The following is a 72089-nucleotide window of genomic DNA, read 5'->3' on the forward strand; positions in this document are numbered from 1 at the left end:
TAGTTTGAAGAAACCAGATGTTGGTTTATGCAAGAATTGTCAGATTGGCAAAATGGGAAAGACTAGTTTTAAGAGCAAAAACTATCAGTTTGAAGATGTCTTAGAAATTGTGCATATTGACCTATGTGGACCCATTGGAATAGAAAGTTATAGTGGAAAAAAATTATTTATTCTTTTTGTTGATGACTACTCCAGAATTATGATTGTTATGTATCTTAGAGAAAAGTCAGAAGCATTTGAAAAATTCACATGGTATCTAGCAAGAATAGAGAAGGAAATAGGGAAAAGATTGAAATTCTTAAGATCAAACAGAGGTGGTGAATTCATCTCCAATGAATTCAATAACTTTTGCATTGAAAGAGGAATTAAAAGATAGGTATCAGCCCTTGGTACTCCCCAGCATAATGGAATAGCTGAAAGAAGAAATAAATCCATCATGGATTGTGTAAGGACTCTAATGATTGAAAAGAATTTTACTATCAAATATTGGAAGGAAGCCATTAGCACTGTAGTTCATACTTTGAACCAAGTACAATTGAAGAAGGAATCATATAAAACTCCCTATGAATTATGGTATGGCTACAAACCCAATGTAAGTTACCTGAAAGTATTTGAAAGTAAATCTTATATCTTGAAAGAGTCTAGAAAAGGTAAGTTTGATGTGAAAGGTGATGAAGGTATATTCTTAGGATATTCTTGTAGAAGTAAGGTATATAGATGTTTGAATTTGTCTACTCATAAAATCATAGAAAGTGCACATGTGAGAATTGATGAGTTTGCTAAAAAGGACTAAAGAAGAAAGCAAAAAGGAACCAAAAGATTACAGAAGATTTGTTTACTTTGAACTTGATACATTGTCAAACACATCTATCAATAAGGAGACTTCACCTCCCAAGCCTTCCTTAGTTACTGAGTCACAAGGACCTGAGTCACATTTCAAAGCTACCGAGTCAATGCCTACCAAATATGAGCAACCTAAGCTAGAAGTTGAAATTCAAAATAAAAATAGTGCAATTCATTCAAAAGAATGTAGTGCCTGCCCCTAGTTTACATTTTCGAGCTACATTTATGATATGATTGCCAAGCTCTTTTAGGCCAATTTATGTTTGATGAGTAGTATTTTTATTTTAGAGATTATCAGATGATGTTTACACTCAGTTTATTATATGATGAGATTACTTGGTACTCTATATTTCATGCATGTATGATGATTATTCAATGGTTTCAGTTATCGATGATGATTAGTTAGATGGCTTAATATTTCATGTGCTTCTTATGGATACTTACCCCATACTGCATGTGTATGGTGTGCATGTTGTTTTATTTATGTATGGTGTTTCTGATATGGTTAAGGAAGGGAGTCGTAGTCACCTGCTAGTCGGGATCTACACGATGCACCACTTCCTGCCATTGTCTGTTTAGCTTAGAATATTGTGTTTGTACATGCGTGGATTTTATGCAGGTTGCAGGTACCGGGTATCGACTTCCCTGAATTGTCAGGATGAGCGTACCCTATCGCACTGTCTCAATGGTAAGAGAAGGGAGATAAACTCTTAAGTCCAAATCCTAAACCCTTTAGCCAATTGTCCTAATTGATAATTAGGACAAGTATCTGAGTTAAGTACCCTCCGAATGCATCAAATGATGTAATTTTGTGATTATAACCCTTTTGTTTGATTTGGTATGTATTTTTCTATGATGGGTTTTCGTATGTTGCTTTATGAGTCCTTGGTGTATTTTCTATTAATTAAATCTAATTAAAAAGACTAATTAATGATTTAATTTAATAAAGAATTATTATGATATCTTTATATTTAATTAATTAATTAATTAAATAAAAGAATTAAAGTTGGAGATTAAAGTTCAAGATATATTTAGAACAGGATAATATTTATTTAATTTAATAATAATATATTTGGAGTTCATTTTTAAATAAATGCTAAATATTATTGTTATTTAAATTAATTAAATATGTTATCAATTAAGTTCTAAAATAAATTAAAAGTTGAAAGATATTAATTTATTAAGAATTCTAGATCGCATGATCTAAACATGAGTTAAATTTAAGAATTAAATTAAAAGATTAAATTATAAAAATTAATAATGTTATTTTAATTTCTTAAAAGTGCACATAAGATTTAAAGTAATAAATTAATTAAGAATTGAAGTCAAGTGAAATTTTAAATAAAGTTATTTAATAATTCAACTTAATGTGCATGAAAGTTGAATGCAAAAGAATAAGAAAAGATAATAAAAGTTAAATTGGAGTTAACTGAGTTGTGAAAAGAGTCTTCTCAGGTAAACGCACAATTAGTGCCCCGAATTGAGGAGAAATTGCTTATCACAACTTTGGGGGTTCATTTTTTGGGAGAGACGAATTTGGACGAGAATTTTTGGGAGACAATTTTTGGAAGCAAATTTCAGAAGGCTGATACGAAGGAAGTCTTCGAGGGGAAGGTTATTGAGAGGAGCGAATTCGCATACAGTTCCTGGAGATTGCACAATAGCATCAGGATCAGGTAGGGTCTTGTGTTTTGACTATCCATTAAATATGCAATTATCCCTTCCTGTCTTCTTCGTGTCTGGGGTTGGTAGATCTAAATTCTCTGTGATGAAAGTTTTAACAGGTCAATATTGTGAATTTATTAATTTCTCTTCAATAATTTATGTATCCATGGAGACTGGATGAATTATTAGAACCCTTGTTTTCTTGATTTAGAAATTAACATTTAATTTAGTAGGGGTTTTGATTTTTTTTTAATTGAAAAGTTCTAGATAAATAAATTTAAAATATATATATATATATATATATATATATATATATATATTTATATATTACATATTTATCCTTTGGAAGAAATTGTTTTTTATTAAAAATTAAACAAAATTAATTTTTAAAATAAAACTTATTTTATTTATATTAAAATAAAATAGAATAAAATATTATATATATATATATATATATATATATATATATATATATATATATATATTAATATATAGTGGGGAGGGAGGGAATCACCCCGTACCCGCCCCCCACTATCGGAGGCCGACAGTACCTGCATCGCAGGTACTGCGACGGCAGGTACAGAGTACCTACCACCGCAGGCCCTGCGGCCAAAGCCGACGGGCTATAAACGTGGTGTGATAAAAAAAATATAAAAACTTTGTTTTTGTTTTTTATTTTTTTTATAATTTTTTTAATTAAAAACAAATTTTATTTATTTAAAATTTTTAAATAATAAAATTATAATATATTTAATTTTATAATAGTTTAAACTTTATTAACATTTAATAAATAAATATTAAATGCATAGATATAGTTGTAAATTTTAATTTATTAATAATTTTGCTTAAATATTAATAAATTAACAATTAATGGTTAGATTAAAATAAGTAATTAGATCAAATGATTATTGATTAATTTAATTAAAAATTAGTTTAATTAAGTTAATTACTAATGAATTTTATTTGATTAAATTATAAATTTGGATATTGACTTAATGGAAGTTATTATAGAAAAGAGTTAATCGTAAAGGGGGTAAATATGAAAACTTTGTTACTTGAATTCGACATTAAACCGAAACAAAAACCTTACCTTAACTCAAACAATATACTTTCAGATCCAATCCCTGAGACTTTGATGTTGTCTTTGTACTTTGAATGTTTTGGGGTTGGTTTAGCGTTGACCAGTTTAGGTTGTTACCAGAGGCTCAGGGGTTGTGAATGTGATGTCATGATGATTTGGTCTCGATCTTTCTTAACCTGACCATGGTAATGTGATGAAGTGCTCTATGACATGATTGTGTTACTGTTTGTTGTTGCTTTCCAGTTTCCTTGTGTGAAGCTGAGGTGTATGTATTTGAGAATACCTAACTTAACCATTTCTGAGTCTCGATCAGTTATACTTGTATTACTTTCTGGTTGTTCATTAGAGAACCATTGGATTTTGTGACTTATCATTGATGCCTTCAGTTGCTGATAGAGAACTGTCGTGATTACATGATTACTATTTGATGTTATCTGTTGCTCATGAAGAACTGATGTAATTTTGTGGATTATCTTTTTATGATGTTTTTCAGTTGCTCGTATAGGACTGAGGTGGTTTTATTATGATTCTTTGATTTACGAGTTCATGAGCTAGGGTAGGTTATCTATGTGTAGAGTCGGGAAGTGGCTTGCAATGGGGGTCGGAGCCCTAAGAGGCTGCCTTGAGAAACCCATTGTAAGTCGTTTTTAATAAGTGAAAACATTTTACACTAAATGAGAGAAAATGAACCTAACAAGATAATTGTATGTTCTCTCCCATGCCATGAGTGCTAGTACAGACTAGGATGGGGTAGAGAGAACGCTTGGTTATGACCTTGCATTCCATAGTATGCCTCGTCAGTACGAGAGGATACTAGTGGCCGCAGGATCAGTAGGGACCTGGGATTCCTAAGGGATTGCTCGGGTAACTTCTACGTGACTTTTGTGATGACACTTTCTCGCTTGCATATTAGGTTTCCTACGTGTCTTGTGGTACCTCTGGGATTTAGATGTCGATCTTTTAGGAACCCTTGAGTTAGCATACTTATAGGATTTCCTGGACTTAGAGAGTAATTTTAATTATAGGTTTTGTTATCCTATTTGGGACTTGAGACTATCTCCTCAGCGCGGTGGGAGTGGACCATTTAGGTTCCACACGGTCGGGTGGTAGTGCTTTTACTCTTACCATTGAGATCCGTTCCGTGGTCACCATGGCTGGAGTTTTCGTGATTGGCATTTACCTTCACTATGTTCTTGGATTATTATGATGGATGGTTAGATTTTATGATAGATGTTTTATCATTATGGATGTATGGATGTATCATGTATGGTGAATAGTTTCATATATTTTTACTGTACTTTGTATCATGGATTTAAGGATGTTGTATCTTGATCTTTACATATGTATATTCTTTTAAGCCTTTCATACCCTGTGACTTGTACAATGGATGATTGAGCATTCCGAATTAATTTGCCGAGAGGCATTCGGAACAAATGTATAATATGGACATGGGACTTCTGATTATTCTTTCATATTTATGTGGTATTTGTTAGACTTAGAATTAATTAAATTTAAACGTGACTCAACGTCTTGGGATCTTTAAGAAATGTAACTTGTAATGTATGTTTGTCGATGATTACATGTTATTGCTTCCGCTACTATGGGTTTGATGTGTATGTCATACTTTCTTACTTTAAAAAAAAAAAATGTTTAGCAAACTTAGAGAAACTTTAGGTTAATTCTTTTGGATCCCTTGGTGGGGCGTTACAAAGAACTTGTATTGACCAAGTATGTCAAAAGGCATCATGCACCTGATTAGATTATTAGAGATAAATCAAAATGATCTTATAAAATGAGTTGCATAAGCTGATGGGTCTGAACTTATCCAGAGTGTCAGCTCCTGGTACTTTGGGAATAAGAACTAAGAATGTGGAGTTAATTTCCTTCAAAATACTTCTGGCTCCAAAGAACTCTTGAACTGCCTTAACAACATCCTTCATAATGACATGCAAGTACATTTGGAAAAAGAATGTGGGAAAACCATCAAGTCCAAGCGATTTATATGTCAAAAGAGAAAAAAGAGCTTCTCTCACTTCAGAATCAGAAGGAATGGCCCAGAGCAAATTATTATGGTGTCGTTGGAGGATCTGAGGGTAATCATTTGTTTGTTCTATGCTCTTACTCCAGGACAGTTTGGGCCTCCCTCACCCAGGACCTTGGCCATAGCTAGTGCTTTCCTTCCAACCTTCTAGACTTTTTCTATCAATGGCATGGCATGTTCAATGGGTCTGCCTTGTAGGAAATTATCTCCTGGCTCCTGCCCCATTTGTGTTGGAGCATATGGAAGGAGAGAAACAATCAGATTTTCAGAGATAGGGAGGAGCCGGCTTTAGTTGTTGGAAGAAAGATCTTCAGTAACATAAAGGATAATTTTTTCATGAGGAAGGGGGGAGTTTTTGAGATAGGAGGTAGGAAAAAGGAGAAGGTAAAAGACAAAGTGAGGAAAAGATAGGAAGCCAAGTGGCTCCTCCCCCCTGAAGGTTGGCACAAAGCCAACTTTGACGGAGCCTCCAAGGGAAACCCTGGATCCTCAGGTAGTGGAGGTGTGGTAAGGAATGAAAATGGAGACAGTATTGTGTCTTTTGCTCTCCCGTTGGGTTTCCAAACAAATCATTTTGCAAAAGCCAACGCAGCGTGCAGTGCTGTAAAATTGGCTTTTGAAATAGGGGTCACCAATTTATGGCTTGAAGGGGACTCGAATAACATTATAAAGTGCATCAATGGCAATTCGTATCCATCTTGGACGATTACAAATCTTATTGATGAGACCAGAGAGACCCTTGCCAAATTTAATAAATTCCACGTCACCCATACTTTTCGGGAAGCAAACTCGGTTGTCGATAGGTTTGCGAATATAGGGGTTGGCATAGACCAAAAATGACTTGGCTTCTCGAAACTTGTTTGTCGGAAAACGTTAAAAGTTTGATCGACTTGGATAAAATTCAAGGAAGTACGAAGGAAATAAATTTTTAATTATGAATATGAAAGGGTTAAGAAATAAGGGTACTTTTCATAATAGAAGCATGAGAAATCATAAATGCAATAATCCTTTATTGATTAATCGCCACACTTTGTGGGTTGTTTATCGCAATCATTTCAGGGGCAATATCAGGGTTATTTTTCTCTATTCTTTGCTTACTCTCGGTGGTCCACTTTAGTCACAGAGTGAAGAGCACATGAGTAAAGTGGGTGTGCAGTGTGTAGAAATGGTGGGCGAGATATGTAGAAAGGAGCCAGTGGGGGACTTTGAGAAATGGAGAAGTAGGCCAAAAGTGTGGGAAAAGCTTAAAGAGGGTGGGGTTACCAAGTATATCATGAAGCTGCATGGTTTCGATCAAGAGGTGACCAAAAGTATGGTGGGGTCCTGGAAGGATGGCAGGGTTAAGGTGAATGGTATCTACTTCCGGATTAAGGAGGAGTTGATTGTGGCTGTCACTGAAATCCCTATCGAGGGTTTTAAATTCTTCAGGGATAAGAAGCTCTCTACCAATGTAGTTAGGGACTTTGTGGAGAGTGAGAAGGAATTGAAGGCGTTGAAAAAGATTGACACCTACTATGTCCCCAACTCCATGAAGAAGCGATGGAGGTATGTTCTAAAAGCTATTATTGAGTACATTACATTGGACCCTAGGTTTGATAGAGCCCGAACCCAGCACTTTGTCATTTTGAATCATTTTCAAAAGAAAGCCAAAATTTCCTTCCCTTATTATCTGTTAACCTCAATGAGCAAGGCGGTGGAAAGCTTCAAAAAGAAGCCCATCGCAAACCCGGCTCTGCATGAGGGGCTACTGTTGCTTATCCACGAGCACTTCAAAGCTCAGACCATAAGCATTGCCCCCCCCCTCAAATAGAGAATGTGGAGTCTGGAAGTTCCAGCTACCCTGACTCGGATGCAAATTCAGAGCCTCATCTCTGAGAAAGGTGGAATCTCTTCTTCGGGGAAAGCAGTGACTTACCATGCTAAAAAATCCCCCTCCCCCATAACCCCAAGCAGAAAAAGCCCTAGGGATCTTAGGCAGAAGCCTACTAAGAAGGATGAGGAGGGAGATAGCGATGATGAGGAGGAACCGGAGTCTGAGGAGGTGGTTAAGGAGATGCAGGAGGAAATAAAGGAGGAAAGTGGAAGGAAGAAATGCAAGAGGGAGAGTTTGGAGGAAGTGCACTCTCAAGTTGAAGAGGCTTCTGTGCTGCCCCTTTCTCTTGTCCATCTCCATCCTGAGGAGCAGAAAGAGGAGAAAGCTAGGTATACGGAAGGGGAAGTGCAGACCAATGATAGGAGGAAAGCGTGGATAAACTTCAATGTCAAGACTTCCAAGATGGGCATCTTTAGGGAGGCCATGAATCCCCAAATCCTCTTGGACAATCAAGAAGAGTAGTAGCTGGAAGAACTAATTGATCCGGCGATTGTGGCTATTTCAAACAGAGCCAGGGAGACAGGGATGAACCTCTTAAATAATGCTCACAATAGTATGATTGATAATTTTAGATCAATCAAATGACTTTTCCATGAGCTTGAGGACGTTAAAGATCAGGTGAAACATATTGAGGCAACAAGGAAAGGGATGGATGCCAACAGGAGGACGAATTCGGCTGACAGGCTCAGTCTAGTAGAAAAAAAGGATACACAACCTGGAAAACTACAATCACAACCTTGTGAATCATATGTTCTCCTTGTTGAGCTCCATTAACAACAACATCATCTGTCTCATGGGTTGGATCAAAGACAGAGAAATGCATGAAGATGAGGATGGAAAAGACAGGGATGAGGCCAGAACAGAGGATGACTCTGCAAAGGACAACTCCATTCCTGATCAGGACTAGGGGAATCAAAGGGTGCAACAGATGGAAATGAAGGAGAATCAACTGGCCTTTGAGGCTAATCAGGTTATGCATGATCTGGACCAAAAGAATGAGGAATAACTCTCGCTTGTTCTTTTGTTTATCATTGTCTTTTGGCTTTTTGTTCTAGCTTTAGGTCGTGGCTTTGCTTGTTTTTTTTTTCTGTTCTTTTCTCAGAACTCTTTTCTTTGGCTGGGCTTAATGCTTATTATCAGCCTATGAACTTAAACTTTTTTGGCTAGGCTTTCACGCTTATTATCAGCCTTTTTCTATTTTAACTATTGGGTTTCAGGTTCCCTGTAAAACCTATTTATCTAATCAAAAAAATCAGTGCAATTAACTTATCAAATAACCCAGTGATGCATTCCAAAACTAAGCACATTTCTATAAAATATCATTTTCTCAGAGAATTGGTGCAGGAAAAAGAAATCAGATTGGAATATGTTAACACAAAAGAATAGATTGCAAACATTTTCACCAAGCCATTACCTAAGGATGCATTATTGTATCTAAGAGGTAAGTTAGGGGTCATTCCCCTATCTGAAGCTCACTAAATAAAGTTTTAGTGATGCATCAACCAAAACGAAGTTGAAAATTAATCAGTTGATATAGCATAATCAAAAGGAATATTGCATATGAATCAGTACTCAAGGTACATTGATAGTAATTTGGTATGTTTTGTCTTTGGCATGTGTTGTCAAAGAGGGAGAAGATTATTGTCATATCTTTCTGAAATTTTTTTATAACTTTCTGAGGGAGAGGTATACTATCATATAAGTTATGTAATTCCTTCACAAAGGGAGATTATTGCATGAAAGAGAAGAATTTTTTTGGTGAAAATCTAAGAGGGAGAAACTTTCTATCATAGAAAGTCTTGTTCTTAAATTTCATTGTGCTATGACATGTTGTGTTGCCATTAATGCCAAAGAGGGAGATTGTTGGATACAATTATCTAAGTGAGTTTTGTTATTGATGTTACACAAATGTCATATCAGTTGTCTATCAGTGCTTACCGAGCTCACTTGGTTAGCAAGACAGTTTTCCTTGTCTACTGAGTGTTCCTAAAGATTACTCTACGAAGACAATGTCTACCAAGCTCACTCGAGCGTCGAAGAAATTCAGGTAGGAAACAGTGTTAACCGAGTTCACATAGTTAGTGAAGAAAAGTTTGACAGAGTTAGTGTTCATCGAGTTCACTTGGTTGCCAAAAAATATTTTTGTAATTTTTTAATGTTAACCAAGCTTTTGTTGGTTAACACAAGAAATCATTTTAGAACTAGTGTTTACCAAGCAGGGTCGACCAATGAAGGATTTTGGCATATGCAGCTTAATCATTTTAAATATTGTTTCTAGCCAACTACGGTGATGATTATTGGTTATTGTAATTTGAATTTGAGTCGACTTGACAATCTAGATGGTATAAATGAAAGGTCAAGTTGAGATTTTTAGTGTGTGTGCAAGTGTGTTGTTTGAATTGAGAAGGAAAGAGTGAGAGCGAACTTGAAGAATAAGTAGGTATCCTTGTGGAGCAGAAAAGTGTTATTCAATTAGGAAGGATCAAGTATGAAACAGAATAGAGATCTGTAATCAGCAATTCAGTTGCATCACAATTAGGTCATTTCATTGTTACTCTCTAACCATTGTAGCAGTGATCTAAAATCTCTTAACAGAGTTGGTTTAACAGCCAGTCGTAAATCCTCTAACAAGGTGATAGTTTCGTTGAATTGTTTTAAGACCTCTTGCAAGGTCACTTCTAGCAAGATGATTAAATCCTCTAATAAGGTCACACCTAACAATGTGTTTTGTAACCTTCAACCAGTTGGCTCCTAAAAAGAGTGAAAATAGTAACTAGTTACTTTGGTGGTTTTTCCCATATTGGTTTCCCAAGTTAAATCTTGGTGTCTCATGTGTTCATATTATTTCTCTTATGCTTGCAAATTAATCGCTATGAATTTTTTAAGATCAGCTAAAAGTAAATCACTCTTTGCATTTACCAAGTTACAACATTTTCTATGTGTTTACCGAATAATAGAAGCAATCAGTTTTATTAGTCTAAATTTTATTGTTGACATCTAAGGGATCTAGGATATATTTTAGTGGTAACTAATTCACCCCCCTGCCCCCCCCCCTCTTAGTTACTCCTATATTTCCAACAAATGCTCCATGAGGGAAAATATGATTAGAGAGAAGCATTGTGGCACATTAGGAGGACACTTTGGGATTGACAAGACTCTAATGTTAGAAAGTTTGTGGAAACTTGTACAATTTTCCAAAGAGCTAAGGGAGTCAGAACAAACCAAGGTCTTTATTAGCCCTTACAAATCCCAACAAAGTCATCGGGCAGTGTGAGTATAGATTTTTTCTTGGGTCTCCTAAGGACTAGACAAAGTTTTGATAGCATTTTCATTATTGTGGATAGATTTAGTAAAATGGCTCATTTTGTTCCTAGCAAAAGCTCTAATGATGCTTCACATATTGCTAACCTATTTTTCAAGGAAGTGGTCAAGACCCATGGATTGCCAACATCCATTATCTCAGACAGAGATGTAAAATTCCAAGGTCATTTTTGGAGGACCCTATGGAAAAAGTTGTGCACAAATCTATCCTTCAATTCTACCTACCATCCACAAACAGACGGCCAAACTGAAGTAGTGAATAGATCTTTAGACAACCTTCTGAGGTGTCTAACAAAACAACATGGACATACATGGGATATTATCCTCCCTCAAGCAGAATTTACCTTTAATGAATCAGTAAACAGGTCAACAGGGAAGACACCATTCCAAGTAAACTATGGATTTCATCCTAGAGGAGTTGTAGAACTGAGAGATTTACCAAATGAATTCAAAATTAGTGCACAATGTGAAGAATTCTCAGCATGGATCAAGCATATTCATGATCAAGTTAAAGACACTTTGCATCAGAATACTGCAAGGTACAAAGAACAAGCAGACAAGAAGAAAAGACATGTTTCTTTCAAGGAAGTAGATCAAGTGTGGGCATATCTAACAAATCAAGGCTACCCAAGGGACACACCAAGTTGCAGATGAGAAAGATTAGACCCTGTTAGATATTGCATAAATTTGGGGAAAATGCATATGAAATCTCATTACCCCCAACCATCTATATTTCTCCTATCTTTAATGTTTGAGATCTCACCCCTTTCAAAGGTGATGTAGGAACTAATAATGTGATGTAAGATATTGATGATGTAATGTAGGAAGAATGGATCAAAGACTTGCCACCTAGCCAACCACTACAGTTGGAGAAGATTTTGGATTCCAAGGTGGTCAAGAAGGCAAGAAAGAAAACCTATATAGAGTACTTGGTCAAATGGAAGGGTCTTCTAGATATAGATGCTACATGGATGAGTGAAGAATGAATTTCCAAGCATGGAACTTATGTTCAACAACTATCCTCAAGTGGGACTTGAGTTTCAAAAAAAGGGAGTATGGTGTAGGAGCACCTATTCCTCCACTCTCTAGAGCATCCACTTACAGCAAGCTCTTCATGAGTTTCACTCAAGGGCATTTATGCCTAAGAGTCTTTGATAAGTTTTAGAAGTATTTTTTCATTAAAAATAAGCCTACTTGTAAGGCCTAGTAACCATTGGTGTTTTATAAACCATGGGTATTTAAGTATGGTCATTAGGCACATCTTAGTCCTAAGATAGGTAGGTGTATTCTTAGGCTTCTAAACTATGTACTCAATTAACACAGGGAATCCCTTTGTTAACTAACCCAACTCGGTCAATACAGATTTTATACTAGTGTTCCTTCATTAACCGACCCAACTCTTTCAACACTATCTCCAAACTCAGTTACACTGATCGCTCAGCACATACGGGAATTTTCTTCGATGTCTAAGTGAGTTAGTTAACATTGACTTCTTGGTAAAGGATCACAGGTTCTCATTACATTTTAAAATTTTAACTTAATCACTCCCTAACAGTCACAACCTTTGAAAATTGGTTGGATTAGTTGGGAAAGGTCTTCAAATAGCCCTTTTAGGGGGGTGGAAGATAGAGAAGATGTACTTTGCAATTTGAAATCAATAAAATTTCCTATTTTTCCTTATAATTTTTTGTAACACTTGAGTGTACAGGATGGTATGGATTTGAAGGAGAAAATAATTATTTGAATTTGAATCTTGAATGTCTTAGGAGAAGAATGCAAGTGGTTTGACGGGTCCAAGTGATCAACATCAAAAGATATTCCACATTCTTCCTCGAGTGCACCAAAACCCTTGTTTCATTGACAAGTTTTTGCAAGAATGCCCTAACTTGCATTTCCACTATGGAAAACTCTTGCCACTTAGGAAAATAAAATTTAGGAGGATTTAATATAAGACCTTAGAAGCATGGGAAATGGAGAGCAAGTTATCTAGTTTTGCAACCTAGCCCTAGGCCAAACATCTCTATGTGTTTGGTTTACAACAACATTTATTGAAGTTCTAGAAGCACTTAGGGGATGGATAAAACCTTTATAATGGTGGAATGTGATCTCTGATAGATCCCTCTAGTCCCTCAGTTGGTGGTTGAGTCCGATCATTAGCCCAATGTATACTTCCTTCACAAACCCAATGGCTAATGAGAACTCCTAAGCCTAAAAGCCAGATTTTCTATTTGAGATTGTTGGCATAAGTTAGGTTGTTATAACCCATCAAGTTGAGTTTTTTGAATGTTCAGGAACCTTTCCACTTCCCTTTGAACACATAGGTTCGCATTTCAAGCATACCTCTAGAATTTAGTAATTTTGTGCTTAGTGATCTAGTTGTGCTCTTTCAAGTACCTAGTTCATGTTTGTGAGTAAGGTTTATACAAAGGTATAAAGCCCTCTCTTGACTCCATTTTGGGGTATTTGAAGTATTCTAATGCCACACCACAACCTAGTTTCCTATATAAGTGAGAGCTCTACATCACTTGCCCTTGACTTCCACTCCAAAAAAATCCCTCATTTCTTATTCAATGTATTTGATGATCTTGACAATAATCTTCATTCACATAATTGAGTATATATAGGAATAAAAAATATCAATGATTTCAGCATGAGGATGCATCCCACCAATGAAAGACATTTTAATTTCCACACTTCCATTGTCCTGATGCAACTATCAAGCAGCTTAGTCCACAAGTTGGATTTACTTGCTCCTCCAAACAGTGGTAATCCTAAGAATTTCCAAGGGAGTCTTCCTCGTTTTACTTGATGATTCTACATATCTCCCACTTCTTATTCAAATCAGTAATAAAAAAAAATCCTCTAATTTCTATGAATTTATTTATACCAAAAGTTATCAAACAATAGTACATGTATGTCTCTAAGAACTATGTAGCATTTTTTAATAAAACTAAAGTTCACTATGATAATGTTGTCAAAAATAAGGGAAAAAAAATTATGGTTAGAAAGATAAGAAGAAGTTGAAATTTTCATAGTAATTTTACAAATACCTACTTGATGATATGTAAACCTGATGACGAGGAAGTTGAAAAAATTAACCTAGAATAATAAAAAGGGTCTAAAGTGAGAGATAGAGGGAGATAAAAGACTCCCAAGCCTTAAGGGTGTTATCCAACCCTCTTACCTAACCATAATGTGGTCGGGTTTCTAACTATTTCAAAATGTGATCAAGTTATATGTAAGACTAAGATAGTCCTTCCAACTTGTTCATAATGCAATCACATTTTTAAGCACTAAAAATGCAATTGTGTTATGTAGAAGTAGAAATGCCTTGTGCATAAACTCTCTATGTCAAGTTCATGTTTTTTGTTTTTCTTGTTCTTTTCATTTGTGAGGAATATATCATTTACTTTTAGAAGTTTTCTGTGTTGATTCTTATTTTTATTGGTTAAACTTGGTTTTCTTTTGTGCACATTAGTTGCACACATATAGGTACGATTACATACTTGGTATGCACTTTCTACTCAATTTATTGACTTGACCAACATATTTTTTCACTACTCCAAATGTTCTTTTATTTCTCTTTTTGTGTCCTCTCTAATTTGTGAGAACTCCATGTAGTAAATGCAATACAAGGCCAAGCTTATTATTACCAATTCTATTCTCAATCAGTATGAACTTAATTATTTACATGATAGTGTTTACTCATCTACAATTTAAAAATATGGAAACTCATGAAGTTTTATATTGAAACATGATGGTTGCAAATATGTAATTACATGGAAGTATGAAGTGATCTCGTGTTTAAACTCTAATTCTAAAAGAGCTCTAGTATATGTTTGGTAAAATATCACAATAAAATGGAAAGGTTTTGAAGTAGTTTTTCATGCCAATCATTTGAAATAATGTTGTTCTGATTAGGTAAAAACATGTTTTGAAAGGACCGAAACCTTGTACATCAAATCTAAAGATATGACAATATAAGGCCCAAATACAATAGTGTAAGTCACCAAACAAAGATAGGGAACAACCAAAAAATTCCCACCACAACGAACATCAATCCTCAACAAGGGAGCTTAAGATTTAGATTTAGATTTAGAACCTCCCTTGTAGGACCGCAAATTCTTATCTAGAGGAGGGATGGAGTACTTAGATTTCTTTCCTTTTACCATTGTCCATCCATCATCTCACTTAGCCGCATTGTTTGAAATAATGTTGTTATTGTGCACTAGCAAGCTATATGTTTGACAAAATTATGGAGTAAGGTGTAAAATTAGTTCCATTTCAAATGTTTGATAAAAAAATGATGATGTATATAGTTGTCCTATTTTGGTGAAGTTAATGCTTAAATGTTAGATAGGTTGTTCATTCTTTCTTAATAACTTAATATTTATACAACCATACCAATGTTTGGAAAAATTACTATGCAAGGTGTTTGTCTTTGGTAATGTGTTTTGTCAAAAGAAAGAATAAAAGATATCAGTCTAGACTCTATACACCAATTATTTGATGAAATTCTTATGAGACAATAATGAAAAATTGAGGACATAATAGTTATGGGATCTTCTTCCATCCCTCTTTGTTTAAATTTAAGATTTTCATCTCCTTAGGACAACATTCTTGAGATATAATCATTACCCATCAACTTGCACGTAAAGGTCTCAAATCATGTGTCTAGAACTTGTCTTAATGGACATCGTCCTAATCATCTATGTTCATTGATTTTTAAACATCTTGCATCCACATATTGTCACATCAATTTTAGTCTCAATCTCACACAAGCTTTCTTTACATCAACATTCCTATATTTCTTTTCTTAATATGTGTTCATGTGTGCACTGACCACAATGCCAAGTTGTTTACAAGTCATCGATAGTTTCCTTTATTTAAAACAAACTCTCAAAGGTTCTTTTCAACACTATTAATTTCTCAATGCATCATGTATACTTACTATTTTTTTCTTCAAACCTTGTATTATGTGCTCTTTTATATAAATTTTTAACACTAGAAAAATATGAATAATACAATGCCACATATTTTACGAGTCACTGATGTAAACAAATTAACAAATTATTGTGAGTTTTTGGTATTATTATGAACAAGTACATTTATTTGTTAAATTTGTAATATATTTTTTTGTTTATATATAGATATTAATAGTTTAATTAGATTTTTTCTAATCCTATTATTAATATAAGAAGTTGAATATATAGTTTTAAAAAGTTATAGCATTTATATAAATAAAATAATTTTAATATCAAGTATAATAAATCTAAATTTTTAAATAATTAGAAAATAATCATGTTAAAAACATGTAATTATAAATAACTATCTTTTAATATATCTCAAATAGAATAGAATTCTCTCCAATAAATAACTCAATTCTTGAATCAATCAATAAACATAATTTTTCTTCTTTTTTTATGAACTGAAAGAATTGTCATGATAAGATCATTGTCCTTTAAAAGTACATTAGTAAATACGCCACTTTTAGCATGAACATAGGGAAAATATGAGCTTTTGAACACCTTATCACATCAAAATTTGTATTTCTTGAAAATCTCTGAAATGTCGCATGACTATATCCTATGCAAAAATAAAACTTCATAAAATTTACACTGCTAATAGACAAATAAATTAGTATATTTCATAAATAAATTTGATGCTGAAAAAAACTTTGGAGAAACTTGCTTAAATAGAAAAAAGTAGCCTCTTTGTAGCACAGTGGTAACAAATTGAGTTCAAAGAGTGTCTAAGAATGTTAGGATTAGTGAGACAAAAATAACAATTACATGCAAACATAACCAATATTAGAAAGGAATAAAGCACACAGAACAGAACACAAGACACAAAATTTAACATGGTTCCCCCAATCCATGGACTATGTCCACCAAACAGTGAGTCCAATATTTGTATTATCTAGTGATTTCAACCATATTACAATCTGCAATCCCTTGCAACTAAGTACTACCGCAAGAAGCTATTGTCACATCGTCACATAAAATATCCCTAACCCTAAGACATTTTGTACAAGCTTGTATTGGTTACAACATGTCAGCCCTCGAAAAAATAGTCAGAAAATAGACCAAAAAAAAAAAAAATCTTGGGGGCTCTGCCCCCCAAACTACAACAAGGATACATGACAAGTGCACAATACTTACATGATCAGTCACCATAACCTAACAAAGAACAACATTTTTCAATTCTACCAAACTCACATTTTCATGCAACATAAATCTTGTATTGAGGGAAAGATGAGCAAAGTGTAAAGCTCGTCTCTTTGATGTAATGCATACAAATGGAGGGAGTAAAAATAAGGCATATGAAATGTTTGACATAATGTACCCAATATATCATCTCATATAGTACAATTAGCAAGTGTCGTGTTAAATATGGCAAGCTTTGCCTACTTTCTTTCATGCACGTACAAACTTGGAAGTTAGGGTTCGTTTGGTTTGTGGAATTTAAAAAACCCAAATTTCTACAAACCTCAGTTTAGCCAAATCAAGGTTTTGCAAATCTTCATTCCGATTTTTGTGATTTTACTTAAACCGTTTGTTTCTCTCGGAAGATGTGTGTGAAGACACATTTATATGTGTAATCTTGGAGTTGAAGGCAAATTTCAAAAAGTAGTCCATTCTATTGTTTTTACACTCCTTAAAAAACATAATCAGGTTTTGATTTTCAATTCCTACTTGTTAGTAGGAAGTTGAAAAACCTGGTTTTGAGGCAAAATTGGAAGTCCTGTATGCTAATTCCATTTTGCCAATTTTGAAACAAATGCAAAAAATTTCAAATCCGGATTTTGAAAAAGCCAATTCTTGTCATCTTCAAGGAACCAAACGGACTTTAATGTTAGAAAACCTCAAGTTTTAAGTTCTTAATGAAAATTAACTTCCACGTATACTTTTGGGGTCTAATGGAGAAACATGGGTGATCATAAGCATAGAACAAGTCACCATGTGCTCACATTTTGAACTATGGCATAGATTTGAAGAGTTACAGTAAGACAAAGAGAAGATAAAGCATTTAATGAAACTACAAGTTTTAAGGATGGTTGTTAAATATCGATGAAGAACATGTTTGTAAAGGTTAAGTTGGTGAACAAATGTTGGTCAAGAAAATAACACCACGTTCACTTTTGCAACACCAATATATTGGTTTTATTTTAATAGCATAGGCTGGAAGGTGTATTTTCGTAAAAAGTGACTTATGTCTCTTATTCTAAACAAAAGTTATGCTTTACATTTATTTTTTGTTAAAGTTAGTCAAAACTTAACTTGTTCAAAAAGGTAGTTATATTAAGTAGTTTCATAAGGTAGTCAAGTAGTTATCTCAAGTACTTACCTAAGGTAAACACCTTAGGTAGTTATCCTTGATAGTTACAAGACTAGTTAGGTGGTTACACTAAGTTGTTATTTAAGGAGACTCTAAAAATACAAGCTAATTTGCAATGTAAAAGGGGAGACTTTTTGCAATGGAGATAATATGGAGAAATTTCCAAACAAACTTTTGGGTTTACATCACACATAAAGAGTTTTTAATTTTATATATTGTCAAAGAGATAACAAATAATGTATTTATTTGTATATCTCAAATGTACTCATGATTTGTTATTACTATTTGAAAGTTAGGTTAGAAATCTCTTATGTTATAGTGAAACCCAAATGTTCTATAATCTATGTAATAGATGAGATGGAACAAACACATTTCTTGGTATCTTTAATGAATATTTTGGAGAAGCATATCTTTTCATATGTAAGCATCTTCTATCCTTTTTTCCATCATTGCCTTTTGTGCTAAGTACCCCCTTGTAATCTTTTTACATTACTAATATCAACTAGTATTCATATGTCCGTTGTCTGGGTTTATATTAATCATTTTCTTTAGTTTTGTGTTTGCCTCCATTTTGGACTTTCAGGTGAAAAGTACTCAAAAATACAAATACCCCCTTCATTTGAGGGAGCTACCCGACTCAAACGTAGAGGAAGATTGCAATTTAATAGTATGATTAGATTCAATTTCTCCAACTATTGGTGTGGTTGACACTACTCACGTGGAAAACATGGTCATTCTGAATAAAGCATTCACAATGAAAAATTTGTTTACCAACAATAATCAATCTTTCTTGATAATTCTAGATTTGTAGATCTTCCTTGCGCACAACTCCAACAAATCCTAGACTCACAGTAATCTTTGGTAGCTTCAAAAGTGGCAATCTCTTTGTAAGACTTCAATCCTTTTTGTTGTGGTTCAAAGTCTTTGATTTTTGTGGCATATATTATTCTTCATCAATGCTTGCACTCTAGTAGATAACCTACTCTTGCAATAAGCTTTAGCTTTAGATCAACCTACCCTTGCAGTAAGCTTTGGCTTTAGATCAACAATCCTTCATATTCTTATGCCTCTATAAGCTCTTCAGACAACTGAAGAAGCTTCTAATTCTAACATGACATACTCTAGTGACAAATGACATTGAAATAGAATTACACACAACCTTAAATATCAACACCTAAATATTAAATCCATTGAAAAATATAAAACAAGCAAAGCAACATATATAGATTTAAAAATATGAAACAAGGGTTTGAGGTCTTATTTATATGAAGATTCAATTCCTTATAGGCCCTATATCATTTTCTAACATGACATGCTCTAGTGACATGGTATCGAAATAGAATTACACATGATCCTAAATATCTACACATAAATTCTAAATCCATTGTAAGTGTAAAAAAAGGAGAGAAATACCTAGAGATTTAAAAATAGAGCTCCCAAGTCCCCTACAACGGTTTTTGATGTTCTATATCATTTTTAATTTAAATTTTATTATTTCTAATCTCAAATCACATGTCTAAGTCAATTAATTATTTGTTATCAAAGGTTTTGCAATTTGATTGTGTGTGTAATTTTAGCATCAACGTAGAGTGTGATCCATCATTAGAAAGTGTGTTGACCATGTAAGACTGTGTATTGTTAAATATTTGTCTAAGTATTTTATGCAAGGTTGTATTTTCCCTTACAACAAAATAAATATATATGCTACTAATTTTTTTATCAAGTCATACAAAATTATTAAATCATAAATTTGAAAATAAATATTAGAAAGTGAAATAATTTCTACAATCATTTAAACATAGATATTCTCAATTGAAATCTATCATTTAGATAGACTCTTGATATCATTTAATATTAAGCATTAAAAATAATCTTATTGATAAGTTAAAAATATAATACAACTTATTAATCTGAGGCAGTGAATTAATGTTCGGACTTTCAACATTTTGAGGGCACCGTTGAGGAAGCGCAGGATACAATTGCCCATGGCGGTTGCTCTTCTCCTCTTGTTTGCACACACTTTGTTCCTCTCAAACTCTCCCAAATATTTGGAATAACTAGGGAAAATATTTATGGAGATGTTTTGATGTCACACTCTTTGAACCAACATTGCCTAATTCATGAACATATCAAACTTAAAATGCTTCATAAATTTTAGTCCTTTGATGTTCCATGTCCCCTCTCATTCATCTATTGTAAGATTTGACTCATCATTCAATGTTTTGGCTAATATTGTGATATTGCTATCAGGATTTAACTATTTATTTTTCATTGTGAAATTTGCTACTACTAAAGATAGAAATGCCATCCTACATCATGGTTTCTCTTGGGGCGAGAAGTTCCCCTTAATGGCTAAACCTTGGTATAAGGATTTTGACCCGTCAATGGAATCCTTTAATAAGATTCCTCTGTAGATCAAGTTGTCAAATCTCCCCCTTCACCTATGGTTGGATTTAATCTTGGAGGCGATGGGGAAGGCTCTCGGGGACTTCTTGCTAGTTGATATTGCATCTTCCAATGTATTTCAGACAACGTATGCTCACATTCTTGTGGAGATCGACGTCTCCAAGGGACTCCCTGAAAAGATTAAGTTGGTCTCCCCTCTTGGCTCTTGGATTCAACTTCTTGATTATGAGGGTATCACCTTTAGATGCAGGAAATGCCATAAGACTTGCCACCTTATTGCCCGTTGCTCCTCTAATAAGTCTAGACCGAAGAAGTCACCTTCTTAGTGGAAGGGGGTTTTGGGTGATCACTACACAGTTCGGAAAGCCTCCTCTGTTAGGGATGGTGGCTCTTCTCAACACACTTTGGTGGCGGATTCAGTTGCTGTCTCTGATGGTACAAATGTTGCCCCATCAGTGGTGACCTCTTCTCTTCTCCCTCCTTCTGATTCTGCCACTGGCGATTCGACTGTAGCCCCTCTTGTGTCTCTGTCTCAGGGTGTTGTTGTTGTCCCTTCTTCTGTTGTGGTCGTGATGTTGTGCAGTGGTGGTTCTTCTCCTATCATAGGGATTTTGGGGTTTGGTTGTGGTGTTGTTGACTTTGCATGTCAGAAGGTTGTTGGTTTGGTGAAGGATGGATGGACAATTGTAAAAAGAAAAAAGGTCAAGCCCTCCACTCCATCTTTTGATATGGCATTACGTACTCAAAAGACAGGACCGAAAGGTAAATCTTGAGGCCCTGCCTGTTTGCGGCTGTCCCGTTTTTTGTTCTCCTGGCTCTTTTTGCCTGTTGTTCTTTGTAGTTTGATATGGTTAAGGACTTATTGTCTATTTCTTTTGTAACCATGGGGTTTTAGATGCCCGTTCAAACCTATTTTGATGGTTGAAGAGTAATGTGTTATCTGTATTGCCACCATGGTCACCTTGTTTTGATTGGTGACATGTTTCACCTATGGGCTCGTATTTTTTGGTTTGGGCTCCATTGAAAATATTTCAATTTGTAAAAGGTTTCAAGCGCCCTTCAAAACTTATTTTCTTTAATCAAAAACTATTTAATTTTTTAGTCAAACTCATTGACCCATGGTTCGTGAGTAGTGATTCAACATGAATCCATCTCTCATGAGAAAAAATGGAACACTTAACACTCATTGGATCTAGGTGATGTTTGACTAATATTGACAAAAACAAAGCTATGTGTATTGACTTTTTTTATAGATTTTCCCAAACATCCTATGATATACAATAATAATTTCATTTGTTGGAAGCTAATTGTCGGCATGTATCATACTAAATATAATTTCTAATTGTTTTCCTCCAATCCAATCGTCAGCAATTATGCCTCTGTCCTTCAGCAGGAAAGCAGCCGCTTTTCTTGTTTGAATGCAAGTCCATTGGGAAGGACTCCGCCTGCTGCTTCGGAATCACCAGTCGGTTTAGCTTCCCCACGTCCAATGGCATCAGCCCGTCTATGCAAGAGCCAAAATGCGCTTTTATTAATTAATTTAAAAATTAAGTATAATAGTTTTATGAATTTTAATTTGTTAAAAAATACAAACAAATTGGTTAAACAGGTGGATTTTGGCCCCTCCATAGCCAAAACTACAGCCAGCATCACAGCCTTGTCGAACAAAGGAGTACCTGGTTTTGGGTTGCTAGACAGAGCAGAAATCACAAAAACAAAATAGAGATCACAAGAACAGAGCAGAGCTGAGATTACAAAAACGTAGCAGAGCAGATACCTGCAAAAACACTAATGTCGTTGTAAAGGCTGAATCTCTCGGGTAATATTGAGGGAACAATGGCTGAATCTCTCGGGTAATATAGAGGGAACAGCCTTCATCATCACGCCATTTATTATGAATATTTCTAAATATTTTTATCTTGATACATTGTACCTACTGACAAATTGATATATTGTCAATCGCCTGGGAGATGGTGAAATCAATTTATGAGCCCATAGGCGGCTTTGTTGCGGGCAATCTAAATTGCTCTTACAATTTTTAAGTCTTGTGACCCAAACTTCATAGTCTTCAGGAAAACTACGTTGCTTTATGCGAGAAGGCCACCATATCCATTTTAATCTTCCACCCTTTTTCAGATGGCCCTTTATAGTCGCAAATTCCAACGTAGAATTTTATAATCATCTTCTATGCAAGATTTAATTAAGTAATGATCAACTATATATTTTTATTTTAAATCTTTATTCATATATATAATTAAGTATAAATTGGTGGGTTTTAAGTTCTAACATAAAATTTAATAATCTATCTCATATAAAAGCTTTGACAATCATAAGAAGAATATGAGTCGGGAAGTGTAATCTAATAGATGTTGGATGGTATTAATTAGAATGATCTGGTAAGCCACCCGGTTTACTCTACTAACAAGCCCGGAAGGAGGTTGGGGATAGGATATGAAAGTACGATAAGGAAGGTGGGGTTAGGAAAGATAACGCCCTATAGTTTATCGATGTTGGGAAGGAAAATAGCAAAACTAAGAAGTCTGCAACTTTCCACTTTTATCTTCATCCTGTAAAGTATGCAACCCGCAGAACCAGACTAACAGCAACCACACCATTTCATGCTTTCCTCTCTTCCTTGGCCTTCAGTGTACTGCTCATTCTGCTAAGACAAAATGAAACTCCACTTTAACAAAATAACACTCCATTTTTCCAATCTCATCCTGCTCAGACCAATTCTTTGCTGCTTTGTATTCTTATATCTATGACTTCTCTTTTAACTATTAACTTAATGTTATACAACATTATCTTTGCATTCTTCCACCTTCTAACCCTTACAGAAGGCAGGGACTAAAGCTCTCCCAGAACTCTTGTTAGTAAATTGCATATATATCATTTAAATACACTTCAATATTATTGAATAAAATAACATTAAAAATAATCTCATAACGCATTTTATTTATGTTTACATTATTTTTTTAATTGTTAAATTGCACGCATACGATCTGCTATATATATGTATAAAATATCAAGATTTTTATCTGAGTTTCCACCATTTATGCTTTGCCAAGGAAGAGCTGCATAAACATATTAAAAGACGAATTTTACATTGTGCTTTACTATTTTGTCACATACAAAACTTGAAATAACTTATTCCTCTTGTTTGTATACGGTTTAAGTCCTTTTCACGATTCCTCTCTGTGTCTCAATTGTTCTCAGAGCGCTGCTCATCACTAGTGAAGAAATATTATCAACATTAGCTTAAATGGTAAAACAATTATTCTTTTGAACATGTAATTCGGTAGAAATGTAAGTGGCGAAGTCTTAATTATAGACAACTAAACAAATCAGAAAGCAAACATGGTAGCAACTGTTGATAATAATAACCATCGAGAACTTATTTCAAACACAAGTTAATAGGGCACAACTACAACTACAATCTTACACAAAAAGGATCCCTACTACCATTGCACTTCTTGCAAGATTTGGAGCACCAAGTTAATAGGGCACAACTACAACTACAATCTTGCACCAAAAGGATCCCTACTACCATTGCTGCTCTTGCAAGATTTGTAGCACCACCTCCAAATGTAGCGGTGATCTTCTTTCTGCGCTAAAAACCTATTCTGTGACCTAAAAAATTTCACCTTCCTCATTACAATTGGAAGGCACTGGATAATTTTGAAGGCAAATTGGAAGCTAAAATCTTTCCCAGCAATTCCAGAGGCCAAAGTAAACTGAAATTACAGGAAAACTGAACACAACTATAAATGATCACCTCCTATGTATAATTAACTGTTCACTTCTGTCTTTTCAAAACTGAAAGTACAGACTCGCTCTCTAATCTTGGTCAGTTTAACCAACAAATAATAAATCGTATGCCCTAGAAACTCAAGCACAGACGATCTGGATCTATGAAGATGATTTAACTCAATACAATAGCACTGCTATAGTTACACAGGAAATGACTCATCTGTTACTGCACTGTTGAAAATGGAAGGCTGATGTCAACCTGCACACAGACCTGATGTTTTTAATGGAAACCTTTGCATCACTTAGAAAATATTGGATTTGATTTGATTCAAAATTGGATTCAAGATTGCATTCGATCCATTTTGAAAATATTTCAACAATATTTTTGCTTGAATCAATTTTGATTTTTCGGACATTATTATTATGCATTCAATTTTCGACTTGTATGTTGAAAATGTCTACCGAGAAACAGAATGGTTTTGCACAATGTTGGACAGATTTTGATTGAAACCTATATGATCTATCATCTGAAAACAAATCAGTATTAAATGAACTACAGAAACAAGTACAAAGGTATCCTTCCCTGCAGAATCCCTTAAATTACACAGGATCAGACCAACCTGAAAATTGCCCGTTAGCTACACAGGCCCTCTGCTTCAGAAAACCTCTGATGGGTTTAAAGATAACATGAAACAAATGTAGAATGGAATGTCCATAGTTACATTAATATTGCGGAGGATAATATGGTTGATGAGGTGGTGCTGGTGCTGGTGCTGGTGCTGGTGCTGGTGGATGATATCCTGCATATTGTTGATATGGAGGTGGGGGTCCATAGGGAGGGCCATAGTAATGATGATATTGCACCTCTTGAGAATGCTGGGGTGCATAGTATGAACCACTGGAAGGGGCATAAAGAGTTTGCTGGGAAGATTGCCCTTCCTGCATTTCATTTGTTGTGCCTTGCTTACCACCACCAGTGTCTGGAGCTGGAGCAACAGCTCCCATTCTCTGAGGATCCATGGATGGATAGAAAGCTCGTTCAGAGGGTAGAGGTGGGGCAGGAATGTTGAAGTAATGTAAAGATGGCTGATCCTGACTACTCTGTAGCTGCTCTTGACTCTGATGCTGAGATACTATAGATCTTGGAAGCATCCCACTATGAGAAATCAGTTTTGCAGATTGATCTCCCTGGTTTTCAACTTCTGGTTTGGGAACCTGTGGTTTCCCCCATAATAGCTTTAGCCTCAAGCCTTTAATTACAAGCTTGTTCGACAAATTTTCTGCTGCCTTCTCAGCCCCTTCCCTGGTGGTATATGTCACAAAAGCACAAGCTCGTTGTAAAACTAGTCTGATAGATTCAATTTCACCATACCCATAGAAGTGGTCCTTCAGATCATCTTCAGTAACTCTTTGATCGAGCCCACCAACATACAAGGTCTTTATACCCTCGTCTTCTGGAGGAGCAAGAGATGACATCTCACCAGCTTTATTCAAGAGCTTTGATGCAACAGGGTCATTTACTCTGCACAAGAAGATTCCATTAGTGCAAACCAATAGAAAATAAACTACTTAATGGCAACAATTTTCACATACATATTAGTCAAACAGGCTTTCACCCATCTTCTTCCTGTGCATTACTATTTTATTCCGACTATTGCACAGAGATGAATTGTTTATATGAATAGAATAAAATATTAATAAATCATCTTTTATACAGCATCTTATGAAAATAAGCTCTATGATTATAATTATTGAAAATATTGATCATTTTCCTAATGGAATAACTAACCTTAACTTTAGATGGTTGTCATTTAAAAACTGAAATGTGAATATTTTTTGCTCATTTATTGTCTGTCTGAATGATAAGTTCTTCTCAAACATTGCACGCACACATGCTGAATTTAAAGGCCCTGATATTCTCAAGTCCTTGTTCTTCTTAAACATTGCATGCACACCATACAGAAACTGCATTCCATTCAATCCCTCTTTTCCTACATACAATCTATGTCACACAGCACACCATACATAGCAAACAAAAAGAGAATATAAGCATTGCAAGTACGGAAAGAAAGAAGTGACGAAAAAGTAGTTGTAACTTATATAACTAACCAACTACTTGTTCACCATGAATAAAAAACATGCACGATTACTTTTTACTGACTTTTTTGAAGTCCAGGAAACAACAATTATCTTTATTGCTGTCTTTGAAAGTTTGAAGTTGGCAAAGTTGCTTCAACCGATGACCACTGTAAATGCTGCCAGTATAACTATTATTGCATCCATTAAAATACAGAGATTTATAATCACTGAGTCTTTTATGATATCCCGCACACAAACATATACACATTACAATGTGTTGTCTGCAAACTGAAAAATGCAGGTGTTTGAACAAAATTCAGACTGTGCAAAATCAGTGCGTATGAATGTGTAAACCTGAAACCAATCATTCTAATTTCTATATGACCATGTTATATCTTGTGCCATTTCTTCAAGCCAGACAACAACAGTTATCAATAATATATTGCCAGTAAGTTATTTCTTTGGCTCACTCAATTTTTTTAATATGAAATTCTTATTAATTTGAGTGGACATTAACTCATACAGTAATCACCCTTTTCATTCTTGATTATTGCCAGCATCCTTCTAGTTCTGTTACTTTGAAATGGGGCTGAAGCGTATAGATGCTGTGTGAAAATAACAAAAGACTTCGTTTGAAGTTTATAAAATTATAACTGTCCAGCTTGCATGTTTAAACAAATTACACACACCAGATATCATTCTAATTTTGACATCAATGAACAATGATGAAAATATTCCTGCAACACTAAGTTCTAAATTATTTTTTTGGTGTTTTGCAACCACTTCCTTGTATGAAGAATTTGAACCTAATAACATTGTGATAAATGTTTGATTTGCACTTATTGTTTAAGTTCTTCTGTGCACCATGGCTTGGCATCCAATGCCACAAGTACACCTCCATTTTGGGGAGGTATGAATATTTTTGTAAAAGATGGAATTTTCTTTAAAATTTACAAAAGCATCTAAAGAAACTGAATCCTTGAGGGCTACAGGTTGCCCAGCATCGGAATCTATGGAAGCATAGGAAGAACACATAGACGGGCATATTTACAATTTAAAATAAATCACTACGCATTGCATATTGTACATTGATTGAACACCAAAAAAAAAGCATACCCATAGTATCGATCCTTAATATTCTGGTGAGAAAGTTCCCCTGTAACAGGCATCTCATGTCGATAAGGGCATTCAGCACCTCGTGTACACTCACCACGAACATAGAAACTACAAACATGAGCTCTGTTTCTTTTGTAATATGGTGTCGTTCTTTGAAGCTTCAATATTGTATCATTTGGGCGGGCCTTTCCATATGATGACTCATAATCTATACCTGCTCTTGCCTGCAAAAAGAGACGGTTGATTTACTTTCAAAGCAGCTAACAGACAAACCATTTAACCAATAAGTGGGATCTAAACTTAGAATTTGGTCCTGAATTATCAGGAAAAATACAATAAACCAATATCACAGATTTTCAAACATACAATTTTAAAAGATAATGACAATCACACTATCGATAATTTTCTCATCAGACTGTCAGAACCAAGAATTTCATATAAAAATGAATTCTAGTTTTCAAGCATAAAAATGAGTTCATATAAAAAATAAATTTATTCTATATTACCAATTGGAACAATGACCAAACCAAAACTGGTCTTGACTATCTGACCTGGTGTGTGTCACTTGATTTAACACAATGTACTGTCGCAAACCTCTAGATTCAGCCTATGTATATCTAAACTTGGCCGAACAGAATACAGAAACCTGAAGCAGAAGACTTCCAGAAGCCCATTGTAGCCAAAATCAGTACGGAAAACCTGATTTTATCGTTAAATTGCCCATCATCCCACAGTTCTTAATTTTTTAACCATGCTATCACTGAAAACTCCATCTGCCATTGAATCTCCAGATCATTCCTTTTCCCATTTCTTCCATGTTTTTTACAGTTGCAAATTTTTTTACAATGTAATCCTAATCCTTATCTTTTAACAAAAACCCTAACCCAATTTTGCGAGTCAAAACGCGAGGCAAGTTGCCTACCCAAAAACACACTAATGAGTTTACGAATAATTCATGGCAATTTTTTAAATGGAAATTTTGTATAAAAACTCAGATTCATAGAATGTATTTATCTTGCTTGCACTTAAAAAATGTGATTTCCGTTAGTGATAATGCTTGCTGCCCATTGACCATATCTGATAATGAGTCACACATACAATGCTGTGAACGTATTGAGCATGACACAAGCACATGTACACATGAAGCATGCACATAAATATGTTAGACATGAAGTGTACACATAAGATATGAATTCAAGTCAGAAAGCACACAATCATATATTAAGTATACACATGAATTGCACACATCTACACATGAGGTGTGTTTCATGAATCCTATACACATGAATGCACACAAGGTTTTGGATCCTCCAACACACTCCAGAGAGATCCTAAGAATTTGCCAATTTGTATCAACGGACTTCTAAGATCAGCACCCAATGAACAAGACTTAGCCTGAGGTCAAATTCCCCTACACTTCAGGTCGCTAAACCAAGGTGTGTACCTAACAATATTTAAAGATCTGATACAATTTGCAACATATGCTGAACATTAAGCAGATAACTCTCAAGATCCGACACAAATTAGCAACATATGCTCAACATTAAGCAGATATCTCTCAATGAAAAACAAACCAAGAAAAGATTGAAAAACTTTGAATTTGGCATCAAGCAACTGGGAATAAACTCTAAACTAATTCTAATCCTACAAAAGGAAACTTTAAGACCTCATTCGAGGCCTCTAAGACCTTCAAAACTGAGCTCAAAGTTTTTATACCAAAACTTCACATCAAATATTCACTATGACTTTACAAATACTCATGATATGGCAGTGAACCTCAGCCAGCAAGATATACGCAAGATGAATCTCCAGTTTTGAAATTAGAACATTTAGAGCTCATATGACCAACTCACTAGTAGCAAGCTTCCACAAACAGCAACTCTGCACTAAGACAACCCTTATTCCAAAGGCAGAAAGGAAATATTTTTGCGTGATGCAAGATTTCTCTTACACCCGAGATGCTCCTGCATCAGAAACAATGTAGGCTTTTGGGACTGCCTTCAAATAATTCCACAAAGGAAATGGATTTCCATTTAACTTTTTATTGTTCGATGTGGTGTACAACCCACCAAGACCACTCATACCAACTAAAATGAACATGCTACTAATATCATGATTAAACAACAAAATATGTACTCAAAAATATTGCACTGTAACCTCCCCATCAATACTAACCAATAGTTGTTACACCATAAAGTTACTTGTTGCTCTCCACCTAAAGTGGGTTTTTTTATATCTGAACTTTGATGTAGCTACCAAAGCAAGCCAGTTCCACTCTGTGCAGGTATTGTGATCTAATATTCTACTAGTATTTATCAAGGGTGTCTCCTGTTTGGTTTCTAGGTCTAACAAAGAAGCTTTAGCAATGTTGGAAGGCATTGATTAGGCCTCCTCTATGGGATGCAAAAGACTAGAGGTGAAGAAATTAAATTCTCTTATTGTGATTAATGCACATAGATTGAAGAAGCATATTATCTATGTATTAAATTAATCAGATTTCCACAATCCAATATAAGTGCAAAACAGTTTTCTGGAGTTTAATTGTGTGCATATTTATCATCAACATTTCGGATCTGAAATGTTGATGATAAATATGCACACAATCAAACTCCAGAAGACTGTTTTGCACAAATCATCTGTATCTTGATCTCAAAGACATTTCCTTCTTTTAATAGACTGTAACAGGAATATCAATTGTCTTTGCTAGCATTTTGGCTTTGATCAACTCCTTTATGCTGCTAAATTTAGCAGCCCTACAAGAACACAGGAATTTATTGGCTCTGCTTTATGTGGATTATTTTCCATCAGAGACTCAATTATACTAACATTCAGATTGTTCCCTTCCTTTTAATGATGTTCTTCTGAGATGGACGATGTCACATGAAAGAACGCAACTTGTTTAGAAGGACTTCCAACTGTGTAGAATCTTTTTGTTCCTTCTGTGCCTAACTGAATACTTCATGTGAGTGGTTGCTCAAGTATGCTAACTTTACTTCTCGTTGCTGCCATTTGATCTTGGCTCTCTATGTTTTCATGCTAGTGTTGCAGAAGGGATCTTCTCTGTTCTAAGCAATCATGAATTAAAACAATGGCTTCTCTATTCTGGATTTTCCCCACAGGAGTGCAGTGTCTAACCATTGTTTATAAAAGGCTTTCTACATTAAAAATGTCACCACAATACACATCATTAAGGATGTTTTGGGCTAAATAAGTCTAAGCAATACAAGTCTAATCATGCTGCAAGACAATTCGGAAATTAACATGGTAGAGGCTAAAGCTGTTACGGGAAGACTACAGCAAGCTGACGACTTGGCCTACAATGTCAATTCTGGTATGGACCTGGTTGAGGTTCAGGTTTGTCTGTACAAAATACACACACACACACACACACATAGTGGGCTGCTACTCCCATCCTGAGGGAACTAGTCTTGCTTCATCCACCCTCCCAGGTCACTGGGTAACCTTTGTGTTATAATTTGGATGTGTTATAATTTGGAAATTATAAGTTTGAAACCTTATTGGTCATCTCTAAATGTAGTAAGGGCCTACCCACTCATAGTTGCCCACCCCCCCAGCTGTTGTTATTGTAGGGCATAGTTGAACCAGTTTCCGAGCTGTAGATAAATTCATGATATAGTTGTATGTCTGGATGGCAGCTAAGGAAGATTGAGCACACGGCCCCCTTTTGCTGATCTGCTTAACTTGATTGGATGTATGTTTGCATTTTTAGTTCCTTTTTTGTTTTCTTGTGCCTAATTGTGTACTAGGCTTTAGCTTGGTCTTAGGTTTTGGTAATTTGTTTTAGCACTTGTCATTTTGGGTTGCTCCAGTTTATCCAGATTGTAAAAACATTTTATTTCAGGGCAAAGTTTCTGACAAAATTCCAGCTGTTCCAGAAATGAAATCCGGTCTGCAAACAAGGGGATGGCAGGGGAGATTTCCTTGACATTTGCAAAAGCACAAAAAATTGCAGAAGCATTTCTGGTTCAGGGAGATAACTCACCTGTACATAAAAAAACCTCTTATTCCATTTGCTGCTTGTATTAAAGCTTGCCCACTTTCTATGCAATACCTGTGCTTTAGAAATTGGAGTAGCATCAGAAAATTGTACCATGAAGTCTGAAATTTTTCCCATCTTTCATTAGATGTTGAGAGATGATGTCTTCAATATCCTATGGACAGTACCTGCTTTGCCTTTTTTTTAATGTTGTGCTTTCATGTATCAATCACACAAATAGCCATTCAAACAAGGCTTCATATCACTTTCTATTGGCATGGAGGTGGGGAAGCAATCATGCCTGTAAATTATTTACTGAAAGGGTTCCCAGTTAGCAATTCATTTAATTTTATCATCCTGAAGCTGCATCATTTAATTTATAAGAACAGCAGTGACACTGATTTTGATGAAGATTAGGGACAGCAGCATACATTCTTTGTTTTACTTCTGAGACTTCTGACATGTATGATATATGATTCCTTTCATTTTGTCGAAACTTGCAGCCTTCAGGCCTTTTAATATTCATAAAATTACATGCATCATGCCAGTGATTCCAGATTCAATGAATTATATTTATGAACGTGTGAAATTGAGAGCAATTTGAATTAAGTATGGTATTAAGTTACATCATGTATATGACTTTAAGAAATTCAACTCTCATTTCAATTCAATAGCTGTATAATGTATATGACAAATGATTATAGATTTATGATTTTATCAATGTTATCATATAGATATATTGAAAGTTTTCCCTACATATTTAGAATTTTCTTTATTTTTCATGTAACCATCTGCTCTGCTGTCCCCTCCATCCCCCAAAAAAGCAAAAACAAATCGAACTGGGAAACTTGTTTCCCAATCAGCCCATCCTGGAAACTTGGAGTAACGTAGGAATTAACCCTGCATTACCAGGTTCGCACCCTGCAGCCTGGATTCGGGTCCGGATTCACTGCGGGTCCAGGCAGGGTCCAGATTTTGGACTGTGGATCTGTCCGGGTCCACGCAGACATACCCACAGTCCAAAATCACCATTTGATAAGTTAATGATTAATAAGGAGAATAACCATCAAAAAGCAATAGACAATTCCTAACCGCTAATTCAGGCACTGACAACATAATAATCATACATATATATATACTTGCGAACCCACCCACAAACCCAAATGGTATTACAATAATAGATAAGTCGTCTATTATTAGTTAATGGTTATCTCGTAAATATCTTAAGCTTTAGTTTGCTTTCGTTTTTTGCTTTCTCTAGAATAGAATGTTTCTATTCTTTACGATCGTTTCCTAAGGAAACATTGTCTCATTCTTTTGTATAAATTGACCTTTCGGTCTCTGTTGATAACAAGCAAGTATTTACCAATTACCTTGTAATATGGTATCAGAGCCAATACTTGAATTTCTTTGAAAAAATTATAGTTTCATTAGAAATTATTTGCTAAAACTTTTTGAACTAATTTCTGAGGTTTTTCTCAAACAGCTCATCTAGGGTTTCTGTTTTTGTTGAGAAATTCATCTGTGAAAAATCGCAGTTTCGGCTAGGTTTTTTCTTCTGAAAATTGCAGGGAGATTTTGGAGTTTTTCACGTGCAAATCGCGAGCAGATTCTTGGCTTCTTTTTTTTTAACAAACCCTACCACAGCTCAGTCTGAAAATCGCAAGCTTCGTTTCAATCTGTAACGCGCAATTCCACATCTCTACTGCTCACATTTGTTTTTATAAAAACGTCTCACGTTTTCTGCAAATCATTTTTTGGAGCCGAAAAACCAGAGTTGCCAGAAACTCCTTTGCCCCTCGTTGGGAACAAGTATCCCCATATCCAATTTGGAAACATATCCAATACTCCCTGGATACACATTGAATATTACACACATGTCAGCCTAAAAAAAAAGTGGATTTCCAACCGCACCAAATACTACATAATTTAATGTTTTTTAAGATTAGGCGTAAATTGTCCCAAATTTAATGTAAAAAAAATAATAATACAATTGTTTTAAAAAAATGGTATAAACAAAACCCGCACCAAATGAGAAAGACAACTAAAATGTTGTTCTATTCAGCAATCTGTTTTGTTGGGTTATCTTCTAATGCAACTCTACTATTTTTGCATATTGTAAGTGTAAAAATAACTTAGAAATATTTATGCAGCATTTCTATGTCCATATTGTTTCTGAGCTAATGAAAAACTCATCTAATAGCTTAGAAAATTGTGCTAAATATGTGTATGTGATACTTATTGATGTCATATCCAAACGTATCCATATTAAGGATCTTAAAAAATGGTCGTATCCGTACCCAAAACCGTATCCATATTTCTATCCATATCTATACCCATGCAACTTTGCGAAAAATGCTTGAAAAAACCGGTATTTTGTCTGCCATAATCACTAATAAAGCGTCATTTTTGTCTATTCAGCCCTTTTGCCTATCTTTGCCAGCATTTCAGGTATTCATTTATCCAAATCCGCCATTTTTCTGCAAATTTGACCTTCTAAGCTGCCGACTAGGGTTTTGCCCGAAACCCTAATTTTTGGGGTCGAAAAAAAATTTGATTGCAGATTCTTGGTGGGTTTTTCAAGAGCTCATCTAGGTTGTCATCCATTTTTTTGGGTGCCTCGATTTTCGAGCTAACGGATCCAAAAATGACAGCATATTCCTTCTGGATTTTTTGAGCTCTCTTCTAGGCCACTCTAATTCTTCTGGGTCTTCCATATTTTTGCCTCAAAGAACGTGCATTCACAGATTTTCACAATTTTTGATTGAAAAACGTGCCATGGCATCTATAACAAATATTTTGCTCGAGCATAACTCCAAATTCAATGGTTGCAATTATGGAACCTGGAAGCAACGATCATCGCAATCTTTGAATATCGGAACACTGATCAACTTGTTTTGGGTGTTACGAAGCGTCCAACTTCTCCGAGTCCTGATCCAAATACATGGGATCTGAATAATCGAGAGGCAGTAATGCTTCTCAAATTATCCGTGGCTGATGATCAACTTTCTCAGATTCCATCTAGCAAGACAGCTGCCGAAATTTGGACACACCTCAAAGGTCTTCATGTGACTTCCAACAAGAGCAGAGCCTTATTTCTAAAAAACACTCTGTTTTCTACTGTCATGGATGAGCGCACCACGCTCCAGGCACACCTGAATCAAATTCAAGAAATCTGTGATCAGTTACTTGTCATCGGTCGCAAGATGGAGGAAGAGGACATTTCGTAATCACTCTCCGGAGTTTACCAAAATCCTATGAGAATTTTATCGAAACTCTCAACATCACATTTACTAGTGTTGATCTGAAGTTCACTGATCTTTGCACCCTGCTGCTTCAGCAAGATCGATGGAAACAACAGTTCGATAGTAGCTCCAGTTCCACCTCCACTAAGCAAGCCTTTGTTGCGAAATCCTTTCAAAAGGATAAGGGCAAGTTTCAGCAACCATCTCAACAGAAGTCTTCTGCTCCAGCATTCGACGGTACCAGAAAGAAGAACATTCAATACAACTACTACCACAAGTTTGGTCACATGAAAGTTGAATGTCAGAAACGCTTAGCTGTCCAGTCTAAGCAATCAAGTTTGCAACCCAAAGCGAACAGTGCAAAGCACACTGAGCAGGCGGAATCTGCTTTTTACGCCTTTATGGCTAAAAGACCTACAGATCATGTGAAGTTGTCTGCCTGGTACATTGATTCAGGGGCCTCTCAACATTTCACTCACCGCAGAGATTGGTTTACTAACTACTGGCCTTATTCCGATTCTGTTATTTTTGGTGGCGGAGAAGAGTACACAGTTGTCGGTAAAGGCAACATTCAAATTCAGTCAGTTGGGAGGAATCTCATATTCCTTGATGTGTACTACGTTCCAGGGATGGAACTAAATCTACTCTTAGTCAATCAGTCAATCATATGGTCCTGATAAGTTTGACAAATTCAAAGGACAGCTTGGTGTGTTCGATAGATTAACCATTAAGGGAGGGTATTACAATAATAGATAAGTCGTCTATTATTAGTTAATGGTTATCTTGTAAATATCTTAAGCTTTAGTTTGCTTTCGTTTTTTGCTTTCTCTAGAATAGAATGTTTATATTCTTTACGATCATTTCCTAAGGAAACATCGTCTCATTCTTTTGTATAAATTGACCTTTCGGTCTTTGTTAATAACAAGCAAGTATTTACCAATTACCTTGTAATAAATGGGACAACAACAATTTGCCCAAACCCACGAAACCGAACTAGAACCCAAATCAGCAACTTAGATTATTAACCTATTAAAGTAAAATAAATTCCTCAACCGACAGAAGAAATCCAATACTTTCCTTGCAACAAGCTTATCTGTGAAATAAATTAATAATTATTATCAAGCAATTTCAATCCTAGTTATATAATAACTTTTATATTTAAATCAAATCAATGTTGGCTAGTTTAAGCCAGTGGCTAATAAGAATCCTCTATTTGTCAATTTCGAAATTATGCAGTTTGTGCCATCAGAGGAGGTCAATCGTGTACGATGAACACATCTACAACCTAATAGTCTCTCCTATTGTAGCTATTTCAAGCAAGTTGTAGGCAGCCCTTTTAAAATCTCTTCCATCATTGCCAGATTTGAAGCATATTGCTTATGCTGCATCATTTTTTTCTCTTGACTACCAATTGGAAGTACTACAGGAAGTTCAGCTAAAATTTGTGTCTAGACTTTGAAACTTGGAATCACACCAGTGTAACAGCTGATTAACAGTAGGATAATAATTTACATCCTTAACAAAAGTAAAATAGACATCATTTTTACACTAAGCATCTTGCTTAATTGCATTGCAATGTTCAACAATTGAAGGAGAAAAAACATAAGGAAAAAAATGATAGCCATCTGGTAGCTCTTCAAATGAAATTTAAAAAATAGCAGAAATTGATATTCTGTCTAAAATATTATGCTATATGGTAAAACAGTATACTTGAGTACAGCTGTTCACACAGAAGAAATTATTGCAAAACTATAACATATAAATAATGTATCAAACACAATATGTAAAATGACTCTAAATACCCTTCTACATTTCCAAAAACTCTAAGCTTGATCAACTCCAACAAAATAATTTAAGAAATACCCATAAATGTTCACAAAACTATATAACTTGAAACCTGTTGAGTTGAAAGCAGAGATTGAGATACAAAAAAATTAGGCCAAACATAAAGTAACTTAGAAAAAGTCCACTGATTATTACATATTCACAAACACAGAGTTGACTTGTTCACAATCTAGCATTGTTTCTGACATGAAACAGTAAAAACTTAACATTTTATAGATTGGTATAAGTGAAAAAGAACCTTTCGATCCTGCTCCTCAGCAAAATATTCTCTATTGACATCACTCTTTGGAATAGCATCATTGGTGTTAATGGCCAAAGCCGTATCCCGAACTTGGACAGGCAATCCATACTCAAGATCAAGCAGACACACTTGACAAACATTTTTCAGCTTGCTGCATGTCTGGCAAACCTCTGTTTTCTTGTACCTTGCATCACGGCCTGGCCTCCATCTAAAAACTGTAAAAGGTCTGGTGCAAATTTTGCACTCTTTATCAAAATTTGCCTTTGTCTGCAAGTCATCATAAAAAATGTTTACACTTAATGCTTCCTTTACCAGAATTGATGAATTTAAACAAAAACTGCAAACCTCATTTCAAGCAACAGGGGAAAACTAAACAACAAATCACACAAGCTAATGCATTCTAATAATGAAATAAACATAAGTAAAAGAGATCCAAGCTTTTACCATAAAGCAATGTTCAAGAAATAAGAGGTACCATATCTCTGATTTCATGTATCAAAGAAGAAAAATATGTAATAGTTATCTGTCTCCTAAATGTTGTGATAACAGTTGGTAACTGGGTTGAATGTACGAGGAGGTATTACTCTCAATAACATGTCTGTAGATGATGCAGAGGAATATTGCATCAACAGAAGTTTGCGAAGAAAAGTTAGACGTGGCACATTTACAACCATCTCCATTTGGTTCAAGAATCTAAAAATGGATTCGTAAAAAATCTTCTGTCATTAAACAATTTCATTTTGTTTATAAGAAGACCAAAATTGTCACAGTCAAAATAGAGTAGCTCATCAGAAAAATGTGACTTGTGCAATATACATCTCGAATAAGCAACATAGTTGTACCTTATATTCTCAGTGTGAAACGGTAAAAGTTTCTAATTCACAATCAAGTTAACTTCCAGTCACAAAGCAATGAGCTTCACCAGCATACATGTCATGTTAGCAACAGAAGCACCCTAGATTCCACATCCTTGCCAGCAGAACACATTCAAGGTGCCTCTACCTCTTCGTGGCAGTGTAAAATGATTCCCTAAATTTCACAACCCATATGGGAAAAAATACCGAGCCTGCCACAGGAAATAATCACTGTCCCAACTCAAACCCAGACCAGGTTCAAAATTGCAAGATTATGATCTGCTATAGTATGTCAAAATGTCTGTCATGTGAACAACACGTATTAAATCCCACTCCTTGCCTTTTCAATGTGCTTCCATCTATTCAAAGAAATGGGAAAGAATATTCACCTACCCTAATACAGCTTATACACTAAAACAAACTGCATTTTCAATTCCTACGAATTTTCCTTCTCAGAGTGTACCCCACCAAGCAATGGTAGTGAATGTTTTTGAATCAAAATCGATCTATGGGAGTGAATTTGGCAAGGGTTCAAAAACCTAAGCTCTGTTATCAATGTGAAAACACATCAGATTGTCTTTCAATATTGGCCACATTAACTCTTATGTTATACTTAATAGAAATTCTTGTCCCCCAATTTTACTTGCTACAATCTTCTGTGTTTGGGGACCAGCAACTAAAATTTATCTTTGACAGAAAATATAACAAGATTTTGAATCCATATGTCCTACTCTTGGTAAAAGAAGGCATTTAATTTTATGGGGTTGCAAGCTTAGGGTTTAACCATGGAGGAAACTCCGTGGTTAAGCGCACTCAGGCTGGAGTAGTACTGCGATGGGTGACCTCCCAGGAAGTCTCCGTGCTTCACCCCTGTGAGCATCGCCTAGATACAATGAGTGCTAAGTGTTCCATTTATTCTCATGAGAGATCGATTCATGTTGAATCACTACTCATGAAACATGGGTCAATGAGTTTGACTCAAAATCACACAGTTAAGTCCTGATAGCAATATCACCATTTAATTGTCTTCAAATATTTGCCCAAATAAAACTTTTCTATATTTTATCTTAATATAACTTACTTTCTCACCAGATTTTACTCACTACAACTTCTATGTTTGGTTCCAGAACAAAGGGTGTGTTTCTTTCTTGCAACATATGACCCATCAAATTGAGACTTCTACTAGTTAAATTTTCTCTTTGTTTGGACTTCAACTAGTTACAGTTTTGTTTTTTCCTTTTTATTTTGAGGATGTCCTCCCCTTGTAGGGTGACCAATGCCATAAGCAAGAATTTTATCTTCATCAAATTCACCACTTGCACCCAACTTCATCTGCTGGGGTACTCCACAACCAGTGACTTGCATGTGGCATTTGACCTAATTTCAACTCACAAACTTAAGCTACAAACTTTGCTTGGAAGCACCAGCGTTTTACAAATCAACCTCATCCCATTCAAGATATAGTTTTTGGTTACTATTCTATTGTGGCTACATGATAGTCATCTTCCTTGCTATCAATTCAACCTCTTGTTCTCCTTTGAAAAGGGATAGTACCAAGCACTTAGTACCCTATTCACATCTGATACCATTGCTCATCTGGCTAACCCATTTTTTAGTTGGACTGCAAACAAGTAAGATGAAAAAAATGTGAATTAACTGGAGTTGCATTTCCTAGCAGTTCAAATCAATGTGTGCTTTGATTGAAAATATTAGTCATATGTTTGGTGTTTGGACCTGCAGCTGCTGAGAATGGGAGTTGTTGAAGAAACCATGTTGAAAGATCAATCCGTCAAAATAACTGTGGGAATCAACAATATTATATGCAAAAGGGGTGCATACCAACTTTTGTGGGAGCTAAACAATGTTAATAAACGTTAGAAGGTGAAGGGAACCGATATTAAAAGATATAATAAAATATAATATGTTATGAATAATACCATAATGACTTAACATTACTTAATTAAATGTATTTTGTTTATTGAGTACAGTAGTTGAATAATACATATAATTAATTATTCAACTACGTTATTAACTTAGATATTTGTTTTGGATAATACTTTGTGTTATTCAAGTCATATGAAAGACTCCTGAAGCTACGTCAACACACTAGACCAAGAAAGTAGCTTTGATACCATTATTAAGACGAGAATATGAAACTGATAAAATAAACAACCAAAAGAAAAGACTGAACACAATTTGTATACATAATCTGGAAACTGTGCTTTCTTTAGTTCTTGTTTGTAAAAATTGATGCTTAGGCAAAAACAAATATACAATTTTCGCACAGAAAATCAAAATCTGGAGAAAGCCACACAAGCTATTCTATTTCAATGAACAATCCATATGCCATTCAAAGTAATTAAAACTTTCCTTGGTGCCAATAAAACTTTCCTTGGTGCCAACTAAGCCATCTCCAAGAGCAGTGTTGAGTTGTCAACAAACAACACACCAAGCTTCTGAGTCCTGACCAATATTTTCCACCATATTAACATTGACTTTAGGCATATAGGTCTTTTATTATGCACACATGTTGAAAAACCTTTTGTAACTTTTTCAAGCTCAAAGACCTCATTCTTAGTAACTTACTTCAGAAGGCTTTTGCCACTTTTACAGTCAATTTGCTGTTACAGTTATATTCCTAATGATGACTGCTTAACTAATACTGACTAAATAGCAAAAACTACATAAATTGTAGCTCATAATATCCTAACTCACTCAATATTGCACGAATGACACATTACTTTGTATGTAACATATCAAGCATAAAGTTCCCCCAAAAAACCGTGTATGGATAAATTGAATCGGTGTTTCAGCTCACCCTTCATGAATCATGGTCTGGATAATAGACTGTTATCATAATTTCCGTACATCAAAATTTGAACTTTTGTGTTGAAATAACGTCTTCTAAAGGTTCTATGTTCTTCTCAGTTAATGGTCTTCTTCTAGTAACTGTTGTGTGCTTAACCTTTCCAAAATTTGAATCATCAGTCCTTTATGTAAAGAAAAGACAAAGATTTGAGTGCGAAAACAACAAATGATTTGGTGTAACCATCTTGATATTATTAAATGGTTGGATCGGAATGCCGCTCTTCTTAAGATTGCAATTTGAATTTTTGAAAAATCTTTCCTCAGTCAAAAGTTATCACAGGTTAATCATCCCTTACTTTTCACGTAATTTCTAATGATTCATTAGTCTGAAAATAGAGATGGGTTAATTAACCTTTGAGAAAGCTGCAAAATAAATTGGTTCATTAAACTCTTCCAAAAGTGTGGAAGTTTCAAAAAGTCATTACCCTCTCCATTTTATAACCATCTTTGCAAATTTTTAACAAATCTGTTGATGTTTAGTAGCTTCAATCAGGTAAGCCTAACAATATATATAATTACGTTACATAATTTATATATATGTGAGATATATATATATAAACAAAAAGACATCAAACTTAATTATTATATATAATTGATTATTATATAAATTATCAAACTTAACAAAAAGACATGTCTACTCATAACTTATGCTTAATATAAATATGAGAAAGAGTTGTCTTTGGAAAATGGAGACCTTGAACAGCCAGTGCCATTACATTTGCAACATCTTTAAAAATAACATGGTATCAGAGAATTTTCTGATTTGTTGCATATGGATCCTCATTGGAGCAACTTGTATCAAGAACGCATAGATAAGTATCCTTTAGCTTTGAAGTATTGCAATTTATTTACTCTTTGTATTCTCTCTTTTAATTGTATTTCTATACATACTATAAGAGCTATTTGCCTTGATCTTTTCCTTTGTCTCTAGAGATATTCTTGTGGGAAAAGAAGATTGGTACATTAGGCATACTACCAAATATTGTGCAAGACTCATTCTTATGACAGTATCTCCAAACAAGTTTTGATCTAGGATTCATTAGTCATCTAATGTCCATGATAGATAAAGTGAAACTCTTAAAGCAAATATCTTTGATGGTTAAGATTATGAAGTATCTTGCTATATTAAGAGGGAGCCTCACAATTCATTAGAGGCAACCTTGGACAAAGAGAGGGAGCATATAGAAGATATGCTTCAGTCAAACTTTTGATGATTTTGGTTGTATTGATTCAGAGGGAGTAGACCATGTCTAGATGGGTTCTCTAGTGATCAGAAACTATAGCAGTTAAAGGACTATGATTCATGGGATAAAGTTTCATGTATGTAGGATGGAAGGTCTTATGCTATCACAATACCTATTAAACTAGGGAAGCATGACATGACTTTCTACCAGAAGGTCAAAAGGATGATATCAAATTCAAAGGGAGTCTGACAATTCACCAAAGACAACCTTGTACTAGAAGTCACAAAATTTGATATCGAACTAGTTTTGACACTTTACTAGCAACCTTGACAAGTAGGTGAAAAGGTTAGTGTTTCTTTGAAAGGGAGTTGAAAGTGAAAACCTTATTCTCTGATATGTTTCATGGTGAATGTCATGACAACACCACATGATAGTATTCCTGGCAACTTCATATGAATTTTTGATGTCATGCGTGTATGAGCCTACCCCTTGTCTACATCATAAAGAAGTGACGACTTCCAAATCATTATCACTTGTATTTATGGAAGTTATTGAAAGGTGACAACTTTACAATAGCTTAAATCATGATATACATTTTGTTTAAATATTGAAATAGATCATGAAAGGCTTTATCTTGTAAATCAACAACTAAGTGTTAGATGTCATTAAATTGACTATCTATAAGTTGCTTGTATAGATATATGATAGTTATTTGGTGAATACCCAGCCTTGATATTCTGATAGGCCATTACCGTATTGAGTACTTGATGAATATCATTTAGTTGATGTTCTAATAGGCCAATACTCAGAGTACTTGGTGAATATCATTTGATTGATGTTCTGATAGGCCAGTACTCATGTTACCTAATAAGATATCATAGAGTATTTGGTGAATATTGTTTGTTGATATTCTAATAGGCCAATGCTCATATGATATCATATAATGAAAGTCTTCTGATCAAAGACTTCCTTGTTGTGTCTTTCCTAATATTACCAATGGTGTAATATATGTCTTGTGTTTATCCTCCCTAGCTAAGAGGGAGTGTTGATGTTTAGTAACTTCAATCAGATAAACCTCACAATATATATAATTATGTGACATAATATATATATATATATATATATATATATATATATATAAAATTCATTATTATATAAATTATCAAACTTAACAAATAGAAATCTCTCTTCCCCTTGAAGGGACATGTCTACTCATTAATTATGCTTAATATAAATATGAGAAAGAGTTGTCCTTGGAAAATACAGAGCTTGAATAGGCAGTGCCATTACATTTGCAACATCTTTAAAAATAACAAAATCTATCCTGTAGAGGTGATCTCAAAGGAATGTGGAATTGCAATAAAAATTTATGGAATGTTTGACTTAATACATCCTAGAGATGTCTCCTTGACAAATCAAAGGAAAACGTTAAAAAATGTGGATGAATATGGAAGACATGTAAAAAATGTTTGTCAGGACAACCCCAAGGAAATGTGGCTGCGCAATGATGACTGTGTTAAAGTAACTAAGATCATTTCTACAAATGTACTTCCATTGCCATTGCAATTGATGATTTCCAAATGTAGATTTGGATCTCATATATGTATAATATGAGAGGAGACATGTCTCTTCAAGAGACATGAAGAGACATGTCTCTATAGTTAATCACCATCTAGATTATCAATAACTATATGCATAACTTATCTTTAACATATATATAATATTAATATATTAACCATATATGTAATATAATATTATATTATTATATAATAATATATAATACATAATATATATAATACATATTAAATTACATATATCATATATATATTATATATATGAGATATATAATGCATAATATATTATATATATTATATTACATATATAATTTATATTATATATATAAGAATCACAAATAACAATTTATCTGAAAAGATAAACACAGATTAACTTATATCAAATAATCAATGTTTTACTTCTACTGACGCTAAAACATTAACACTCCCTCTTTAGCTAGGGAGAAGTAAAACATTAATTAAATCAAAATCATCATATAAGCAACAGAATATGTACAGCAAATGATCTCTACTTGCACTTAAGCAATGACTAGAGATAGCACATAAAATCTCTACTTGCACTTAAGCAATGTCTAGAGATAGCACATATAATCTCTATTTGCACTTAAGCAATGTCTAAAGATGGCTCATCTAATCTCTACTTGCACTTAAGCAATGTCTAGAGAAGCCCAGAAATAATCTCTACTTGCACTTAAGCAATGTCTAGAGATGGCTCATATAATCTCTACTTGCACTTAAGCAATGTCTAGAGATGGCTCATATAATCTTTACTTGCACTTAAGCAATGTCTAGAGAAGCCCAGAAATAATCTCTACTTGCACTTAAGCAATGTCTAGAGAAGCCCAAAAATAATCTCTACTTGCACTTAAGCAATCTCTAGAGATGCCCATGATACACTCATGATCTCTACTTGCACTTAAGCAATGTCTAGAGATGTCCATAATATCAGGACTATCATTTGTAAGATCATCATCTTACAAAGATTACCTTCTGTTTGTTTATTATCATGGTGTCCAGCAGATTTTGGCCCAAAGAACCATGATAACAGGCCTATCATATGTAAGATTGTCACCTTACAATGATTACCTTCTATTTATATATGTCAATGAAAGATCGTCACCTTTCATTACATATTTGAAACAACAATTATATAACCAAAATTAGATTGAAATCAACATATCAAGTTTTACCTTTAAACTATTTTGATTTGACATTTCCCTTTAGAACTTCTCCTCATAGAGAAGATATCATCCATAAGGGATTGCATCTCAAAAATTTCTCCCTCTAAACATCGATCCTGGGAAGTCAGGTCCTCTTGTTACTTCCTCAAAAACTCTCTTTTCCCAAGGATGCTTGACAAACTCATTACTCCCCCATGATATATCTAGGAGTAGGCCCATCAACATCATGCAGTCAACCACTTGGATTTCTAGACTCCCTCTGAATATCAATCTTCTAAGCTCCAATATTGCCTTCGAAGAAGTGTCACACTCCCTTTTAATGTAGAAGAATCTTAAAATCTCAATCATCAAAGATACTTGCTTCAAGATCCATCTTGATCATCAGGGTCTTTGGAACTACTATCATTAGATTTAGTCTGCACAATATTTGGTAGCATATATGAAGTACCAACCTTCTTTTCCTGTAAGAATATCCTCAAACATAAAGGAAAAGATCAAAGCAAATGACCCTTATAGTATGTATAGAATTACAAATAAATGAAGAGATAAATGTAAAAGATACAAGTACTTATCTACCCATGAGTATCATGGAATATCTCCTTTTCTAAGGATGCTTCAAGTGGGAATGAAACATTGCCTATTATTTCCCCCACAATGCAAAGTTACCACTCGTCTATCATTGAACACTTTCACATCATATCATGTACACAAGGGGTAGATCCGTTAAGATCACATAGTTGAATGAATTAGAGTCCTCTTTACTGTTACAATTTATCGATCATTGAAGATTCCATCACAACATGGTTTACTCCCTCTGAATCAATATGATCGAGATCACCAAAGATTGATTGAATCATATCATCTATCTGCTCCCTCTCTTTCAAAGTTGCCTAAAATATCAACCTCCCTCTTTTTCCTGAAATAACATTTTGATTTTACCTTTCTCCATCCACGATGACGAAAATGGAACTAATCATATTTCTCCATACATGGGTGTTTCAGAAAAAGACCCTTCACCATATTCACATATCCTTTATCTGCTCCTTCAGAGAGATGTGTCAGGGTCCCTCTTTATAGAAAAAAACTTTTAATAATCAAGTTTATAATATTAATGTCACATTATATATCATAGCACTTGAACCTATGTTTATTATCTCATTAGAGTAAAGAAACTTATTTCATAATTATTAATCCCAATATATATCACATATACTTGTTAGTTTCATTAATAAAGTGAGAACTTCTTATTAATGTCACATATGATAATTGAAGGCGATCAATTTCTTAAATCTATATTCACTAATTTCTTATAAGAAATAAACAAATAATACTTACCTCTTAACTTTATAAGATAAATATTCCTATAAATGGTGCAACTTATATATTCACTTCTCTGTCACAATTTTGTGGCATCGTTTAATGAATTGAGGCACACCTTTTGTTTTAACGCAATTGTTATTATCATGTATATCACATTTTAACAAACATTTCTACTTACTTCTTATTGGCCTTTATTGGCCACCTCTATGCTTGTCTCCCTTATTGTTTTAATGAGTTCCTTACTGTAAGGTGGTGGCACTCAGATTATTTTATTCGCTGTCCTATTTCCTTATTTCTTCGTTATGTATATTGCTGCATACCTTGAGTATGGAACACGTTTATGTCTTGGAGCCAAGCGACTAATATTTGAGTGTCAATCACTGCCATCTGCAGACGTCTCTCTTATCTTTATCATCGGTGGTCTTTGTTTTTGTTAAACAAAGTCTCCAAAGAAGTCTGAGCCTGGAGGAAAGGAGTGCATGTGAAATAACAGAACTTTGTTATCTTCAAAAAATATGTTCTTTAATATGCAATGTCCTGCCCATTGACTGGTCCAACCATTGGCAAATTTTCAACAAAAGATGTGATCACTATGTGAGATTTGCCATTTGAAGTGGTGTAAGTAACTTGCATGGAAAAACACGGTTGTTGAATCTGGAGTCACAGTGATTGCCGCTATTCCTTCAAATGTACCATCATTCCAATATATTCTGCCTCCTCCACCACATGAGCCCCAACAGATTTTGAACTAGACAGGAGTTTTCTGCTCCATGAGACGTCCAGACATAAAGGAGAGACTTCTTCGTTGAATGCATAATCCACAACATCATCACTGGACATTGCAATGGCATCTCCATCATTCTCTATAAATCTTATTTCAATTTGTTGGGCATCCCCATTCATCTTGAACAACTCAAAAGGAGTAGTCCTTAGCTCATACAGAGATAAGCCAGGTTTTACGATAAAATGTGTCTTTTCATCTTCATATTTAACATGTATAATGGGATTCAACAAAGAAAAAATATGAGCAGCTCAAGATCAAGCTTCTTTCCTAATGCTGGAACTAGCATGCTGTAGGGTATCAATCAACTCAAACAATAATGAGACTCCTTCCCCAATAGCTAGGGGTGGGGAAAGATCAACTGCAACTAGAGAAGGGTATCTAAGCAGCTTGTCTCCCTGAGACTTCCGGATATCAAAAAAATGTTCACTGTGCAGCATGCAATAATGTGGCAGAAAGGGCTACTTCTTCTCCTAACAAGTCTGATACAATGAATGTGTAGAACTCCAAGATGTTGCTGAGTTTGTATGCCAATAAAAGACTAGGTTGGGACTGCAAAACGTGCTCGACTCTTACTTTGAATGAACGTAAAACCCCTTTCAAAAATACAATCCAAAATAAAGGACATGTCTATTTCTGGTTTCACATATATCCCATCCACGTCTCTAGAAAAGCATCAAGTAGTAGGTTCAATGTTTACAGTCACGTCTGGACTAAAAAAAAATTGCAAGTATAAGCTCTCTTTCAGATGCCAAAGCCTGGTGAAGCCAGCCCAACATGTCACCAGCATAGCGTAACGGATTATGAGCATGCACTTCAATAGGTCTTGGCATTCCACTAGGGCCTCCACGAGTAAGGGCACTAATGAAGCGTCTGAACAAAGCATTGTGCCAAGTATTTGAACCTCTTCTGAATAGTCATGCTTACCATAAGTCATGCTACCTTTACTTCTCAATGCAATCAAAACATTATAACTTTGCAGATATCATGTGGCGGGTCTTCCTGTAATATTAACTTTGCCACTCAATATTACAATAATAGATAAGACGTCTATTATTAGTTAATGGTTATCTTGTAAATATCTTTAGCTTTAGTTTGCTTTCGTTTTTTGCTTTCTCTGGAATAGAATGTTTCTATTCTTTACGATCGTTTCCTAAGGAAACATCGTCTCATTCTTTTGTATAAATTGACCTTTCGGTCTCTGTTATTAACAAGCATGTATTTACCAATTACCTCGTAATATGGTATCAGAGCTAAATACTTAAATTTTTTCGGAAAAATTTATAATTTCTTCTTAAAATTATGTTTAAATTTTTCCAAAATTATTTCAGCTAAATTCTCCAAAACCCACCTAAGGTTTTCTGCTTGGAGAAATTCCCGAATTACGGGTCTGCAAATTGCATGAAAATCGTGGTCGTTTTGTACCATTCTCAGCTGGTATCTGAAAATCGCGATTTCTTTTGCCTAACATCTTCTGCAAATCGCGCTTTTTTTTTATTGGTATTTTTTACCACGGATTGTCTGGTCCTTCAGACTCACGGCTCTGTGTTTGGTAAAAATCGTGGCTTCTCTCTTCAGCAAGCTCACGTGGTATCAGTCGCGGCTCTGCGTTTTTTTCACAAACCTTTGCAAATCCGCCATCATTTGGAGTTCACACTCTGTCTTGCAACGTCTCAATCTCTAATCATTTGCTGGGAAGCAGATTCGACCATTTTTTATCAAGAAATCTGAAGTTTTTTCAAGTTTTTTTCAGCTAGGGCCATTTTTTTTCGAAACCCTAATTTTTGGGGTCGAAAAAATATTTTGTTTGCAGATTCTTGGTGGGTTTTTCGAGAGCTCAACTGGGTTGTCGTCCGTTTTTTCTGGGTGCCTCGATTTTTGTGCCTCGATTTTCGAGCCAGCAGATTCAAAAAACGACAGTAGATTCCTTCTAGGTTTTTCGAGCTCTCTTCTGGGTCATTCTTTGATTCTTCTGGGTCTTTCGAATTTTTGCCTCGAAGAACGTGCCTTCACAGATTTTCACAATTTTTCATTGAAAAACGTGCCATGGCATCTCTGACAAATATTCTGCTCGAACATAATTCCAAATTCAATGGTCGCAATTATGGAACCTGGAAGCAGCGCATCATTGCAATCTTTGAATATCGAAACACCGATCAACTTGTTCTGGGTGTTAAGCAGTGTCCGACTTCTCCGGGTCCTGATCAAGATACATGGGATCTGAACAATTGAGAGGCAGTAATGCTTCTCAAACTCTCCGTAGCTGATGACCAGCTTTCTCAGATTCCATCCGGCAAGACAGCGACCGAAATCTGGACACATCTCAAAGGTCTTCATGAGACTTCCGACAAGAGCAGAGCCTTCTTTCTGAAAAACACTCTGTTTTCTATTGTCATGGATGAGCGCACCTCGCTCCAGGCACACCTGAATCGGATTCAGGAAATCCGTGATCAGTTACTTGCCATCGGTTGCAAGATGGAGGAAGAGGATATTGTGGTAATCACTCTTCAGAGTTTACCAAATTCCTATGAGCATTTTATCGAGACTCTCAACATTACATCTACTGGTGTTGATCTAAAGTTCACTGATCTTTGCACCCTGCTACTTCAGCAAGATCGGTGGAAACAACAGTTCGGTAGCAGCTCCAGTTCCACCTCCACTGAGCAAGCCTTTGCTGCGAAATCCTTTCAGAAGGATAAGGGCAAGTTTCATCAACCATCTCAGCAGAAGTCTTCTGCTCCAACATCCGATGGTACCAAAAAGAAGAACATTCAATGCAACTACTGCCACAAGTATGGTCACATGAAGGTTGCATGTCGGAAACGCTTAGCTGCCCAGTCTAAGCAATCAGGTTCGCAACCCAAAGCGAACAGTGCAGAGCGCACTAAGCAGGCGAAATCTTCCTTTTACGCCTTCATGGCTAAAAGACCCGCAAATCATGTGCAGTCATCTGCCTAGTACATTGATTCAGGTGCCTCTCGACATTTCACTCACCGCAGAGACTGGTTTACTGACTACCAGCCTTATTCAGATTTTGTTATCTTTGGTGGTGGAAAAGAGTACACAGTTGTTGGTAAAGGCAACATTCAAATTCAGTCTATTGGGAGGAAGCTCATATTCCTTGATGTGTACTATGTTCCACGGATGGAACTAAATCTACTCTCGATCAGTCAGTTGCTGCAACATTCTCCACACTTGGCAGTCACCTTCAGTTCACATCAGTGCACCATCATTGATCGGGCGACTAAGTCTACTATTGCAGTTGGTCTTGAGGATCATGGTCTTTTCAAACTTACTGATTCTGGTGATTCTCAGGACTTAGCTATGGCTGCTCGGCGATCTTCGATCAGCACACTTTGGCATCAGCGATATGGGCACTTAAATGTGCATTATCTCTCACAACTTGCTTGGGATGAGCTTGTTCTTGGTTTGCTAGAGATTCAAACCCAACACCTTGGAGTTTGTGACGCATGTCAGGCTGGGAAGCAACATCGCACACCTTTCCCCAATGGCGATTCTTGGCGAGCTTCTCAAGTACTTCAGCTTGTTCATGCTGATATCTGCGGCCCTATGGCCACTCCTTCTGTTCTTGGGTACAGGTATTTTCTGTTGTTTGTAGATGATTTCAGTAGAAAAATGTGGGTGTATTTCCTTAAAAAGAAATCCGATGCATTTACTGTATTTCAGAAGTTTAAACCCTTAGTTGAAAAAGAGTCTGGGAAATCTATTATTACTATTAGATCAGACAATGGGGGGGAATTTTGTTCTACTGTTTTCTCCAGCTTCTTGGATACACATGGCATCCAACGCCAGTTCACCACACCCCACACGCCACAACAGAACAGTATAGTTGAACGTCAGAACAGGACAATCACCGAGATGGCTCGTTCCATGCTTGAACACAGACATGTTCCGAAGCGTTTTTGGGCAGAAACAGTTAACACTGCAGTTTATCTGTTGAACCGGTCACCCACAGTGGCGGTCAAAGGTAAAACTTCGGAAGAGGCCTGGTCAGGTCGCAAGCCCAGAATCAGTCACCTGAAGGTTTTTGGCTCTCTTGCTTTTGTTTGGATCCCTGATGCTTCATGCACCAAGTTGGATGCCAAGAGTCAGAAACTGATGCTTGTTGGATATAGCAGTCTTCACAAAGCCTACCGCCTTATTGATGTTGAGACATCTCGTCTCATATACAGCCGCGATGTAGTCTTTGATGAGCAGCGAGGACCATTCATGTTTGTTTCTCCTGTTCTTGATCCAGCAGACCAGCCTATGCAGGTTCATGATTTGGGAGTTCGGCTTCCATTAGGTCCACCTGATGGGAGGGCTCCAGTAGCTCCTCCAGCTCCAGTCCTGCCAGTGATACCTGCACAGACACCTCCGGCTTCTCCTACAGGATCACCTCGTTTTGAAGATGCTTCACCTGAGTTTGATCCAGATTCTTCTGATCAAGATCCTGCTGATCAAGCATCTCCTAGTACTACTGTTAGTCATTCTCCTCTCCGGCCTAAGTGGTGGGCTAAGACACTTGCTGATCTTCATGATGATGAGCTCATTGATGGGAGAAGTGCTCGGAAAAAGAGCAAAACTATAGATTCTGTTAACTTTGCTCTTATGGCCAACATTCACAGTGTGTTTGAACCTCAAACATATTCCGAGGCTAAAGGAATTCCAGAGTGGGAACAGGCCATGCAATCTGAACACCAGAGCCTGCTGAAGAACAACACTTGGATCCTTTCTGATCTTCCCCCAGGGAAGAAACCCATTAGCTGCAAATGGGTCTACAAAATCAAATACAAATCAGATGGTACTTTGGATAAGTACAAAGCTCGTTTAGTGGCAAAGGGCTTTTCTCAGCGTCAGGGCATTGATTATGAGGAGACCTTTGCTCCTACTGCAAACATGAGCACCATCAGATTAGTCCTAGCCATGGCAGCACAGTTTGGCTGGAAGGTCCATCAGATGGACGTAAAGAGTGCTTTCCTGAATGGTGATCTCCATGAAGAGGTCTACATGACGCAGCCTCCTGGTTTCAAGGTTGCTGGTAAAGACCATCAGGTTCTCAGATTGGTAAAAGCTCTCTATGGTTTGAAGCAGACCCCTCGGACATGGTACATCAAGATTGATACGTACCTCAGTGATCAAGGCTTCAAGAGGAGTTCTTCAGACTCAAATCTGTACATCAAGACTACTAACAGTGACATCATCCTTCTGGTTATCTATGTGGATGATCTGATCATCACTGGCAGTTCGGCATCTTTGATTCAAGGAATCAAACAACACTTATGCCAGTCTTTTGATATGACTGACCTTGGGCTCATGCATTATTGCTTAGGTGTTGAAGTTTGGTAACAATCTTCTGGTATATTCATCTCTCAGTCCAAATATGCCAGGGCCTTGTTAGACAAATTCCGAATGCAGGATTGCAAACCTGCATCTACACCTATGGAGAAAGGTCTCAAGTTATCAGCCAAGTCTGATTCTCCTTCCGTTGATGATACTACGTATAAGCAACTAGTAGGCAGCCTCATCTACCTATCTGCTACTAGGCCTGATATTATCTGCTACTAGGCCTGATATCAGCTTCGCAGTCAGCTATATTTCACGCTTTATGACAGCTCCTAAGGCTGATCATTGGATGGCAGCAAAGCGTGTGCTTCGTTATGTGAAGGGCACTTCTGATTATGGACTTCTGTATTCTCGGAGTTCTAATCCTAAACTCAATGGGTTCACAGATTCAAACTGGGCAGGCTCTGTTGATGATAAAAAGTCAACATCTGGATATGTATTCAGTTTGGGATCCGGTGCAGTCACATGGACCAGCAAGAAGCAGCAGGCAGTTTCTCTCTCTTCTACAGAGGGACTGTTAAGGCAGGATGTGAAGCTGTCTGGCTTCGTCAGATGCTTGGGGATATGCAGATGTCACCAGCAGGACCGACTACTCTGTTTGTTGATAACGAAGGCGTTATCAAGTTAGCACGGAATCCAGTCTTCCATGAATGAACCAAGCATGTGGATGTTCATTGTCATTACATACGACAGCTGGTTGAAGACGGAACTATAGATCTGCAGTATGTTCCTACCACAGATCAGACTGCAGACATTCTCACCAAGCCTCTTGGTCCTGATAAGTTTGTCAAATTCAGAGGACAGCTTGGTGTGTTAGATAAACCATTAAGGGAGGGTATTACAATAATAGATAAGACGTCTATTAGTAGTTAATGGTTATCTTTGTAAATATCTTTAGCTTTAGTTTGCTTTCGTTTTTTGCTTTCTCTGAAATAGAATGTTTCTATTCTTTACGATCGTTTCCTAAGGAAACATCGTCTCATTCTTTTGTATAAATTGACCTTTCGATCTCTGTTATTAACAAGCAAGTATTTACCAATTACCTCGTAATACTCAACCGATATATTATAGTATTATAACATTAAGGGAATTGATTCAGTTCATGTATGACAGCATCAACATGCTTTGGCAATGAGATCTATTACTTCCACGTTGACAAATACTATTTTGACTGACTTTATAATTTCTATACAGTCACGTCTTGTGTTATATGCATTGAATCTGATGACATTATAAACTCTTATATTATCCTTTTCATATTATCTACACTTGCAGTCTAGCTCTGATACCATGTTAAAGTAACTAAGATCGTTTCTGCAAATGTACTTTCATTGCCATTGTAATTGATGATTTCCAAATGAAGATTTGGATCTCATATATGTATAATATGAGAAGAGATATGTCTCTATAGTTAATCACCATTTAGATTATCAATAACTATATGCATAACTTATCTTTAAGATTTAGATAATATTAATATATTAACCATATATGTAATATAATTTTATATTATTATATTATTATATTATTATATAATAATATATAATGCATAATATATATAATACATATTATATTACATATATCATATATATATTATATATATGAGATATATAATGCATAATATATAATATATATTATATTACATATATAATATATATTATATATATAAGAATCACGAATAACAATTTATCTGAAAAGATAAACACAGATTAACTTATATCAAATAATCAATATTTTACTTCTACTGATGCTAAAACATTAACAGACTGGAGGCATAGACATTAAGAATGAGCTATTTGATAAAATGCCACAACACTTGCAGAATATGAAATGATCAACAAAGTCAACAAAGGCTGCTGGTTGACTTGCATACGGAATGAGGAAGCACAGACTCAGCATGTAAAATGTTTCTCAGAACACAACAAAGAGATGTCATTGCAAGGAGAGAAAAGGAATCACCACGAATTATATGCAAAGGAATAATGTTTTAATCACTTCCAAACAAGTGGAAATGGTAGTTGGGCATTGTATGCATGAGACCAAAACAATGAGTTCCAATCATATGATGGAACAGTAAGTTAAAATATGAAGGTGGAAACATAGCACGTGAGGAGCTTCACTAGCTGTCTCAAGAGATGTACGGTAATAGGACACAAATGCACTTAGTAGCCAATCTGTCACAAAGTTCTATGTTACATATGTTTACAAAATGTCAATTCATAGAGAATGCATATTAACTGTTTGACATAATGCCTCATCGAATTTCATGATTGCACAATATCTAACAAAATGGATTAATCAAAAGCCTGTTGAAATGTTCAAGAACATGCAATTTTCATGTGTAAAATCTGGACATGCACCAAAATAGAGGCTTTCAGATAGGGTATGGATATTCATCAAAAGAATAGTGAAGAGTGGATTTCTATCAAATGATAAAGTTGCAATTATTAAACATAGAGTGCATGCACAAGTCCTGCAAACTGTTGACTAAAACCACTCAAAAAAATGTGTTCCTACTGTGATGACCACATTTACAGAAAAAAAAATATGTTTGAAAATACTTAGGAAACTTCCAACAAAATGTAATCAGCAGGTATAAAGACAAATTCTTTGCCAAAAGATCAAGTATTGGTTATTAAAATGCGTTAAAAACAATTATTGATGTCAGATGTTACAGTTGGAAATGATATTGTATACATACATGGAAATTATGGAAAACAAACAAGGCATATGAAACATTTCATAAAATGCCCAAAAACATCATCGCAAGAAATTAAGTCAATTTTTGCATTGATATGCAATATGATTTGTTGGGAAGGCTTTAAAAACTTAGAAATAAAAGTAATTGGCAGGTCTAAAGCCAAATTCCACAATCATTTCTAGCAGCCTCTGCCACTATGTCAAATTTGGATCTTGGCAACCAGTCATGCACAACCACTGAAGCATACTTTGATTGTTCCTTGTTAGATGGTATAGTAGGAAATGTCCTGGAATTTCCAAAAAAAACATGAGCCTTTCAAGCACATTAATTCCGCAGATGTAAATCCAAGATTTACAACTGACAATATGATTTCCCAAATATGCAGCCAATGCAAGAAGGATCGAACATATGATAGAGGAATGAGAAATCTTCTCAAATTCATGGTTTTAAAATTGTGCAGAAATTCATGCATTCATAAGTATGACCAAATCTCTTGAAGAAACACGGTCTCATAGTGCCCTATGATCTCTGGAAATATGGGACATGCGAACTGGCTCAAATAAGTATCATCTTATGGAACATGATTACAGGAAGGGTGTGTTCCCTCCATTACTCATAACATCCTCCCCTGCCCATACAAAAATAGGAGCCTCGAAACAACCTATACGCATGTACATGTAGAATCGCAGAAAAAGTCTTGAACTGGTTGACAGAATTGTACAAAGAGAGGTCATCTCATGAAATGCAATAACTTCAATATAGAGTAAGTTTTAAAATAAAAAAATTTGAATTAAGAGGAAAAAATTAAATTAAAAAACATTTAAATTCTTCAAATTCATAGCTTCAACAGACAGTGATGGACTTCCTTCCACAGGCTTTGCAAACAGATGCAGTGCTTCCTTGATCCTTCCACACACAGCACAGAGATGCACATCAACTTCCACAGATGGTGCGAGCAAACAAATATCCCAAGCCTTTCCCTTTCTGGAAACGATAAAATGAAAAACACAACCCTAATTTGTAACTTTAAAAGTTCCACTTTATTGAAAAGATTTTTTGCAGAAAATTTCACAATTTTTGGTGAGTTTTTGGTCAAAATCGCACAGGAATATTCTGAAAACTCTGGTCACGAGAAAATCAGAAATAATATTGTTTTGCAAAAACTACGACAATATACCACAATATCTGCCATATATTGCAGAGATTTTCATCTATGCTTTTACCATCGATAGAAATTAAAAAAGGATGGCTTTGTTCATACATCAACTACTCACATTTACTGTTTTTTCGTTGTAGGTCCGTTATTTTGTTCATGCTAATAGTTTTCAGTATTTGATTGGAAATTTACAATTGACAATAATGAGTTCCCACATGCATATTAAAAATTTCTTTAACTGCAACAGACCTGTACTTCTGAATCTCTGATATTCTCTTTGTTATTCCTTTGGCAAGTTCAAAAAGAAGCTACAATTTTTTTCTCACATTAGACCAAAATAGGAGGAGTCAATTAGCCAACAAGTAAAGACCTAAAAAGCAAGTGCTAAGAAATTTCAACATCCCCTCTGTTCAACAACCAGTGTAAGTCTCATTAGTAAAATTCAGGGTTTCCAGGAAGAGATTTTAAGTTATGTACTGAATGTTAAGACACGGTTCACTCTTCGTTTCCTACACAAGCATGCAGAGAGCGGGTGAGTAGAGTCATGAAAAGTTCCAAAGAGAAAGCTTCATAATCATCACATTGATAAACAAAAAGACCAATTTTATGTAGGAAACTTAGACCTGCACCTCAATAAGGTCATTAAACTTCTTGCTGCTTATTAATTTTCCTTGTCTATAGCTTTTCCTTGTGCTAGGGAGTATTTATTTTCCCTTCACATATTTAATTTAAGCTTGCTTAGGTTATTACAAGTGGTTAATATGAGGACATTTGGCAAAATACTTGAGCAACATGTGTCACTGACTCCCACAAATGGGTAATTGAGTTACACACCTTCTTTTGACTTCTTCTGCCACCTCCCATAACAACTATTCTGTCATTTCCTAAGTGAGTTATGGGGTAATCGGGTTCATATTCTCTTTTACCTTTATTTGCCAGCTCCTGTAACTCCTTTTTTGTCTTCATGTAAGGAGGTTATTGCACTTGTTTTAGCATTTATCAGGTATGAAAATCTGTTGATCTTCGATCATCTGTTGCTTGGAGTTGCATGCGATCTATAACTGACATCAAATCTTGACTCAGTTCTTGTTTCTCACCGAACCCATCACAAGGTACACAAGTAACACCAAATAATCATTGAGCCAAAACAGATTAACATAATCTCAAGAGAACAATATATCCCTCCTCAAGTATATGTCAAGTACTGCGGCAGGAAGAAAAGGCAAGAAGGTTGCTCATCTGCAATATATTTCATTACAAGGGAACTTAACTGTAAAGCTATCATCCACTCTTTCTCAGAAAGGCAGAAAGTTCAACCAAGACGGAAAAATAAATAAATTAAAGAAGAAAATTTCTTAAGAACTGCAAATTGCAAAACTACCCGTCTTCATCCTGTAAGCAAATAGAAACCTATTTTGCAGCACCCACGAGGCAAAATCAGAAATTACAAAGACTCGTTTTGGGTGGTTTTCATAAGTTTTGGGTGATTTTTACTGCATTTTGAACAATTTAATTTACCAAGTTTCCCAAGCATTTTTGGCTTAATCATAATCTCCAAACAATGAGTAGTACCCCTAAATAATGCAGTCATCGTGTCATCAAGGGCAAGCCACAAACCCAAACATAAATTCAACAAGCAAAAAAATGAACAAACGGAATGTAATAGAAGTAACAGAAAGCTATGTCAAAAACTCCTATAATTTGAACCGCTCTAGAATCCATTGAATGTTCCGAATTTCGTCGAGAAGCATACAAGGCGTGCCTTGTGATAAATAGGTCAAAGATGCTAATGGAAACCCTGAATATTTTAGATTAGATTGATTCCTGCTTATAATTTCAAGCAGTAAGTTTGTAATTTGAAATTCCCAATAAATAGGCAGGTCGGGATTCCTACGTGAATGTTTATGGAAAGGAAGGGTTACAATGAGCCAGAAACTAGCTAATTAGATGTTATAGTTTAAAAAAATCGAAGAGAAAAAGGAAAATGAAAAACTGAACATACCATTCTGACATAGGGGTTATCGCCGAGGCAGGACTCGCATATGATGGGGAAATCAGATCGCTCCCAACCATCTGCCTCCGTGTCCCGCAGAAGCCTGTGAGCCATATTTCCCCCTTTAAATCTTTAACAAATGCACTGAAATAATATTCGCTATGGCGATTACTCAGTTCAACGCACGATTTGTCCAAATGAAAGAAATTTTGGAAGGAGCAGCCTGCAAGTGTGCAAAGAGGAGGCGAGTGAGCAGAAAATACTTGTGGTTTAATATGGATCGTTCTAAAATATCAGAATAAGCGTGAGAGGTGGTCAATTATTTTACTCTGAACTATTAAATAAAATTTGATTGTATTATTTTTTTTTTAAGTAGTAGTCTAAAAGATCTAATCAAACAAGAGATGCAATGAGTCAAATTCCTCTTAATAATTAGAAAAGAAGGGAAATAGAGATTTATACATAGAAATTAGAAAAGAAGGGAAATAGAGATTTATACATAGAAATGAAAGATACAAAAAAAAGAGAAAATGATATGTTATTATAAAGACAAGTAAATGTAGAATGACATAAGAAAATTTTTAAAATATTAATAATTATATTCTTTTAAGAATTATATAAATAATAATAGAAATTATATTATATGAATGAATTACTTATTTCTATCAATTCAATTATAAGTTGAAATATTTAATTTTAAAAAATAAATTATTTATTGTTTAATTCAAACTATCAAAATATCTATTAAGTTTGGGGGTGGTATTAGTTTTACAATTTGTAAAATGGTATATTAAAAAAAAATGAAGATTATAAAATAGTAGCTAGTAAAACATAGTGTAAACTTAAATAAATAGTATTTTACAATTGGCAAAATTAAATTCAATTTTGAGGTGGAAGATAAAAATGAATTTTTTTTGAAAATCTAATCAACTTATTACAAATGTGAAAAAGATAAAGTTGTAATTAATGCATTCATTAATGCATGATAGAGTAGTTAGAAAATAGTTGTATTTTTGTTGAAAAAAATTGAATTTTCTTCCTACCAAAAATAGTATGGTCCAATAGAATGAATAAAAAATGTGATTTATAAAATAATAAAAAATTAGAAAAAGATATAAACATTTGAAGTTTCTTTTAATGCTTTAAATTATATGAGTTGATTGTGTTGAAAATATTCAAGACTATGCTAACTTACTGAGAGAGGAGGGGTGAATCAGTAACTTCTAATGTTTCAACAATTTCAACTCATAATCTAACAATCCAATTAACATTTAATCCATTACATATAATTTGATCTAATTGCATGCATAAGAAACTGAAAACATGAAAGCATTCATAACATTGTGACACAAAGATTTGGTGACCAGAAACCTTCCAAATAGAAAGTAAAACTGAGGTGGGGATGATACCCACAAATTTTAGTACTGCAAAATAAAGTTAGTCTATTAAGCTTACATTGATCACTTCTGATGATCTACCCTGTTAGGAGCAATAAGGACTGCTAAGTCGACCTTGTGAAAGGATTTACAAACATACAATTAAGTATGCACTCGGTAAAGAGATTTACAAAAGACTGTTAGGTTTACCTTGTTAAAGAATTTGACTGATCCATCTGTTAGGATGAAACAGTAGACGATCTCTAATCTACAACTTGGTTTGCTGAATGAGATTTCTTTATGTGCTAATCACCTTGCTGTGATAGATATGACTTTGTTGCTCCTTATATTATTGTGGCCTTTGTAATTCGCTCTTTTTTGTTTGTTTTTTATTGCATTCACATGCCTTCCTTCCTTACACATTTGGATATGATACAATTCATTGCATATATACCAATTCAATTACACAAATTACAAAGTCGGCCACAATACAAGTTACCACAAATATTACAAAGTCAGCCCACATGAAGACATTTGAGTTTTGAAGACTGACTCGGTGAGGTTCTGATACTCGACATCCACTATCAATGCTCGGCATCGTCATGCACTTGGTAGACGTAAAAGATCGGTCCATACTAATCACTTCCAAGTAGTCTTGAACTCGGTCTGCACTGGTGACTCGGTAGATACTATAAAACTCATCGTATAAATTAAGTCTCTTGATTTATATTATATGACTCAATAAACACTATCACTTCGAGCTCAGTATAAATTGAGTCTCTTGGTTAACACTAAGTGACTTGGTTAACACTGGACTTGCATCTCATACACTGCGAACTCGGTGAACACTACACAACTCATCTTGCACTGGTAAACTCGGCATGAACTAAGATGCACGATTTACACTACTATTCTTCATTGTAACTATGACTGCTCAGTAACTACTAAGATTTGTCCAAAGGACTCGGTAGTAACTGTAGAACTCAGTGACAACTGAAATACTTGGCAAACACTGATAGTTGTACAATAAGCTTGGTAGCTATATACAATCTGAATAAGTGTGTGTCACTAACAACAAACTTGATTGATATGTCAACAATCTCCCCCTTTGGCATTAGTGACAAAAACACTTATCAACCAAATCTGAATTCAAAAAGTTTTCCGAATACCTTTTATCCATCACTTTGTGATACTAGCTCAATAGAGTATACTGTTTTTGAGACTTTTCAAAACTAATTTTGTAAGGGATATATATGTACATGGTAAGGTTCTTTCATACAGTATACTATACATCTTCTTGCTATATACAACATATCTCTTTGTACATATCTTACTCCCCCATTGATTTTGCATGTTCTCCCCGACAACATGTCTTTCTCCCATTCATATATCTTTCTCCCCCTTTTTGACATTAATGCTAAAGATTTATTTTATTTATTTACATAGTAACACCAAAATAAGATTAAAAAAATCTAAATGTACCTTGAGAATGATCGTCAAGGTGTTATTCCAATTGTCTTGCAAGACCTTACATGTGTGAAGTGCAATTTGGACTTTTGCTGACAGTTCTATCATATGATCCGCAATGGAGAAGTTATTGTCATGGATGAGAGTTTTTGAATGTACACTATGTTTCTGCAGTGCATCCATCATGGGGAGAGTCATATTTTGTATATCTATCAATGCTAATATAATCCTTGCTTCTTCTCTAAGCAATTCTGCTTGCATATCTGACAAAAATCTTATCTTTTGAAAATGTGCAGAGCTTGAACTAGGGTCAAGTTGCAGTTGCTAAACACTGGCTTTCAAATCTTCATCCATTTTGGACAATTTTTCCTTTATTTCTTTAGTAAACTCAGAAACATCACATAGCTTTCCAAAAAGTGATGACACATTTGTACAAGATGCTTCTAAATTGCCCAAAATTGTAGAAAGTTCTACTTGATAAATGGCTATTTGTTGAGAAATGTGCTCCAGCACTTTATTATCAAACTTCTCTACTTTTTGCACTAGCTTATCTTGTCCCTCGGTATCTTCATTGAATTTATGTATTGCCTCTGCTAGCTGATACAAAATTGGCTACGAAGAGTCAACCTCAATACCCATGGCCTCTACCAAAATGTTCTTTGCATCTCCAATTATTTTAAATTCCTTATCTCTTTCCTCTCTTAGTCTTTTTTGTTAGCCTTTTTTCTGGAGTTCACCAAATGATTGCATTTGGTCTGGAGTAAGCTTGGAAATGTCCCAATTTGGGATTACAATTTCCTCATCTAAATCAATTTCTTCCTCTAGCTCTTTTCCTTTACTCAAAAATTTTGTGCTTGATTGAACCTTGGGCTCAACTGTCCTTGCACTTATTGCTTTTGTACCTGGAATAGAAACAATTGTAGACATGTTAGGACTGGCTGTAAAAATTGATATTGTGCTTATTGAAGGAATATTTACAAAAATACCTGAAGAATCCAAAATTAATGCGCTCAAAACTAAAGTAGTCAAAACTGGTGTGCTCAAAACTGAAGTAGTCAACTCGGTTGATGAAAAAGAGTCTGGAGCTTAGTAAATGAAGTGAAGGTCACTTATGTCAGTGATGTGTTGAGGTGAGTAGGAGCAAAGAGTGATTGGACATTTGGATTGGCACTAGTGGTCACAATCAAACTTTCTGGGTATGTCTCAACACTTGATATTGTCATTGGTTTGCTTGGAGAGTGAGGAGGCAAGGCAATGACTACTACAACTATCTTAATTGGATCAATCTCCTCATCATCTTGCTTTTCTTTCTCGGTAGCCTCTTGTCCTTGATCCTCTTCATCTTCTTCATTGTCAAAATGAGTTGCTTCTTCAACATTCTCTTCTTCATCTTTCTTCTTATCTTCTTCATCATCATCTTTAACATCAACTGGAAAATCACTTGGTTTATGTAACAGATAAATATTCTTCCAAGTATTTGTTGCATTCCTTACAACATGCTCAATGTCTTTAATCAAAACTAGACAAGTATTAAACTTCAGAGTCAATTTTTCTTCATTTTTCTTCAGTGACTCTTTTACCTCAACATCTTATATGCTCAGTATTAGTTGCCTCAAGGTTTGCCCATATATGTCTTTGATAGTTTGCATGGAAAAATCCCATTTTGACTTTATCTTTTCCAACAAAATATTAGGAAGCTGAGAAGTAAGCTGGTCTGGTGAGTATTTCTACTTACCCATTTTGTTCATCACCAAGTCTTCAATCTGCTTCTTTTCTTCCTCAGTCCTAGTCTCATATTTTAATGCTTTAAAGTTGGTTATGTCTACTCCTTCTTGAAGTTCTTTCAGTCTATCTTGGAAGGTAGGTGGAGGTTTCCTGAATATAATATCTCCTCCTTCCTTGTTAGATTTCTTCCTTACGAATCTCCTAGTGAAAACTGCAGTGGATGGTTTTTGTGGCTTGGTGATAATTACCTTGTCTTTCTTCCTTAATGGCTCTTCTTCCTCAGATTCTACCTCATCCTTTGCTTCCACATCCTCTGCTTCTTCATCTTCACCTTTTTCCTCGGTTAATAAAAGGGTAGAACTAGTTTTCAATTTTGCAATCCTCTTTTTTCCTTTGTTCACCGCCTGAGGGAGCTTTATTTCAAGTTCAATCCTGGCCTTTGCTTCATCATATGCTCCAAAATATGTATCCTTAGGATCAACTAGCTCATTAACAAGAGCTTCAATGATGTCTTTAGTTTCATTAATATTAATCTCATAACCAAGAGGTTTTACCCATGAAATTCTAGGCTTAACTGCCTGAATATATACTTTGTCACTATCCACCATGAAACATACATCATCCTTATAATCTTCAACTAGTTTCTTGGGGATTCAGAACCTATTGTTCATTTTCTCTTTGAATGCATCAAAATAATTATCCATAATACTGTTATAATTTTCATCGATTTCAGCAATGAACTCATTTATCTAATATAACATAGGCACATCTTTTCTCCAAACAACAGTGCCTTTTGAAGGGAAGAATTTATGAACATAAAAGAATAGACAAGTTAACAAGGAACCGAACTTACACAGGTTATTCTTTGAAGTCCTTATGCTTTCCTTATTTTTGTTGAATTGTTTCAACAATAGCTTGGCAAGGTCGAAAGATAAGTTGTTCTTTGCCATCTTGTATGCCAAGTCCACAACTTCACATGACACACTACTCAACCTGCTAGAGTTGTATATTTTTTGCGCAATGATGTGAATACCAAACTTCAATTCCATATCTGAAACACTATTGATTTTCATTCCTCTGTCGTCCCACTCTGTTAGGGTTTTCTTTTCAAGTTCAACCTGTCTTAGGGTTTTGTCGTTTTGGCCTTGGCTAGCATTGGAAGGCCAGCGATTCAATGAATCATCTTCTTTGTAATCAACACTGGTTGTTCCAACTGCACCTGACCATTATGCACCAGACTAAGGATAAACCTAATCCATTTAACTTGAAATTCGTGGGGCATGTGAGGGATGTGAGTTAACCCTTTGGTTTTCAAGTGTTGGTGCTCTGATTTCAAAACTACATTCACACATAGTTGGCCTAGAGCGTCATCTATTTCCAATGTACCAATCTCTTGAATAACACATTTGGAATGAGTGTGAATATCATGGATCAAAAGTACCTTAGGAGGAATTTGAGATTGTACTCCACCTGGATCTAGGGTTTCAGAAATCGCAGGAGTGAGCTTGAAATCTAGTGCTTTCCATTCCACTCCATGAACCAACATGTCTGATCCTCACTTAACATTGCTACTACTTGATGCCATCTTCACTTGGTAGGGTTTGAGGGAATTCGAAAACTTTTGCTGGAAATTCACTCAAATCGCTTGGAAGCTCTGAAGATAAGACTTTGATTTCAATAGCACTCAAATTTTCACGATAAGAAATGACTTTGATTTCATTTTTTTGCTAAAATTTTTCCATAAATGCTCAGTACAAAAGGTATATAAACTGACATCATGTTGACAGATTATCATCCACTACGCTTGCTCAGTGAAGTCTTCATGACTCGGTACCCATAAGTATCTTTATTACTCTTGACCTTGCTCGATAGAGTCTGTGACCCAACCTTACTCAGTAGAGAAGATAACTCGGCAGACACTTGTACTCGGTGATCCCTTTCTATCCTGAATACTGATTTGGATCATTTTGCTCTTTCAATCTGGAACTGTTTTGGATATCTTCTTTGATAGCATAGTTCCAGTTTCTCCTTTGAGAACTCGAGTAGAAATGATAGAGTCACCCAATTCTTGAGTGACTTGATCATCATTACTTGGAATTGTATCCTCAGTAGACTTAGGAACCCATTGCTATCTCATTTGTTTTTGAATGTTATCAGCTTTTGTCCTTTTCTCATCTTCAATTCTATTAGTATTCATGCAGTTATTGGCAAGATGATCAAGTTCTATAAAATTGAAGCATCTTTTAGTAGTCTCTCTCTTTTCCTCAAATGATGCTTCACACAATTTATTCCAATATGTCCAAATTTTCCACAACAATAACATCTGCACTAGGTGTTGTAGTCCCAACCAAATATTGGTTGCACAATTTTCTCTATTGGATTCAATACCTTGGTTTTGCATTCTGATGACTTGTGTCCATGTTTCTTACATTTGTGACATTTGCCTTCAAATCTTGGTTTCTCTTTGCATTCATTAGCCTTATGACCATGTTGATTGCAATTGTAACATTTTTCATTAAATTTTTCTTTTCGATTGCTCCAACATTTGTTTTATGTATGACCTATCTTACTGCAGTGATTGCAAGTAGGTCTTTGGTTCTTTTGAGCTCCTTGCTTGGATGATTCTCATTTTTCTGTATATCCAATTCATGCGTTTCCTTTTTGCCTGTAAAGATTTTGCTCATTTAATCGATTCATGTCTTCTTGTGATTTCATCATTCTTTCATTGATTTGCCTCTCAGAGTTCAGATCATTCTGTAATCTTTCATTGATTTGCCTTTCAAAATTTAGATCATTCCTCATTCTTTCATTGATTTGCCTTTCAGAGTTTAGATCATTTCTCATTCTTTCATTTTCAAATCTTAGGCTCATGATTTCCTCATTTGCATTGGAGAGCTGATCAATAAGGTATGCTTTCTAAAGGGATTGGTTCTGAATTTCATTGTTCCTTCCATCTATCTCTTCTTTTATCTTATTTTTTTGTTCCATGACTTCACATAACCTTGCTACCTGAATTTCTTGCTCTCTTTTAAGTTTTCTTACCTCTTCTTGTAGGGAACCATTCTTTTCTAGGAGTTCTTTGATTGCTTCATGGGCTTCATCTAAATTGTTTGAATGAAGGTCTCCAATTATTTCTTCAATATAGAGATGATCATTCATTTGAATTGCAAGTTCTTTTCTTCTTTTTAGGGATTGAGAGTTTTGCTCCTTAGCTTTCTTGAGTTGGGCAATGGCCATTTCTAAATCTAGCTTCTCATTGTCAGTAGCTTTGTCAAGTCTAAATATCTTCATGATCTTGATCTTTGCTCAAGCTATTAAGCTTGTATCCTGAGAACCACAATGCTCTGATACCAATTTTTGAAAATATTCAAGACTATACTAAGTTACTAAGAGCAGAGGGGTGAATCAATAACTTCTAATGCTTCAACAATTTCAACTCTTAATCCAAAAATCCAATTAGCATTTAATCCATTACATATAATCTGATCTAATTGCATGCATAAGAAACTAAAAACATGAAAGCATTCATAACATTGTGACACAAAGATTTGGTGACCCAAAAACCTTCCAAATAGAAAGTAAAACTGGGGTGGGGATGATACCCACAAACTTTAGTACTACAGTATAAAGTTAGTCTATTAAAGCTTACATTGATCATTTATAATGATCTGCCCTAGTAGGAGCAATAAGGACTGCTAGCTCCACCTTGTGAAAGGATTTACAAACATACAATTAAGTATGCACTCGATAAAGAGATTTACAAAAGACTGTTAGGTCTACCTTGTTAAAGAATTTGACTAATCCACCTATTAGGATGAAATAGTAAACAATCTCTGATCTGCTTGGAAGCTCTAAAGACTACACCTTCGCAATAGCTCTCAAAATTTCACGATAAGAAATGACTTTGATTTCATGTTTTTTGTTAAAAAATTTCCATAAATGCTCAGTACAAAAGGTAGATCAACTGACATCATGTTGACAGATTATCATCCACTACACTTGCATTGAACACTCAACAAAGTCTTCATGACTCAGTACCCATTGTAGACACCTAAATTTGATTACATCGCTTCGGTAATCCTATTTAGTTATCTCTAAAGGCATCATTAATTAAATTCTTATTTAATTAATCCTTTGTCATCCCCTAGTTGATTAATTTAATTAATCATCTATAGTCCTAATTGATAAATCAAATAACTTATCATTTATCAATTAAATCCTATTCTTCTATCTAAATCCAAAATCCCCATTTATTAAATAAACCTATTTGATAAATAAAACCCTCAAATCTAATAACCCCTAACTTATTCCTAAACCCTCTTTTTAGCCTAATCCACCCCATCCACCCATACTAACCAAGCTTAGCCACTAACTCACCCATCCTCATGAATGCCATCCACTTGCAAATCTCTAACATCCCTAATCTAATCCTAAACCCAAGCCTAATCCACCTCCTAATGTTGTCACATTTCCTAAGCAAGCTTAAGACTTTCTTAAGCCAAGGAAAGTCAACAATCTCAACTCCCTCCAAAATATCTCAACCACCCAACAATGAATGCTCTTACAAAAGCCATAAAGACTCTTACAAGCTCTTACAAGCCATAATGAAGAGTCTTTATGAAGATATTATCCTTTGAGCCTCCTTTTGTTGACTCATCCTTCCCCTTTCCTCCATCCACTCACCTTGTGACATGTGTCACTCTCTGATTGGTGCTAAACAAGCACAATCCATGTGCTCCCTTTTGAGTGCATCCTAGCCCTCCTTAAGCTTTCATCTTTCCTTCCATCTTAGCCCTCCATCCCTCAAGCCCTTAGCCTATAATTGAATCCCCTCCCAAGCCATTTCATCACAATCTTGGAGCTAAAGTTATAATGCCCTTTTGAGAGCCAAAAAGCCATCAACCATACCCTTATGGTGCCAAATTGAGAGCTCACAAAGCTACTAATTTGCCATTTTTCATCTCCATTGAAGCTAGTTTTTGGGAACCTTGAGCATACATCCCAATCTTTAGACCCATCTATCGATCAAGGAGCTAAATCCCATTGGGAGAGTCCATTCATTTGGCTCACATTTCCAATTGGGGTTTCCTCTTTAGTCTCTCATTTATGTTATGGCTTATATGCTAGTTAATGCTAAAGTTTTTGAATAGATTAGTATTACTTGCTAACATATTTCTCATATACATTTTGGCACACCCGGTGGGACCCCACTATGGGTCATTTAATCCTCTATTTCTATCTATATGTAATTTTTTACTATTAATCTAATGTTTCTTGTCATTTGAGTGAGTTGTAGGGTTTAATCTTGTTCTTGCAGGTTAAAGGAAGCATTAGGGAGAGAAAATGAAGCTTCAAAAATCAAATTTCAAATTTTTTCTGAAGAAAATCCACGTGTTTTAAACCAAATTCTGCGCAGTGTCATCTCTACAGATCGGCGTCTCTGACTGGTCGACTATCGTCTCTGAATCTGAAACTGTCGTCTCCGAAGTGAATTCTGTCGTCTGCGCAAATCAGCGTCTCCGCCTGGCTTTAATCATCGTCTTCGCCTCTAACCATCATTTCCACCTGGCCATTTTCTTATTCAAAAACCACTCTGTCATCTGCGTTGCCGCTATCAGTTAAACTATCGTCTGCGCTGCTGCCAACAAACAATCTGTCGTCTCCGCAACCTAGACTATCGTCTCCGCCGCCGCCAACTTAATCTGCCGTCTACGCTTCTTCCTCTGTCGTCTCCGCAGATTAGTGTCTCTGTAGATCAGCGTCTCCACCTACTGAACTGTCGTCTTCGCCTTTCACTGTTGCCCTTTTGCTTTAACATCTTTATTTCTGCACTTTGTAGTTTTAAAAAAAAGAGTATAAATCAAAATTTGACTTTTAGTGGTTCTGTAGGATTTAGACCATTTTAAGCATTTTTACGCATAGGAAAAGCTGCAAAAAAAGTTTTAAAAAAAAAATTCCATAGTTAAGCTTTCCTTTTTTGAAGATGTTGGTGACTAATCAATTTCTTTTTTGTCTTATTGTAGGTTGGAGCAACTTTTTGGGTGACTAATCATTTTTTTTAGGTTTTTCATGGAATGAACCTGAATGGTTAAACACATTTTCTATTGAATGAATGTTGCTAAAAAAAAACACACTCTTGAATGCCATGGGTTAAAATCAAATTTTTCTTGAATGCATGATTAAAACAACAAATCCAATCTTGAATGCCAAGGATCAATTAACCATTGCAATATCAAACACTTCATTTGGAGCTTCTAAAATTGAACAAAACAAATCTCTTTTCCACATGCAATCTAGGTAAAGTTTGATTTTTGGACATTTAAGAAACTTTGTTAAGTTAAAATACAAATTTGCAAAAATCAATTTGAGTAGTTCCTTGGACTCACCTCTTTTCTAATCACCCATCAATTCAACCATTGGTTGCAATCTCAATGCCATTTATGGGGATGGGTCTACTTGAAAAAGGTGTTAAATGTTCCACAATCTAACTCACTCACTTGGTCTTTGAACGTTTGCTTTAACTTTATCAAAATTCTTAAATGATCAAAACTCTAGATTAAATCGATCACACTTCAAGTTTGGGCACTAAAATTGAACAACTATTGACGTGGAGGGCCTCCGGGCGCGCGCTTGACAAATCGTGTCTCACACATCTTTGCTTTGGGCTTTAAAACAAACTCATAATCAATCTTGAATGCCTTAAAGAAAATTAATCGATACTTGACGTGGAGGGCCTCTGGGCGCCCGAGTTTGCTTTTGTTGACCCTAACTCTTCTTCTTGTTTACATTCTTCGATCGATTTACTTTTGTTGGCGCTTCAAGTTGGAATTGAACATTGTCTCTTAAACATGAGTGCTTGCAAAGTCTAGATTAGCACACATAAGAGTCAGTTGGTGAAAGAACAAGCATGTTTTTTAGCCCAAGGTCATCCAAGTCTTCTCTCCCCTTGTCGTCTTTCGAGGCCATCTTGGGTGCATAAGATTAGGATCCAAAACCTTGTTTCTTTTTAGGAGGCCTGCTTGGGGATTTCATCACCCGTTGGGACGACCTCAACTCCAGCGTTCCAGCAGAGTATAAGAACTGGGAGGTGAATCGAAAGACACCTCTCTTGGGATCAAGATTTTGTCACTCGGGCTAAGCCTCAAGGAACTTTATACCCTTGAGAAGTGAAAGAGGAGAAGTGGGTTACCGCTCCTCTCGGCTGTGTGACATCTTTTTGGTCTCATCCACGAATTTGGGCCTCACGTACCTTGGGTATATCGAGGACTCCCTAGCTAAAACCAACTGTCAGCCTTGTAGACGACCATCTAAGATGTTAATGTGTTTGAAGTGACTGATCGAAACATTTGTAGAACACACACACTCCTTGGCGCAAGTATCATATTCTGGGAATCAAAACTTCTATCTAGTTGTTTCTATCTATTGCTTGGTCTTTTACTTATTGAATGCATGTTTGCCAAACTTGGTCAATCCTAGCTTAGGGCACACTTAGTGTAGTCACTGCCTATTCCAGAAGTTGAACAAGTTGAAGCAAAATAATCGAGGTCTCTCAAAGCCAAGTAGATTCAAGAATTCATGTCAGAGCAACCTAAACTCAAATAGAAGTTCCACAAAGTTAAACTCAAGCCATCTCAGGCATACCAAGAACTTTTACCCAAGAGAAAAGAACTAACACCAAGTCCTCGAATTGTCAAACTCCACAAAATAGAGGACAAAACTGCTGACAAAGCCCTTCAAGAGGCCTGGTTAGAGCGCACCATCAAATTTAGCCAAAATCCAGGAGTTAATCCTGCTTATGCCTTACCAACTAGGCATGATTTCTATGATTAGACCCTCTTGTTTCTCCACATCTTCTTGGATAAGCTTCACTTTAGAGTCATCTTTGTAGAAAAGCTAGCCATTTTAGGTTATCCCCTTAAGCATTATTAGCTCATTCATTTCATTTAGGATCAAACCATCTAGCCAAAAATCCAAAATCTTCACATCCAAGCCTTCAAAATTTGTTGTCACCTTGCCAAAAGTTTGCCATTCCTAAAAACTTTCAAATCCACCAACCTCACCAAGGTTATCCCTTTGACAGAGCTTTGTCTAGGGTAATCTAGCTTTGTCACTTGTCATCCCTCATCACCTTGAGCTAAAGGTTGGGATCCACAAGTGGTCAATCTCGTGTTCTTCCTAAAGGATCATCAGTCTATCCTTAAGTTGACACAATCACCACCAAGCTTGCACATAGGAAAGCAGACCTTTTGTGCTTTGGCAACATATCTTTGAAGTTAGAATCCCAAACCCAATCCTCCTTAGGTTTTTTCATATAGCTTTGTCTCAACCTAGGAAATCATTTGCATAGAAAAGCCTTCCTCCCTTTTGCATCCACCAGCATTTGTTGCATCTCATCCCTAGAAGCATTTTTCATGCCACCCGTCACTCGCTTAGCCAAGAAGAAAGAAACAATGGAGCCCTATCATTTGGATCGAACAGCCTCACCCCCCTTGAGCACTCAGCCATCTTTCAACCCAGAGAAAGCTATGCCATCATCTACTGACATTGAAGCTTTCATGAACCAACTAGGAAATGCAGTATTGGTAAACGCCATTATAGACAAGAACAAAGAGACAATCATGGCTAATTTTCGAAGGGACAATGTAGGAACCTTCGACTTTGGAAGACCCCCTCCATTATCAGATCTATCTCACCCATTGTTTGGGCAGATGTCACCACCCATAGCCTCTTATGATCCAAATTATCCTCAATATATGCCAAAAGAAGAGCCTCCAGCCAATCCATATGATCCAACAGACCCAAACATACCATCATCCACCCAAGTTGAAATCTCCATGCTGCAAGCCAACCCAACCACCACCACTCCATCCTTGGTTCATACCTCTCCGCTCCAAACCCCCTTTACCCAAAACACCTCACCGTTCATGCCCTTCACTATTGTTGCTGCTGCTCCCCAACCTAGCCTTCCAAATCCATCCATCTCCCAAATCAGTGCTAGCATCTTTGGCCAACCTTAGCAATATACAATAGGGATGCCGCCCATGGGGCCAAGTAATCAACCTTTCATCACTCCCAGCTTGTTCACCACAGCCCAAAGCACAATCCCATCATTTCCATTAGGTCTTGGGAGCTCAATAGCATCAGCCACAAATCCACAAGCTACTACTTTCACTCCACAAAGCTATCAAACCCCACAAGCTACTACCAAATTTCTACCAAGCTCCCAAGTGACCCCAGCCCCTGCCACCACTCTACCAAGCTTCCAAATCCAACCACAAAGCTATCAAACCCCATCAGTTCCATTCCCAAGCTTTGAATTCCCACCACCAACTAATCCATTACCTCCAATTACCAACTACTTTTCAATGCCACTTCTAGGAGGTAATCCACCACCCCAGCCAACCACCAATTATTTGTAGATACCATCCCAAATGGGGGCACAACCCACATATATTGGTCAAACCCCACAAGCCCCCTGATCCTTTCCCCAAACCTCACAACCATCTTATACCTTACCCCCACAAAGCAATCCATTTATCCCACACCCAGCTTATGTTCCTCAATCCCAACCTCAAATCCCATATCAACAGCAAGCCTCGTAGCACATGCAGCAATATGCGCCACCTCCCCCTCAGCAACCTGTCATCCACCATGCAGCTGCCCAAATAATTTACAATCCCTATCAGCAAATCCCTCACAGCCATCCATATTCAGTGGCCCCA

At 35.7% G+C, this 72089-nt stretch overlaps 1 protein-coding gene across 1 annotated transcript; it reads right to left on the reverse strand.

The window, feature by feature from the left end:
* Nucleotides 1–24816: 24816 nt before the first annotated feature.
* LOC149532262 (zinc finger CCCH domain-containing protein 40-like) lies at nucleotides 24817–58045 on the reverse strand. The gene is made up of 4 exons (XM_089803628.1): nucleotides 57809–58045; nucleotides 36839–37108; nucleotides 27514–27737; nucleotides 24817–25840 (listed from the first exon to the last, which is right to left on the reverse strand). Exons 1-4 carry the CDS (start codon nucleotides 57911–57913, stop codon nucleotides 25042–25044), a joined length of 1398 nt encoding a protein of 465 aa, XP_089659754.1. The 5' UTR covers nucleotides 57914–58045; the 3' UTR covers nucleotides 24817–25041.
* Nucleotides 58046–72089: the final 14044 nt, after the last annotated feature.

This window comes from Cupressus sempervirens, chromosome 10 (assembly GCF_028749045.1).
Source record: "Cupressus sempervirens isolate cs-2001-9-10 chromosome 10, ASM2874904v1, whole genome shotgun sequence".
Classification (NCBI taxonomy): domain Eukaryota; kingdom Viridiplantae; phylum Streptophyta; class Pinopsida; order Cupressales; family Cupressaceae; genus Cupressus; species Cupressus sempervirens.

Bases quoted from the DNA above. Each gene is read 5' to 3' on its own strand.
- LOC149532262 (XM_089803628.1), bottom strand. From the start codon at position 57,913: ATGGCTCACAGGCTTCTGCGGGACACGGAGGCAGATGGTTGGGAGCGA. The intron at 27,738-36,838 runs GTTCTTTTTCAC...CTCTTTTTGCAG, and splicing joins CTGAGGAGCAGGATCGAAAG to GCAAGAGCAGGTATAGATTA. The intron at 25,841-27,513 runs GTATGCTTTTTT...CTTCTTGTGCAG, and splicing joins ATTAAGGATCGATACTATGG to AGTAAATGACCCTGTTGCAT.